Source organism: Rhinichthys klamathensis, unplaced genomic scaffold (assembly GCF_029890125.1).
Source record: "Rhinichthys klamathensis goyatoka isolate OS25496 unplaced genomic scaffold, OSU_Roscu_1.1 h1tg000009l_1, whole genome shotgun sequence".
Lineage (NCBI taxonomy): Eukaryota > Metazoa > Chordata > Actinopteri > Cypriniformes > Leuciscidae > Rhinichthys > Rhinichthys klamathensis.
Genome location: NW_026606562.1, coordinates 1,148,295 through 1,220,383, shown reverse-complemented (window position 1 = coordinate 1,220,383; position 72,089 = coordinate 1,148,295).

The following is a 72,089-nucleotide window of genomic DNA, read 5'->3' as shown; positions in this document are numbered from 1 at the left end:
TTGAAGGAGTTCAGTAAATTTGGCAATATATTCACAGTTTCCAACTTCCCGGATCAACAGCAGTTGTTAAAACACAAATTACACCTATTTCCAGTCATAGTTACGTAGACAAGGAGCTACAACCCAATTTTCCTCAAAACATGCTTTAAAATATAAATTTACCTCGGCTGAGAGACAAGTCCGAACGGACCACCGGCCTTTTTTTTTGTTTTGTTTTTTTCATCCCAAATTTTTCCCACCATGTCCATTAAGGGGCTCCGTACAAATGCAATTCATAATGGTGGAAATGGTAAAAAAAAAAAAAAAAAACTGACATAATTATCCTGTGATGAATATACAGTATATCCACTTTTAGACATTGTTATTGGAGAAATACAACTTTTTTATTTCTTCTAAAAGTCCACAGTACCAAAAGTCCCCATAGCTGAAGAAATACCCACAGGTGAAAAAAGTTCACCTGGACTTCTCTGAATCCCTCAAGTCCCAACCTAGAGAAATAAGGGCTGATGAAATTTTCCATGAAAGGTGAACTTCCAGATTGTTCCCCGAAAGTTGCTCAGCTCATTAGCGAATCCGAACCGCAGATGAGGTCGCAGTGCCATGTGCCGTGGCTGTTTGATCACATGACAGTTCCTCAACATTATCTTCATCATTATCTTCACGGTCTTGGCAACAAACCAGGCAGGGACAGACAGTATGCAGCTTCCCGTTCTCTTTTATCATCCCTCTTTCAGCCAACCTCTGTAAAATTATGAACAGGAAATAATGAAGCCAGAATGCACACAACAGTCAAGTTCAGCGAATCTGAAAGGTGCTGGAGTTTCCCTTCACTTCCTCTTCCTTCATTTCCCAGTTTGCTGCCTTGCCTTCATCTTGAGCTTTGATCACTGCCCCTTTTCTAGGAGACATCCTCTGTCTTTCTCTCCATCTCTCTCTCCCTTCCTCGGCTTTGATCAGTATCAGGCAGTCTTTCTCATCTCTGCCCTCATTCACTGGCTCACATCTCAGAGGCTTTTACAGTGAGAATATTTGCTGCGTATGTTTACGTAATGCTCTATATGTTTTTTCGTGGCAGACACATTCTTACCCAAACTTGGAAAAAAAGAAAAAAATGTTTTTATTGGTCATTTCAATGAATCATCAAGCATTGTTTCGGCCGCAGTTGTTTGCTAGATTTTTTTGGGATGTTTATTTATATATATATATTTTTTTTAAACTACATCGATGTTTTCATATTCTGAAGAAACTACAAATAGGATGTTGTGGGTGGTTGCGAGAGTGGTGTTATCCTGCGAATGTGGTCTTTAGCATGTTGCTTTGCATTTGAAAATGTGTAGATGAAAATGGTAATTTTATGCTGAGTCTTCGCCGTGTCGTATTACTAGATTAGTAATTACTAGATAACAACTCCTGACGTTCTACACTGTTAGACATTTCAAGGGGTTTTTACAGTAACTTACTGGCAACACTGCTGCTAGTAAATTACTGTAATTAAGATTTGCAGTACTATAACCGTATTTCAGTTTTACAGTAACTTACTGGCAACACGGCTGCTAGTAAGTTACTGTATATAAGATTTACAGTACCAGAACCGTATTTCAGTTTTACAGTAACTCACTGGCAACACTGCTGCTAGTAAATTACTGTAATTAAGATTTACAGTACTATAACCGTATTTCAGTTTTACAGTAACTTACTGGCAACACTGCTGCTAGTAAATCACTGTAATTAAGTTTTACAGTAACTATATGGTACTGTAATTACGTAATACAACGCAATTGCTGAAAAAAAAACCCAGGTAATCAGTACACTACTGTAATTATTTTATTTGTACTAAATTTAGATTAGATTTTATCATTTTATCATTTTGATATAGAATTTGATAAAAGAACAATTTTTATCCAATGTAACAACTACTGATATAAAACATCTGCCAATGCTGGGACAGTGCATCTTCACCATTTCTCTTGTCTTACGACTTTTTGTGGTGCATTATGTTGTATCCTCTGGAAACTTTAGGCAACAGAAAATGAATGGGAAAAATGTAAGCAGCCAAAAACTACATATAAGCACCTGCAACACCCATGTGCTGCTCCAAAATGTACGCCAAATTTGCTCACCATACACTTTGTTACAGAGAGAAATGTGTTCCCTGAAAAAGAAGTAGAAATTACACACTTTAAACTGTTCAAACTACAGAAATGTGTAACAGTGTACTGAGCAGTTCAATCCTCGGACTCATGTGTTCCCTTGTGAAAAAGGTTTACTTATAGTGTAAATCATATCTTACAAAAAAAATACTTATTACAAAGTATTACAAAAGAATATTAATAGATAATATTAATGAAACAGCCTACTAAAGAACAGAGTTGGGGAAGTTTACTTTTAAAAAGTAATGCATTACAATATTGCGTTACTCCCTAAAAACAAGTAACTAATTGTGTTACTTAGTGACTTTTTATGAAAAGTAATGTGTTGCATTACTTTTGCGTTACTTTTTCTCACTCGGGCTGGACTTGCTTGTTGATTTTTTTGTAACAAAAATCTTCTATTTTTTTGCTAATGTAAAGGCTCTTTCTCACCAAACGTGAAATGAATAAGCCTCAGGCTGAAGGAAATGCAAAAGTACAGTAGAGGGCACAGCTCAAACAAACATTTCAGTTGTGCTGAATAATAGGACGCAGGAGAAGAAAGTTACACAATGACTTGAGCAATAAAAAAAAAAGAAACACTAATGTGGTTTATCTAAAGTCATTATTCATATGGTGCAATCAAATAATCAATGGTTTGCAGCAAAGACATTGGCTATTAAAGTAGGATTAAGTACAAAAAGTATATTTGTGTTATTTAACATATTTAATTATTGCAGTTTGCATTTCACTGTTTTTATAAAAAAAAAAAAAAACTGGCCAGAATACTGCATCTGTTTGATGTGAGATGAATAAATGCTCACATTTTGTCTAGAACTACAATAACCATCATGTTCACACACAAAATCTGCTCCTCACTCACAATTTCAGCAAAGAAAATGGTGATTTCTTAATGGTACCTGCTATGTTGAGAAACGATTTTAGCCATTTAGGCCAACCCCATCATTCTTAGCTGCAGCAAATGCACTTCTGCAAGAGTTTATGCAGCAAACGTTTGCCATTTTCAGAAAGAGCTGACCAGAGGCATTGCTATGTGGGTGCTGAGTAAACTTACTAGCCTTAAAGGGACAACATATCATCCTATAGATGGTCATTAGCATTCGACTGGATTAGCATGCTAAATACTAGATCCTCAAACTCTGTGCACATACTGTCACGGTAGACGTTTTCTCTGTTTCCTTCTAGTCTCGTGTTTATGTTGTTGTATGAATGCACGTGTGTGAGGGGTGTGTCTGTATGACATCACTTGATCCGCTCCAGCTGCTCATCATCACATCACCGGCTGCAGTTGATCATCACCACACTATTTATACTCACCGTTGTTCTCTCATCCTTGTCAGATCGTTGTTTCATATGGTTCGTGTTGGTGTTCCGGTGTCCAGTTCCTGCCTTGTGTTCCTGTTTCTTCGTCTGGATTCGAGTTCTACGTTTGTCTCACCACCGTCTCATCATCGCACCACTTCACGGATCCTGACCATCTTGTCCCTGCATCACCGTTACCATCTGTTTGCACTGCCGATTCTGTGAGACTCGAATAAACTGTTAACTTGCATTTGCTTCCTGTCATTCGTCCTAAGCCCGTGACAGAACGATCTGACCTCAAGATGGAAGCAGCGAGTTCACCGCAGAGCCCCGTGGACGAGTTTATTCATCATAGCACCAGGAGAATGGATGCTCAGCAGAGAGAGATCAGCGATACAGGTCGTGCAGTGCAAGCCTTGGTGACGCAGGTTTCCGAGCTCACCCAGCATATCCAACGGCTTCAGATTCCCACTGCGCCGCCCACACCGACCGTTCCCCCACCACTTCCAGAGAGACCCGCGATGTCGGAGCCCCGCCTTCCGGTACCTGAGCATTATTCCGGGGAACCAGCCTTTTGTAGAGCATTCCTGACCCGTTGTCACGGTAGACACGTTCTCTGTCCCTTCTAGTCTCGTGTTTATGTTGTTGTATGAGTGCACGTGTGTAGTGGGCGTGAGTGTATGTCATTACCTAATCCACTCCAGCTGATCATCATTACATCACCAGCTGCAGACACTCTCACCACGCTTTATATGCTCACCGTTGTGTTCTCATCTTTGTCAGATCGTTGTTTGATGTCGTCGGTGTTGGTGTTTCAAGTCTTCGTGTTCCTGCCCAGTGTTCCCGTTGTTCGTCGTTCTGGATTTCGTCACCTTGTGGATTGTCTTCTCACCATCGTCTCATCACGGCACTTTCACTAGTCTGACCATCGAAGTCCCTGCGCCACCCACTTCCATCGGCTTGTACTGTTCCTGTTTGTTTGTGACTTTTTACTGCATCATTAAAAGAGTTAACTCGCGTTTGCTTCCTGTTGTCATTGGATCATTATGACACCCGTTGCACGATGCATTTCGCTCTGCAACCACGCACGTTCGAGACTGAACAGGCTAAAGTGGCTTTTGTACTAACTTTGCTTACAGGAAAGGCAGCGCTCTGGGGAACGGCGGTGTGGGAGAATCAGAATCCTGCTGCGCCTCGTTCCAGACCCTCGCCGCCGAGCAGGGCTGGACTGGGACAAAAAATCGGCCCGGGCATTTTTGGCCCAGACTGGCCCAGTATATAACACAACCGAACTTTGCACGCCCTTGAATATGTATACCAACTCCTATTAAAACCACTAATGCCATAAGTGAATAGTAGTGAGTAAGAGTTTAACCGATGAAATAACTACTAAGTTGAACTATACTCCACAGTGATGAATCCTAAAGAAAGCTATAAGCTGGGATAGCAATACGGTTTTTTTCCCACAGGTTTTTGTGAAATCTGTGGTGAGTGCACCTCTGTCCCTCTAGGGGGGTTCGGGGACATGCTCCCCCATAAGAACATTTTGTGCTTTTTAATGTTAAATTCATCAATCTGGTGCACTTTGAGAGTTAAAAAGAAAGAGCTCCAACCCATATTCAGTGTGCAAATTGAACAAAGAAAAACTCAAAACTCTTTTAGTTGTGATATAGTGTCTGTCTACATTACATTACTACATAATAATAGTTATAATATTAATCCCATGGCAGTAATAGCCATATGTTGTAAAACAAATGCACTGAAAAATAAAAGAAACTTTCATAATTAGTTTTGTACTAATTTCTATACAGAGAAGCACATGATCTTTTATTTTGACGGAAACGGCATCGAGCTTTTATTTTGAAGAAAAATATGGTTTACAAACTCATTACATATTATTGTCTCATTACAATTCGAATAAAATGCGTAATCGTCAAATATGCAGATGTGTAAATAATGCGTAACTGGGTAGAGGGTTCCTACATAGCCTAATGGTGCGTTCACACCGAACGCTATTTGGGCGAGTATATTACATACAAAGTCAATGCAAAGACGCGAATAGACGCATCATTCGCGCCGGGCGTTGCGAATGACGCGAATTGGGCGACAAGTTGAAAAATTTGAACTCGAGCGAATGTTCAAGCGTCTAACTAAACGCGATAGACGCGTATTTGACGCTCTATTCGCGTTCGGTGTGAACACACCATAAGTGTTGTGACAGTAGCCTAGTTCTGCTTACCACAGTTCTCTGCACTCACTTATCTCTCTCCTTATCGTCCTCACTATCCTCATCAGACACTTGAAGGGCCTTTGAAGTTTATTTTTTCGCGCTATTTCTCTGCACATTCCTTGCGTTTCTTCTCCATCGCTCTGACTATTTTGACAGATACACACTGGCATTGCTCGCTCACTCAGAGCTCAAAGGGGGAGGAGTTTAAAGATGTGATTGGACCAGCCCAGTGTCAATCAAGAAAATAACCAATGGGCTGCTGATTTACGCGTTTCATCATGCGCCGGTCTGTGAGAAAAAGAAAAAACTACGTGGACTTTTTTGTCCAATGCATTACACCGGCACAAAGATCCCAGAGCCGCCAATTAAACAAAACTAAACGCAATGGGCCGCCGAGTTTTATGGGCCGTTCAGACAAAAAAAAAAAAAATTTAAGTATGAGATACATCGGCCCACAAAGCACGTCGGCCCACCGGGCAAATGCCCGGTATGCCCGATGGCCAGTCCAGCCCTGCCGCCTAGATGAAGAAAGTTTTTGACCGGGCTGTCTCGGGAAGGGAAGCAGCCAGAACATTGACGGAATTACGTCAAGGAGAAAGATCGGTCTCAGACTTTTCTATAGAGTTCCGGATTTTGGCGGCTGGAACGAGGAGGCGCAGTGGGATATGTTCCTGCATGGGCTTGCTGACCACGTCCAGAGAGAGATCTACGCCCTGGATCTTCCTACCACACTGAACGGACTGATTGATCTTGCTCTGCGGGTGGACGCTCGGCTATCTAGGATCGAGCGACGAGTTCCGTCCACCCGTACCTTCGGAGGAGTCGACGTTCCCAGATCCAGCGGCAGGGACGTGGTCAGCCCCGTCTTCGATCCCGAGCCCATGCAGGTGGGTCGAGCTCGGCTTTCCTGGGAGGAGAGGGAGAGGCGGAGGTCCCAGGGCCTTTGCCTGTATTGTGGTGGAGCGGTACATTATGCTTACAGCTGCCCGGTAAAAGGCCAAGCCCGATGGTAAACTTGAGGCTACTATCGGGTGGGATCTCCGCCAGGAAGACCTCATCGACTACATCTACCTCCACGCTCCTCCCGGTTAGACTAAGATGGTCAGTCCACCAGCACGATTGTCTTGGACTGTTGGACTCCGGGGCGGAAGGTAATTTTATGGACTATAATTTCGCACTTACATTCCAGATTCCCCTCCGACCCCTCACTCACCGGATTTCAGTTCACGCATTAAATGGTCAAGAGCTTCCCATCATTTCCCACACCACTGAAGACATCACACTTATTACCTCTGGCAACCACACCGAGACTATTTCTTTTCTTATTTTGGACTCACCCCTGGCACCCGTTGTTCTCGGACATCCCTGGCTGATCAAACACAACCCTCGTGTGGACTGGATTAATAAAGCTGTGCTGGAGTGGAACAAGGAATGTCATAAGTCTTGTCTTGTGTCTGCTTGTTCGTCTGTACCTGTTTCTGTGTTACAGGAAGAAGCAGGGGATTTGTCTAACGTGCCCGTGGAGTATCTGGACCTGAAGGAAGTGTTCAGTAAGTCTCGTGCTGCTTCTCTCCCTCCGCATCGTCCCTATGACTGTGCTATAGATTTACTGCCAGGTAAGTCTCCGCCTAAGGGCAAGTTATATTCACATTCGATTCCTGAAAGAGAGGCTATGGAGAAATATATTTCTGATTCTCTGGCAACCAAGTTCATTCGCCCTTCCTCTTCTCCAGCGGGGGCGGGGTTCTTTTTTGTGGGGAAGAAAGATGGATCGTTGCGACCTTGCATTGATTACCGAGGGTTGAATAACATCACGGTAAAGAATACTTATCCTTTGCCGTTGATGTCTTCAGCCTTCGAGAGGTTGCAGGGAGCATCTATCTTCACAAAATTGGACTTACGTAACGCTTATCATTTGGTTCGCATTAGGGAGGGAGATGAGTGGAAAACTGCTTTTAACACCCCTAGGGGGCACTTTGAATATTTGGTTATGCTGTTCGGGCTGTCCAACTCCCCAGCAGTTTTCCAGGCACTGATCAATGACGTGTTGCGAGATATGATCGATCAGTTCATATATGTTTACCTGGATGACATATTTATTTTTTCTTCGTCTCTCCAGGAACATGTGCAACACGTCCGACGAGTGCTTCAGAGGTTGCTAGAGAATGGACTTTTTGTCAAGGCGGAGAAATGCGATTTTCATGTACAGTCTGTTCCTTTTCTAGGGTACATCGTGTCGTGAGGGAATGCGGATGGACCCTGAGAAGATCAAGGCTGTGGTTGATTGGCCAAGTCCAGATTCACGCAAGGCCCTGTTGAGGTTTCTGGGGTTCGCCAATTTTTACCGGCGTTTCATTCGCAATTTCAGCCAGCTAGTCGCGCCTCTGACTGCCTTGACCTCCCCCCGAACTGCGTTCAGGTGGTCTGACTCAGCCGAGGCTGTGTTCTCTAAACTGAAAAGCCGCTTTGTTTCAGCTCCTATTCTCATAGCCCCTGATTCATCACGTCAGTTCGTGGTGGAGGTCGACGCGTCAGAGGTGGGAGTAGGAGCAGTGTTATCCCAGCGTTCACCTGTGGACGACAAGGTGCACCCTTGCGCGTTTTTTTCACATCGATTATCCCCAGCCGAACGTAATTATGACATTGGTAAAAGAGAGTTGTTGGCAGTCAAGTTGGCGTTGGAGGAGTGGCGTCACTGGTTAGAAGGGTCGGGGGTACCTTTTATCGTCTGGACTGATCATAAGAATCTCGAATACATCAGAACTGCTAAAAGATTGAACTCCAGGCAGGCTCGGTGGGCACTTTTTTTCGGTCGTTTTGATTTTACTCTCTCTTACCGTCCGGGTTCCAAAAACATCAAACCCGAAACATTATCTCGCATATTTGATTTTTCCGAACGCCCGTCTACTCCCGAGTGTATTTTACCCGAAACCATATTTGTTTCAACACTCACATGGGAGATCGAAGCGAAGGTCAAGAGAGCCTTAGAAGGGGTAACGCCTCCGCCCGGATGCCCACCGAACCGTTTGTTTGTGCCGGAGGGATTACGGTCTGACGTTATCCAGTGGGGTCACAGTTCCAACGTAGCTTGTCATCCAGGAGTTAATCGCACTGGGTTTTCAGTCAAGCAACGATTTTGGTGGCCACGTATGGCTCGCGACATTCACGATTTTGTTTTGGCTTGCTCAGTTTGTGCCATTGGTAAGTCTTCCAATCAACCTCCAGATGGGTTACTTCAGCCGCTGCCGGTGCCTTCGAGACCCTGGTCCCATATCGCTCTAGATTTCATTACCGCCCTCCCACCCTCTCAGGGTAACACAGTGGTTTTAACTGTGGTGGACCGATTCTCGAAGGCAGCACATTTCATTCCCTTACCCAAATTGCCTTCAGCTAAGGAGACAGCGGCAACGATCGTAGATCACGTCTTTCGGTTACATGGCCTCCCGATAGACGTGGTTTCCGACAGGGGTCCCCAATTTGTGTCCAAATTTTGGCGAGAATTTTGTAGATTACTGGGGGCGACTGTTAGTCTGTCCTCTGGGTTTCATCCCCAGAGCAATGGTCAAACTGAGAGAGCCAACCAGGATTTGGAAAGAACAATGCGATGTTTGGTTTCCAAGAATCCTTCCTCATGGAGTCAGCAACTGTCAATGGTGGAGTACGCCCACAATACGTTACCAGTGTCATCTACGGGCCTATCTCCGTTTGAGTGTAGTGTAGGTTACCAGCCACCAATTTTTCCTAGTATGGAGTCCGAAGTCGCGGTCCCCTCCGCCCACGCCTTCATCCAGAGGTGTCATCGCACTTGGACAAGAGCCCGCGAGACTCTACTCCAAGTGGGAGCACGCACCAAGGTCAAAGCCGATCGCCAACGGGGGAGACCTCCCGTATACGTCGTCGGTTCTAAAGTGTGGATTTCTACGAAGAACATTCCTCTCCGATCCGTCTCGAATAAACTTGCTCCAAAATTTATTGGCCCGTTTGCTGTCACCAAGATCGTTAGTCCGGTGGCAATCCGCCTCAAACTTCCTCCTGCGTACAGGAGAATTCATCCCGTGTTCCATGTATCCAAAGTCAAGCCCGTGTTTTATGCTCGCATTAATCCGCCAGTCCCGGTTCCCCCACCGCCGCGACTCGTAGATGGGGAACCGTCCTATTCGGTCAATCGTATTCTGGATTCTAGACGGAGGGGACGCAGATTTCAGTACTTGGTGGAATGGGAAGGTTACGGTCCGGAGGAGAGAAGTTGGGTTCCTGCTAGAGACATTCTGGATCACTCTCTTATCGATGATTACAATCGACAGGTAAGGGAGTCTGAGAACGCCAGGAGGCGTTCTTAAGAGGAGGGGTACTGTCACGGTAGACGTTTTCTCTGTTTCCTTCTAGTCTCGTGTTTATGTTGTTGTATGAATGCACGTGTGTGAGGGGTGTGTCTGTATGACATCACTTGATCCGCTCCAGCTGCTCATCATCACATCACCGGCTGCAGTTGATCATCACCACACTATTTATACTCACCGTTGTTCTCTCATCCTTGTCAGATCGTTGTTTCATATGGTTCGTGTTGGTGTTCCGGTGTCCAGTTCCTGCCTTGTGTTCCTGTTTCTTTGTCTGGATTCGAGTTCTACGTTTGTCTCACCACCGTCTCATCATCGCACCACTTCACGGATCCTGACCATCTTGTCCCTGCGTCACCATTACCATCTATTTGCACTGCCGATTCTGTGAGACTCGAATAAACTGTTAACTTGCATTTGCTTTCTGTCATTCGTCCTAAGCCCATGACACATACTGTACATGCATGATGATTGTAAAGCAAGTTTGTTTGCAAATATGTGAAAACACTTGCAAGCAGGCACTAATGTAAAGGCAGTTTGGCTCTGAGATGGTGGTAGTCATAGAAACGGCAAGAAAAGAAGAGAGAAGGTAGACACTGAACAACGGTGACAGGTCATTTCTTTGCAAGCCTGACCCTTAGTAAACGACAGCTCGATTCTGTTGAGTAAAGACATTGTTCATGTGGAGAGAGGGACAATTTCAGGAGCTAACTCTCCTAGGAAGCCATTTCTCCTAATGTGCAACATCCTAAGAAGCTGTATTGGCTAAATTTGCTTGTAGCACATCTTCTCTTGTTTTCTTTTTTGTCCATATCGGGAACCGTGTAGCGAGTTAAACCTGGTTTAATTCCAAAGGATTTCGAAGTAGAACAACTGAAATAGTAGTTTCTTGTGAAACATACTCAAATAATCTTTATTTATAACCTCAAAAAAAGCAATGTTTACTGTGCACCGCAGCTAAATATTGTTACATTAATGAAAAATGTAGTTAAGTTAGTATACTGATTAATTATTGGATACATTTGATTTGAAATATCATTGTGAAATTTCAGATTTTGTTTTAATTTGACCCTAGACTTTGTCTCTTGCACTGCAAAAAAAATAAAAAAAAAATAATAATTGACATGATTCGAAAAGGTTAAATGGTCCTGAAAAAAATAGTCCCACTTGTTTTGTTTGCGTTAAAAAAATATTGCATTGGAAATAAATAGGAAACTCATTTTATCAAGTAGAAGTGTTTGGTATATTTCATATAAAAATAGATTTTTTTGTCTGTGCATTTTTCATAACTTTTTTATTAATTCATTTTTTTACAAGTTTTTTCCACTTCAGCAATAATCTGCTAAGTGTCGTCTTTAAAAAAGTGAATAAATGGATTATAAGTGCAATTTAGTACCATAACATATCTGTATTGTAAAACGAGACAAAAATACTGAGGAAGAACTGTTTTATAAGGATAACATTTATTTTCCTCTGATAAAAAAAAAAAAAAATCTGAGATCGGTCCTTGCCTTCCTAAATGCCCTCAGACATAATTATTATAATAGTTAGTATACTGCAAGTAATATTTAAAAATAATTATTTTGTAATCTCTCTCAAATTATAATATGTTTTAATGCTGTGACGTGGATTGTTAAGACAAATGACAAGAAAGGACATCAAACATCTAAATACGACTGAGAAAACCACTAAACCAGTTCTCAGATCTTTCACTAATTACTAATTATCTCCTCTGCTTTTAACAACTTGTAATTAGCCGTGGAAGACGTAATTAAGAGTTTAACTACAGGAGGCAGCTCTGTGGAAAGATCTGAAGAGAACAAGGATTACATTCTAATCTCCGCAGAATTCTAAAACTTGAACTCTAAATTGTACGGCGAATTCTAAAACTTCAAAGTTCAACTGAACTTAAAATGCACACAGTAGCATGTGACCAAAAGCAGGAAAAGTTGTTTTTCTCTTTACTTTAATATGAAAGGTGCAAACTCTAATACAAATGAAAAGAAAAGTTATAGTTTACCGGAGAGAAAACTTAGAAAACACAGTAAGCCGTAAATGAGCTCTGAGTGTTGCAGGGCGGCTAACTAGCTGTCAGCTGAGAGGTGCTTTGTGGTTTGCTGTCCAAATCCAGACAGAAGTTGGAGAGAATGGAAAAGCTTAGCGACTAGCCTTCATTATTTTCGGTTTACCTGAGCACCAGGGATTTAAAAGTAAACAGTGGAATACTTTGTTGACACCAATTAGTCTTAAAGCTTTCAAATGCCTGAAGTAAAACATTGTTCAGTAAACAGTGATCATTAGCACACCTGAATTCACATTTCAGGGTAATTGTAATCCTATAGAGTAAATATTCACTACATTATGTTATCTACAAAGAAGTGTATGTGTGTGCTTGTCTCTCTGTCTCGCTCTCTCTCTATCTGTGTATATATATATATTAGTGCTGTCAAACGATTAAAATATTTAATTGCGATTAATCGCATTAATGTCATAGTTAACTCGCGATTTTTCGCGATTAATCGCACATTTTTATCTATTCTAAATGTCTCTTGATTTATTTTTGTCCCATTATTTTTTCTCATTTTAATACTCTTATCAACATGTAAAAGTGGATCGTTTTTTTATTGAAAACAACATTGGCATATAGTGTTCAATTTCACACTAACATTCTCACTTGGAGCAAATAATCTCTCACACAATGTAACACTGTCCATCAATAAAAGGGTGAAAGAAATACTGACGAGGTCCTGATATTGACGAGGGGGCGGAGAATTCGCATCAGCTGTGTGTGTGTGTGCTTGGCCATCAAGTGATATTTCAGACTGGACGTGCTGTCCAGCTCAGTTCACAACGACAAAACACACAGATCACTTTGGTCTCGTCAATGGGACCATTTGGCAACTTTTTAAAAGTAAACTTTCCATTCAGAATCTTATTGGCATCCATTTCGGCGTCTCGCGCTCGTCATCCACTCAAAACGTAACGTTAACCTACTATTCGGCCGGCTCGCAAGCCCAAACAAGTGTGTGTGCAGCGTGCCTGTTGTTGTTTCCGTTGTTGCAACAAAACGTCCTCGCGCGGCGCAAGCCATTGAAATGAATGGGTTTCATAGCGCAGCGCCGCATCCTTTTGCAAAAGCATGTGAAAAAACTACAAAGTTTGCTAGGCCAAAAAGACCGTTAATCGCGCAATAAAAAAATTAACGCCGTTAAAATGGGTTTGCGTTAAAGCCGTTAATAACGCGTTTAACTGAAGATGAAATTACAATTATTAACGGACCCAAATACGGCATGTTATATACAGTATATAAAATAATATTGAAAAATAATTTTTAAATAAACAACATTATCAAAGCCAAAAGACGTTTGTACAGTAGCCAGGATATAAACAAGCTAACTGTTAGTCAAAAGTACAAAAGCGGTGCTAGTTATAGGATTTCAGTTAAAAACTATTACTCTAATGAGAGATAGTCAACATGTAGGTGCAACGTTACTTATAGTCAACAGAACGTGTTAAAGGGACCATCAAAATAAAGTAAAACCAAATATAAAGTTATGAAACTTAACTTTGCCCTTACCCAAATAGATTTGCTCTGGAACAAGTAATAAATGAATAAGACTAAAAGATTGCCAGTTTGATATACCCAAAATGAATTATACATCATGTTTAAACACTATCTACATAAGAGCCAGCGGGAAATTCCCGAAGGACTGTCCGAGATGAAGCGTTTCTCTGCGGGTACATGAGCGCTGACGGCCTGGAGCTCAATCTCCCAAAACGTCTAAACAAATGGTCAAATAGGCGCTATGCTTATAAATAAGTTGCATATTTGGGGTCTAAATAACTACATTCTCGACTAAAAAAAACTGAAAACTACACAACAACAGTAGTATGTGTAAAATGATGGTGAGTTTGCTCATCCGCCATTACACTCGCTGTGGAGGGATACAAACGGTGAAACTGTTAGAGGGCTGATACTGGGGGAATATCACATGGCTGGAAAAGGCTCTCAGCCAATCAGAATCAAGAACTAGAACGAACTGTTGCATATATACACTCACCTAAAGGATTATTAGGAACACCTGTTCAATTTCTCATTAATGCAATTATCTAATCAACCAATCACATGGCAGTTGCTTCAATGCATTTAGGGGTGTGGTCCTGGTCAAGACAATCTCCTGAACTCCAAACTGAATGTCAGAATGGGAAAGAAAGGTGATTTAAGCCATTTTGAGCGTGGCATGGTAGTTGGTGCCAGACGGGCCGGTCTGAGTATTTCACAATCTGCTCAGTTACTGGGATTTTCACGGACAACCATTCCTAGGGTTTACAAAGAATGGTGTGAAAAGGGAAAAACATCCAATATGCGGCAGTCCTGTGGGCGACAATGCCTTGTTGATGCTAGAGGTAAGAGGAGAATGGGCCGACTGATTCAAGCTGATAGAAGAGCAACTTTAACTGAAATAACCACTCGTTACAACCGAGGTATGCAGCAAAGCATTGTGAAGCCACAACACGCACAACCTTGAGGCGGATGGGCTACAACAGCATAAGACCCCACCGGGTACCACTCATCTCCACTACAAATAGGAAAAAAAGGCTACAATTTGCAAGAGCTCACCAAAATTGGACAGTTGAAGACTGGAAAAATGTTGCCTGGTCTGATGAGTCTCGATTTCTGTTGAGACATTCAGATGGTAGAGTCATAATTTGGCGAGAACATGGATCCATCATGCCTTGTTACCACTGTGCAGGCTGGTGGTGGTGGTGTAATGGTGTGGGGGATGTTTTCTTGGCACACGTTAGGCCCCTTAGTGCCAATTGGGCATTGTTTAAATGCCACGGCCTACCTGATCATTGTTTCTGACCATGTCCATCCCTTTATGGCCACCATGAACCCATCCTCTGATGGCTACTTCCAGCAGGATAATGCACCATGTCACAAAGCTTGAATCATTTCAAATTGGTTTCTTGAACATGACAATGAGTTCACTGTACTAAAATGGCCCCCACAGTCACCAGATCTCAACCCAATAGAGCATCTTTAGGATGTGGTGGAACGGGAGCTTCGTGCCCTGGATGTGCATCCCACAAATCTCCATCAACTGCAAGATGCTATCCTATCAATATGGGCCAACATTTCTAAAGAATGCTTTCAGCACCTTGTTGAATCAATGCCACGTAGAATTAAGGCAGTTCTAAAGGCGAAAGGGGGTCAAACCCAGTATTAGTATGGTGTTCCTAACAATCCTTTAGGTGAGTGTATATACAGTAGTCAACATTTGAAGTGGATCCAAAGCCTTTCATCAAAGATATACTGTACATGAATTTTGAACAATACCCGTTCTTGTCTTAGGACAACTTTGATGAACTTTTTTTGATCCACTTCAAACGTTGATTACTGTATGTAATAAATATAGGCAAGGTGACAGCCTGTATATGAACCTGTTGTTTCACATTGACCTCTATTCTTCCAGACTCTTGTTGTGTGTTAAGTCTGAGAATGATGGCTCTTGACAGATTGCATATATGTGTTTGCGTGCCATACCTGATTGCTTTGGCTTGAGTCTCAGTGGCTACGCCTTCCTGAAGCTGTCAGTCGAGCTTGATCTGTCAAGAGCGCTATCATAAACTGCCATTATTCACTCATCTGGCTCAGGTTATGACAGTATGGCTAATCACCAGATGCACTCAAGTAACGACATTAAACATCAAGCGGGTTTCGGGTCTGTTAATACAAGACTGCTTGTGAACAGTCAGCCATAACAGGAAATGGACTCTCAAAAGCTGAGGTCATTGGCTCTGTTCGCATTCTCGTGAGATATGATCATAAGTGGTTACCTGCTATTACCTTTTCTATTTCAAGCTGCATTCTCATTTGCTACAGTATGTTTCCATCCAAAGTTGGAATATCACATAAAACATTTGTGAATAAACCACCATTTCTATCCAATGTGTTCAAGAGAACAAAGTCAACACTTCCTAGAAAACTGGTGCAAAATATCTGTGATAAAAATGGAAGCCACTGGCTCTTTATCATACATCATAAATAACTTGAAAGGCGCAAATGAAAGGCAAAAAATGCAGTCATGTTATCTTGCGTTTGAAGGTGGATGGTGTTTGGGAATGCAATCGTTTCTGGGAGGGAATTATTCCAAATAACACTGCAAAATGCTTTTCACAAAAAAACACAAAAAAATGCTTTTCTTACTGCCAATTATCTGCCAATGGTGTAAGAAAAATGATCTTGGATCCCTTTGAATTTAGATTATTTTTCTTAGCCCGTTGGCAGATAATTTTTCTTGTTTTAAGCACAAACTCACCTAATTTTGCACTATTATCCAATCACAGCCACATCCAAAGTCACATGACTTTTTTTGTTGCGCATTGAGAAATTTATTCTGTAAAAGTGTTTCCATCGGATTTCTTGTGCATGTCTTCATGGATAAAAAATGACCTGCCTCAATTTAGCGCATACATTTTTTCAAATTTAAGTGCATCTTGGCGTATCCATCCAGCGTTATGTGATATACCAACATTTGCTAAAAAAAAATGTAGATGGAAACATAGCTATTGGTATTTTAATCAAGGATGTGTATTAACTTTGAGTGAAGTGCAATTTACTGGGGATTTACAATACATCAGTCCCGTTACAATACTAGAGTTGTTTAGTTTTTTGCCACTAATCTATATAAAATGGATATAAATTGGTCAATGTTGGTTATTTATCATAATGCTCATTTGCCCTATTTTTTATTTTTGTTTACGTTTGCTGTCTGTCATAAGTAAATGTAATTGTTAACAAATATCAAAATAAATGTCCTTTTTCCATTGTGTTAGTACATTTCAATGATGTGATGCTTAAATTCACTTATAGCATTTACGATGACTGATTTTAGATGAAGATTTTTTTTTTTTTTTTTTTTATCTACTACGCAATATAAACTATAATATGTAATATTTAAGTTGTTAAAACAACTTCTAGTAAAAATGTTCTAATCAAACACAACGTCTCAAAAGCCAGTGATGTTCGGAATAATTTACATCAAATATCTTGATATGCCATACTTGAATATTTGAATCAATCTCAGTCTGCTTTCCAAGTTTTCCAAGAAAACTTGGAATACTGCGCAAGAACATTTTTGGTATATTTAAGAGCTAGTGAGAGCATTCATTTCACTTTTGGAAAAGAACAGCGTGAACAATCTGTGAAACGACTCCTTTTGTCTTCCACATAAGAAAGAAAGTCATACAGGTCTGGACCCACTTGAGGGTGAGTAAAAGATGAAAGAACTTTCATTTCTATTCCTTTTCAGTTCATAAGCGCACTAAGTTGACGTCTACAGGCTGTTTTCAGCGTGACTATCATTCACCGTCACCTCACATCCTCAAAGGTCTTCACTGTAGTTCCATGAAATAAAATGACACACTTACAGTGTGATCGGATCTAGACACAAGCATCCAGGTGCAGTTTATCAGTCAAGAGGTTTCAGTTAATGAAGTCACTCAGCTGAGAGGTGAATCACCACAGAGCTGTTCTTCTGAAGACCAAACAAAAGAGTGAATCGATGATTCATCCTACAATGGTCATTTGCTTTGTATTCCTGTTACAATACAAAGCACTTTCTGGACAGGCCGGCATTTCAAAGAACTAACTATTTGTATATGATACCGAATACACCAAATCCATGATTCACCCATAAATCTTTCAATAAGTAACAATATACAGTACACAGACACATTTTTTTTTTCTCGGAAGTCTAGACCTTTCCGGTATGTGATTACTTTTGAACTTCTCCCAACCACATTTTTCCTAGTCTTTTCTGTTGTCAGTCTAGCAGGAGAGACGGGTCTCGAGGGAGATGTATTGCTTTAGGCTGTACAACAGCAAATTTACTCATTCTTCCCCTCTCTCTCTCTCTCTCTCTCTCTCTCTCTCTCTCTCTCTCTCTCTCTCTCTCTCTCTCTCTCTCTCTCTCTCTCTCTCTCTCTCTCTCTCTCTCTCTCTCTCTCTCTCTCTCTCTCTCTCTCTCTCTCTCTATTCCTGTCTTTCTTTAACAGTTCCTTTCATCTCGTCACCTGTCTGTTTGACTGACACGCTTTCAAGTTTATTTCTGGTCTGGATTGCGCAGTCACGCACATAAAGTCCCAGAGTTAATATTTGATCAGTTCTCTCACCTAACATGCCTGTAATTCTTCACTCATTACTTTGTCTGTCTCTATTATTATGCAAGCCGCCTTTGTCATCATAACAGCAATTATATGAGTTTGGCGGCTATGACAGTAACATATTGAGCAAAGACACTAACATCCTAAAAATAGAATTGGGTTATATCTGTTTGAGGAGTCTTCCATAAATATTATGAGATTAAAGATTCACTAGACAACCGGATGAAACTGCCACATTCTTTCATTCTTAAAGGTGAAGTGTGTAGTTTCTGTGACACAATACCCAGCGGAACTACAAACTTAATCCATATTTTGCAAACACCCCCTTTTTAAAAGAAATATCACAAACATCTCTTACAGGGGCTTGTGAAGGCTACTTTCAATAAAGAGTCAAACATATTAGGAATACTTTTAGCTGTGTTGCTATGTGTCATGATGAGTAAGCAATTGAGTAGACTAACATCCTGTCTAGATAATATATACCAGAGGCATTTTGACATGACACAGATAGCACAGGTACGTCTCTAAGATGTCTGCTAAAGAGCACTTAATCTGGAAACCATCTGATGAACATAGTTTTACATACACTCTAAATCATACATATCTTAATGGCATTTTCTAAATGTCTTTTGAACATTTGACAGGAAACATCTTTTTACATCCTTTTTACACCTGGTATTAAGATGCGTTATGGTCGATCGGATGACAAGTGGACGACGCTCAATACAGGTGTAAACGGGGTCTAAAACATTTGAGCTTGTCCACTTTCAACCACTTCCAGAGGTAGTTTGAAACACATTAGACCGGATTGGTTTCATAGTGTAAACGCTCATGTGGTCGAATGTGTTCAAACAGACACTAAAGATCATCTACTCTGCGTCTACTGACCTAATGCGTAAACATTATGGGAAGAGCACTAGCCAGACGGATTTAAACTTTGTCGGCTGGAAACCCAAGTTTGGTTTGAAGATGAAAAATGTACCAAGCACAATGTTCTCTCCATTCCTGATTTCTAACAAACTCACAGCGTTCGGCTGGTCTTGCGGCTGTCAGAGTAGAAACGAATAAACCCACGTTTGGCAAACTAATAGTATTGAATGATAAACTAGGTTAAGAGAATGTATTTTGACAAAAAAAACATAGGAGTGTTTAAAGTCAGCATGAAACAGAAGCTGTGATAGTCTTTTCTTCCCTATTGTGATGTAAATTAAAGTGCTTCTCAAACAAGACTATATATATTTTTTAAATGTTCAAATATTTCTATATGGAGTTTCTTACAGACTTCGTGAAACCAAATATAAAAAAAAGGGAAATATGTCCACAGGATTATACATTTCAAGCCATTTCACGGGGGTTCTATTGAAACATGGAAATCAGACATCTTGCCTGCATATCTTATCATGAGAAAACATGTGTCATTTACTGTCCATACAGAAAGAAACAGAGAAATGTGTTGGCTGATATGAATCAGAAACAGACGTAATGCAGTAATGCAGGTATATGTTTCATATCACCTTGAATCATATAAACAAGTCTGAGTTCTGGAGAAGACATTCTGATGAAAGGAACAATTCACCTCCATAAATCTACAGACATTCATCTCAAATGAAAACATCTCCCTGCTGGACAACACCATACTCATTTACAACTATCTCGGATAGCTTTGGCCTCTTTGTTATTCCGTATTGATTTTTTTATTATTATTTAGATAAAGTTTGAGTTGAGATACAACCTCTATATCGCTATAATAAAATATAGAGATGCAGTACTCTTTCTGGACTCTATCAAAACAGGTTCCACAAACATTCACCAAGCAGAGACAATATCAATGCTTAAAATTGATTTTATTTTTTTCAGCCGGTAAAAGAAAATGGGCTTCATAACAGTCAAATGCCAATGACCCATGTTTTTTATCAATGTGTACTTCAATGTACACTATATGAGAAAATATTAAACAATCATAATGAACTGGTTATTTCCACAAAAAAAAAACAATTTCTTCCCTATTGTGACATATATCTGAGTGAAACGGCTTCTGGAACAAGAACAAATGTAGGGCGGGGCTTGATTTTGTCCATAGGGAATTGATTGGATGATTGTGGTTTGCTATTGGTGGATCTCATTTGAGTGACAGGTCGTCCCGCCCTCACGCCAGTAAACACGTCATCAGAGAAGAGAATACGCTGTTTTCGTTCAAAACTAGAGGTTCACACAACTATGCCGACTTCTGCTTCTGAGAACCAAGGAAATGTGAGAAGTATCCAATATAAAATTGGTGCTTTCTCAGTAACAAATTAACTTGAGCGCAAAACTGGAATATCGCATAAAACCTTTGCGAATAAAGCAGCGCTTCCATCCCATGTGTTCAAGAGAATAAAACTTCCTGTGAAATTGACGCAAAATATCTGTAATAGAAATGTAAGTTCCTGCAATCAGCGAAGCCACTGTGGCTCTTTTTACTTCTTGGAGGGAATTAAACCAAATCATTTTAAAGACAGACTTTGGCTCAGGCATTTCAGAATGACCAAACCAACATTTAAGATCCTCTGCAATGTAGTTTGTCCACTGGGTAGTCCAGTTATCCAATCAGATCTTCTGTTGAGGCAAAGTCACGTTATTATTTTTTTTTGCGCATTGAGGGATTTATTTGGTAAACGTGTTTCCATCATAGTTTATGCGCATGTCTTCTTATCGGATAAAAAAAAAAATGTATCCCCCTCATTGGAACATCTTGGTGTTTCCTGATACTGATTATTTTGTTCATTTTTAACTTGCATTCCACAGCTTTCATTAGAGTTCATTAATATCAGTTTCAAAAAATCGTGTTCCATATCCCCAAACGTTTTCAAGAATTTTGGAGAGATTTTGGCTGTGTTAAATTTCACTCCCGGGGTTTGTCCTTAAAGTCAACATGAAATCATCACCTCCAATCACTTTTCACTATTCGATCAATTGCTGATGGATAAGATTGCATTAGATTACAGAAGTAAAATGGGTTGCAAACAACGTTTCAAGCCACTGCACACGATAATTATCTCAACAACTAAAAAATAAAAAGTTCTTTGAGGATCAGCCTGTTCAAATATCTGGAAGCTGCCATATTATTATTATTATTGGTGCTGTGAGTGAATAATGTGCTTTGGTATTCCAATGATTGAAACCTCTTCCTAGCACAACACGTAAATTGTTCCGGCTCTAACTCTTGTGGAGTACTAGATAGCTATCTTTCACCGCATGAAAAGACGCAGGCATTCTCATGGCTGTATAGATGTACCTCTTTACAAGGTAACCTTTCTCTGAGTAGGGGAATGTGCAGACATTATGGGCGTAGTTTAGATTTCACAGTATAAATTGCTTTTCATCCTTGTTTAGCGGGAAAATAGGACATAAATGCCAGGCTGCTTTTGCTCAGACCCCATCAAATGTTATACAAACATAAGTCAGATTACTTTCCCACTCAAAAGGATGGATGGCTCGAGTGTTTTGCGCTAAGTGAACAACAAGACATTTGGAATGGTGTCAGGGAAAGGACATGGTGTGATTAATACTTGATGTTGTTCTGGCACCACTTCTTCCAAAGAAGGCAACTCCAGCTGGTAATGTTACGGATGCAAAAGGGAGCATCGCTTTATTTGCCAGCAGGGACACATAAATTACTCTTGTAAGAGACGTTTTGATTTATTTCCCATCGAGGAAAGATAAACTCTGTGTGACCTTTCACAAATTTGACCCATACATTATATTCCATCGTGAATGTATGCATTTAGTTAAAGCCATTTGGTTTGGTTGTGATTGACAACATTCTTTTTCTTAAATATTATATAAACATGAAATAAAAACGGACACTATTGACTTTGGTAATACATGCTCCTGGAATTATTGTGAATTATTTATTGGTGCACACAATTGCAATATAATATGGGAAGAAAATGGCGGCACCAGGTGTGTCAGGTGTAGCTTCAGCGCTCTTCACCTTTGTGCTGCTCACAAGTATCTTTAGCTATACCAGCAACGGTCAAATTTTGGATGACTACTATTTTACCAGTAATACAAAGCTACCCTCTGTGACCAATCTATTGACAAAACAAGCAAAAAAAAACATTTTGGATTCGGGAGACACGTCTTGGCCGCCACCTTAATTCAATCGCACCTTTCCAACCGAACAACAAAACGCTCTAAAACCAAAAATAAAGCCACATCAAAGCTACGCGTTTCTAATAACCATGTCCCTCTTGCTGTCCGGAGACATCCACCAGTGCCCTGGTCCGCTTAACAATCAAGAACAAGACAGTGCCCACACCACGTCCGGCACAGCGCGAGCATCACCAGTAGCAGTCAGGTACGCTCTTTATGTAATTTACACTACTTTAATGGGCAACAATCTCACCTGAGTGATTTTGTCTCTCCGACAAGCGCCGTGGTGCCTGACGCGGATGTGACGGCTGGCCGTATGGCGTCTACCTGTGTGGAGCCGCGTGCACTACCTCTGCCACGAACGTCTTCGGCGTCAACTTGGAGTCGGTATACCAGCGTGTTAAGCGCTCGAGAGGCATCAGATCACCAGAAACTATCATTTTTGTCAAATACTGCAGATGACCGCTCACTAACACAGGGAATGGTCTACAAACCCAGCTGTCGTAAAAAAAACAGGAAGTGGAATGTTTTTCAGTCTGTCAACCACTCCAAAATAATACGGGACTCCAAATTAAAACCAAATGGATTATTTGGGGGGCACCTCAATATACGAAGCCTTGTATCTAAATCTGATCAAATTCTGTATATTTTAACAGAATCAAATCTAGATTATCTTTGCTTGTCTGAAACCTGGCTCCAGGCTAATTCACCACCAGCTGCAATCATGGTACCAGGCTACCAAATCTGTAGACGTGATAGAGTGAAATCTAAAGGATGCGGAGTTATGGTGTATATAAAGAACAGTATTCAGTGTGAGGAGATAAACTTGGCAAATTGTGACCTAGAATGTATTGGGCTAAAAATCATTTTATCACCACAAATGTCTTTTAGCCTCATTGTAATTTACCGCCCACCCATGCAGCTCAAATACTGATTTCTATGAAAAGTTACGAAATATGCTGACAAATTGCAATTTTGATAAAGAGGTAATAATAATGGGGGATTTCAATGCAAATTGGGAAGATACAAGGGGGTAATCCATCGACCGGAAGTTGAAGCCGGCCGGGTGCCGCCATCTTGTAGCAGAACTTCACTTGTGCTAGCATTTCCATTGACTCCCATTCATTTTGGCGTCACTTTGACAGCGAATAACTTTACATCTGAGGCGTTTAAAGACTCCATTTGTCCATTATTTATTTCTAAAGAAACACGACAATGTATAAAGGGCTCCATTCCCTTCTTTGTTACATTATGGCCCCGTAGAAACCGATTTAGTAAAAATAGGCTAACGATTGCGTCATAACCACTCGACTCTCTGTCGCGCTGTACAGAAATTACCGTACAGACAGGAGGAGAAGCTCGCAGGCAATCGGGGGACGTCCCGTCAAGGGAGAAGCCCATAGATAATGAGTCCATAAAAGCAACGGAATACTTACTCCTGCTCACTCACGCCACAGAACTCTTTGCTCAAGTTCCCCGTTTCTGCAAGATTAACGTTGGCAATTTTCACGCACAGCTACTAGAAGAGTAACGTCTGTCAGACAGGTTGCTCACATCATCAAGCTTAGTTTGAGTCGGTTTGAGTCTGCACGTCAGGAACGGAAGTGCTCAAAAATCGCTAAAAATGGGCTTCAACTGTCTCAACTGAGTTCCAATGAGATGGCTCTGTCCACTTCTTATACTGTCTATGGGAAGATATATCAGCCAGAAACATGCTCAAACAAATAACAGATCACTTTGACCTCACACAGGTAATTAAGGGCCCAACAAGAGTAACACAGTCCACCAACCCAGATTGACTTGATATTTAGCAACAGATGAGAAAGAATTACAAAATCCCTCAACATGATCATAGGACTGTCAGACCACAATTTAGTACTTATGGCGAGAAAATTATCAAAAAAGAGATTTGGTGTCTCTACTGGTAAAGAGCAGGAATCATTTAGAATACCTAACAAAGACCAAGAACATTACAATAATTAGGGCCCAAGCCTTGAAAAGGCGAAGGCCCTATTGTTTTCCTTAGGATTATTATTATTATTATTATTATTATTATTATTTTATCGACTATTCGGGCACTTTTGGGGCTCTTAACGTGCACGAAAACTCTTGAAACTTTGCACACTGGTCAGAACCCGCGGCCATCAGGGCCGGGCTGAAGCTGGTACCCGGGCGTGGCAGGGGGGCTCGACAGCGCCCCCTGGAACGGGGTCCGAAAACTTGGTCCATAAATCAAACACGCTTCCATGTAATAATATGAAACTCGGTACACATATAGATCTCATCGGTTCATATATCCTTTGTACTTTTACTTTTTACCCCAGCCCAACAGGAAGTCGGCTATTATGGTTTGTTTGGAAGCGTATGCCCCTGGAATTCGATATACTCCTCCTAGAGAATTCAACCAATCGCAAGGAAACTCGGTCAGCATGATGTCAAGACATTGAGGATGAAAAATTGCCAGGGGATTTTTCATATCTCGAACGGTTTGGCCGTGGCGAGGAAACAAATTTATGGCGAATAATGGAAACAGGAAGTGTGTTATAACTTCTGCATACATTAACTGATCTTGATGAAACTTCAACAGTATGTTCGCTGTAAGAGGCCGATCACATGGATGTGACTATTGTGAGTCAAAGTTATAGCGCCACCAACTGGCAGCAGGAAGTGTGTCACTTTCTAAATGCTTTTGACAAAAGTGGTGGGGTTAGTTTTATCTACAGTTACAAAACACAGCGTGTATATTCTTCTCCTCAAGCCTAACAACTTTCTAATTTAAAGTAATTAGCTCCGACCCTCAGAAAGTCAGATATTGTGGTTTGAATAGGGTCATTTTCTCTCTCTCTCTCTCTGAGCCAATATGGCAAGCCGCTTTAACATTTAATCATTTTAACCTACTAGTCTCTATTTTCATGCTACTAGTACTTATTTTTAGATACTAGTATCTATTCCATTAAGTACTGGTACTTATTCATTAGCGACTAGTGCTTATTCTTTAGTACTAGTGCCTATTCTTTAGATACTAGTGCTTATTCTTTAGATATTCTTTTGAATACGTATTAGTAGCTAATGAATAAGTACTGGTATCTATTTAATAGGTACTAGTATCTAATGACTTAGTACTAGTATTTATTGAATAAATACTAGTATCTATTAATAGGTACTAGTATCTAAAAGGTCATTTTCTCTTTCTCTCTCTCTGAGCCAATATGGCAAGCCGTTTTAACATTTAATCATTTTAACCTACTAGTCTCTATTTTCATGCTACTAGTACTTATTTTTTAGATACTAGTATCTATTCCATTAAGTACTAGTACTTATTCATTAGCGACTAGTGCTTATTCTGTTTAGAATATTCAAAGTGCTTATTCAATTTTTTTGCTTATTTATATTTTCAGAGCAGAAAATCCGATTTTTCTGCTTATTCAATATTGCATCTAAAAATGTAAGTGACTTGACGTGTGTGTGTGTGTGTGTGTGTGTGAGAGAGAGAGAGATGTGTCTGTTACAGTGACAAGAGTTTAACCCTTTAAGGCCTTGTCTTTTTGGATATATATTTTTTTTATTAAAAAAAATGTGCATACAACCCATATATTTTAAATGTATTGTTTGCTTTAAATTAAATTAAGATTGTATGTTTGGTAATTGAACCTAAATAAATTTTAAATTAATGTGCTATATTTCAGATCAATATATTTGTTTTCCTTCATTTTAATCAACACTAACTTTATTCTCATCTGAATTATAAAGAATTTATTTCTGTATAAAATAAAAAATCCCGAATAATCCAGACCAACCAGAGCGCACTATTTCTACAACATCATCAGTGCTGAAGCGAAACTACCAGAGCCGTTCGGCAGATAGCAAGCAGATATTTTGTGTCACGTCGTGCACAATAACCCTTAAGGCACCAGGGTGGCGGTGCCACCGGCTTTATATATATATATATATAAATATATATATATATATATATATATATATAAATATAGCTGCGAGCAGCGATGAAGGGCCCAAGCCGGCGGCACCGCCACCCTGGTGCCTTTAGGTAACTAAAGGCACCGGGGTTGCGGTGCCACCGGCTTGGGCCCGTAATCGCTGCTCGCAGCTATATTTTTAATTGGGATTCTTTGTTAACTGGAAAAGATGTACATGAGGGAAGCAAGACACTTTCAAGTAAACTACAGTGTATTATTCAAGAAATCACTTGCAGGATTACACACAGAAAAAAAAAAAGTAGCCTTCCATGGATTAATGCAGATGTCCTGAAAAAAAAAAATGAAAGAGCATGACCTTGCACTAAAAAGGGCTATTAAAACAAATGGGTCTCATGATAAACATAATTTTGCCATGCTAAGGAACGCAGTAACAACCATGTTGAGAAAGTCTAGGGCCAACTTTTTTCTGACCATTATCAGCGAGGCAAGGGGTAACTCGAAACTAGTATGGGACCAGCTAAACAAATGAATGGGGAAAGAACATACACCAGGAAAATCTTTTGAACTAACGGTGGATGAAAAGCCTATTAGGAACCCAGCTGAAGTAGGTGCGACATTTAATCAGTATTTTGTTGACTCAGTTACTGCCATTGCCCAGAGCTTCCCACCTGTAAATGTTGAGGTGTGTAAAACCCCATCAACAGAACCTAGTCTCGTTGTCACATGTGCCACAGAAGCAAACACTGAAGCAATCATTAGAAAACTTAAACCATCCAAAGCTAAAGATGTGCATGGAACGGACACAGCAATGCTCAAAAATGTCAGTTTAGCACTAGTCAGTCCCATCACAAAAATGATTAATCAATCTATATGTCAAGCAGAGTTTCCAAACACATGGAAAACAGCCATTGTATCACCCATTTTAAAATCAGGAAACCCACAATCCGTTTCCAATTACAGACCTATAAGTATTTTACCTGTACTGTATAAGGTCCTTGAGAAATGGATATCTGATCACATCAAAGACAACTTAAACAATAGCTCTTGTCATCTTCACCCACTACAGTTTGGATTTTGACCTTACCATTCAACTGAGTCAGCAAATTGCTGTTTCATTGATAAAATTAAGTTATCACTTGATAGCAATAGCATTGTAGGAGCAGTCTTTCTTGACCTTAGAAAGGCATTTGATGCAGTAAACCACTGTATCCTACTGGCTAAATTATCCTCTTATAATCTTTCAGACAATGTATTAAAATGGATAAACTCATATCTTTCTCAACGATTACAAACTGTTCATATTTATAATAGTCAGTCTGAGCTCCTCCCTCTGTCGCCCGGCCTGCCGCACATATTAGCCCCTGTTCTATTCTGCATGTACATTACCGACCGGAGGTTAACATTCAAATGTATGCTGATGACACAGTTCTGTATGTACATGGATCCTGACAAACCGAGGTAGCTGACAAACTCCTAAATGGGATGGTTAAAGTTACAACATGGTTGAATCATTGCTGTCTACAACCTAATGTGTCTAAAACTGTAGGTATGTTTTTCCAGCCCGTTCTCATCCTTTGGCGTCATACATGTGACGCTTTGGACATTTCGTTGAAATCTTACGCACATGGCATCGTTTAGCGTCAATATGAGACGCAGAACCCAAGGCGTCATAACCGTACCCTACCCCAGACCTAAACCTACCCATAACAGTGCGTGTTATATTGACGCTAAAGGATGCCATGTGCGTAAGATTTCGACGAAATGTCATATGGCGTCACCTATATGACGCCAAAGGATGAGAATGCGTTGGTTTTTCACATAAGGTAACCAAAGATGCAGATATCCTAGTGTCAGGAGAAAAAATATAAATCGTCCAAGAATACAAATATCTCGGCATTCATCTGGACTCCAAACTCAATTTTAGATCACATGTAAAGCAAACCTGTAAAAAAGTTACATTTAAATCTAGCTAATTTCCGATTTATTAGAAATTCAATGTGTGTTCAAGCTGCCAAAACGTTCATGCACTCAATGATTGTCTCTCATTTTACCTACTGTTTAACGAGCTGGTCCCAGTCTGAAACCACTGCAGCCTTTGTACAAACAGACAAGTACTCTATAAGAAACCAAAGCAGGCAACCAAATCATCACTGTGCCATTTTATTAAAATACAATATTTTAAGTTGGGGAAAATCGAATTCAGTTTACAAACCTGTCAGGTTTACAACATCTTACACGGGATGGCCCCACCACCCCTTAGTGATTTTGCCAATCTTAGAACAACCGCACATAGAATCACTAGAGGAGTGTCCAGAGGTGACTGTATTACTCCACTTAGAAAAAGTGCTTTTAGTCAGTCCGCCTTCTCTGTTAGGGCTTCTCAGGAAAGGAACACCATTCCATCAACAATCAGAGACATCAACACATATAGCCTCTTTCGATCTCATCTAAAACGTTGGCTCATTAGTAATCAGACCTGTCAGCACTGAAGCCCTGCTGCTCCCAGCTCGCGTTTCAGTTGTGAATGTGTGTCTTTTTTCCGTTATTTTGATGTAAACTGTAATTATTGCATGTTTTTATGACCTTGCTTATAATGTTAACAATTATAATCTTAATCTGCATCTAACAAATGTTTTAACCTGTATGCAGGGTAATAATTTGTAGAGTTTTGGTGTAGGGTTAATTGCAAGTAATTATGCATAATTTACCCTTATTACTATAGTAACTACCCTAACCCACAAATAAAATAAGGTGTTACCAATAATAATTAGGTCACTAGCTTGTAGTGGACTTACTGTAACTACTACCCAGACAGCACCAGTGTCAGCCCAGATTAGGCCCACATCTGGTATGTGTGGGATCCAGGTGTGCCAAATGTGGGCCGGATCTGGGCCGACACTGTTGCTGTCTGGGTACCTAACTATAGCTAACTACTTTTGAGTTAGATTAACTTAACACTACTTCAACTACTTTAAATTATGAGCAGCTTGTCGTTGAACAAACCACAGGTTCAAAACAGCTTCTCCAACACTGGTCTGAAAAGAAATATTGAGCAAAATTGATTCATCTTCAGACGTGTATTCAATGTGCAGAATTTAACACGGCTCCCTTTTCAAATTCTGCGATTTGTGACGATGCTCTATAATGGATTGTCCGAGATGTTTTCGACAGGTACAGGGAGGTGAGGTGCGGTGCACAGATGTACTTGTTGGCTTGAGTGACTAAACTTAAAACAGGGCCAAGCCAAACAGCTTTTAATAGGAATGAACCTTGTCTTTGGCAAAGCTTAAGAACTCCTCCCTGGAATGATAGGACACTCAATATCCCTCCTTATTTGGCTCTGAGAGGATTGGATGAGGTTATCAATTTTAAACAAGGAGATAAACTCAAAACATACCAGACACCTTCTGGTCAGGATCTGTCAAGTAGTTTTCCAACAACCTTTTTCATTAATGGACTTGTGTCTAGGAGGTTCCAGGACAACTTGTGTAAGGACTGTGAAAAGAGGGTAGAAAGACTACTTCCACACTCTTAAAAATAAAGGTGCATCTATGCCTCTATAAAGAAACTTTAACATCCATGGGACATTTCCATTGCACAAAAGTTTCTTTATAGTTCTTCAGATTTTAAAATGTTCGTTACACTTAGCTCTTTACTGAAAGGTTCTTTGGGGAACCAAAATTGTTCTTCTATGGTATCGCTGAAAAACCCTCCTTTTGGAACTTATATTTTTTAAATCGCAGACCCCAAAAAACAAGGACCTAATTATACCCGTCTCTTATTTCTACCACCTGTGAACACGAATATCAATCAGTCAGTCTGACAGTGTCAGCGGGACTGAAGATGAATATGGCTTTTTGAAAGGCTGTGGGTCATTACAGGGAAAAGATAAGGTGAGGAACGCACCTTTAGAGACTGACGTGCTGCTTAAGAGTGATTAATTGGCCGTGTCGGAGAAATGTACACAGAAAGAAAAAACAGCTGTTTTCATTTACACTACTGAATCAGGAATGTGTGCTTAATATGACAGCGATAGTCTCTATAGAACTCCAAACACACACACACACACACACACACACACCAAATGAGAACCTATTAAATCAAATAAAGCTATATCAAACAAAGTGCAAAAGTGGTTGTATTTGAAATTTAACATTTCATTGCATGCTTTCTGAACAAATAATAAAAGTGAACATCTCTTGATATCAAGGTTACCCCTATAATAACAAGTGTGGAAATGCCCTGTTCATCTTGTAAGTAAATAAATAAACTTACTTTCAGTTTTGGTATCTCAGTGGGGCAAAGATAAGGCCAGGCCGTCTGTTTTGGTTTTACACTTCCCTTATTATTTAATTAACTTAAAACATTCAGTATTAAAACTTCTCATGAGAACCTCCAAAGACTGGGAAATCTGCAAATATGTATGACAAAGAAATACTAGTTTATTGATGGTTCTGATTTGTTCAAAATAACTTAATTATTGTTTTTTTTTAAACGAATTCATATAAAAACTAAACTTAATACACTTCTTCTATGATTAACATTTTTCATTTCCCCCCAATTTTTTTTTATATCTGATTGCAAAAAAAATATGTAATTATAGAGATTAAATCTACATTTAAATTAAATTGAATAAAAACCTTAAAAAGTTCTTTTACTCATTTTATAAAATAAATAAATAAATAATAAAGCCGTAAATTATTGTTATTGTATTGAATCATACAAATTTGTCCACCAAATGTAAGATAGGAAGCCATTTTCTTATGAGATGAGAAGAAAATCATAAAATAGGAAATTAAATCAGAAAGAGGACCAGTATGTCACGATCAGTAAGTTTCATAAAAAATATCATATTTTCTATGACGTCAATGTTAGTTTAAGTACATGTCGTAATATTTCTGATTAAAAAATAACAACAATGATAAATGTTTTTATGTGGGGTTAAAAGTAAATAAAATGTATTGAAGGTTTAATTATTTATTTTTTTACCATTAATTAATTCATTCATTTTGGACACTGTAATGAATGCCATGTTGAAGTTTACATCTATTGCTGAATTCAGAAATCCTTTATTCTACAGTATATAAAAACTGTTCCATTTGAGTTTTCAAACTTATCTTCTTCACAAAGACAGACCATCATTTTTGTCCCAGCATACACTCGCACAAGACAGTGTCATCCATTCCTGTGTCATCCTGAGAAAAAATATTGACTTAGTGCCCAAATATAAGACGAAGACTGTGGTGAGAATTGATCTTATGTCATCGAGTGAGGAACAGGATTTAGTCGGGTACCATCTTTAGCATTTCGAGCACACTTACATCATTAACGCTGGAGGAACCACTCGACTCAAAGTTTAGTATGAGAATGCCTACAAAGATCCTGCATTAGTGAGAGATTAAGAAGATTATAAGCATCTATTTGACTTTTGTATGCGTGGTCGGCGTAATTGTGCCGGGTGAGTAACTCACAGATGATAGGTTGCTGCCTTCGTGTTGTTTTTCTCCCAAATGTCTTAGTCATAGATCCTGGTTCACTTGAAAGACTCCGTACACAGCTTTGGGCAGTGTTCTTCACTAGACAGGAGCAGATATTACAAATTAAAACTAAAGCTGTTTTTAGAAACAACGTATTTCAGAAAAGAGAGTTGCTTAATTCCTGAATCCCTTTTGAGCAGAACTTATGAAAAAATGATTTTTTTTAAACAGGATTTTTGGATTACACAACTTTTGTGTCTCAAGTAATGCTGCACGCTATTATGCATTTATAATAAATCTTTACCCTTTTATGGGTAATTACAATTATCCTAATTATGCAATTAGACTGAATACATTATTAGAAAACCCGCTTTTGTTCTTATTCCAAATGCAAGGACAGATGCACAGTGTGATCATCACTTGACTTTGTCCCACTTTATATTAAGTGGCTTTAACTACTATGTACTAACATTGAAATTAATAATTTGATACAATGGACTTATTGTGTACATACATGTTTTTACATTGTACTTATATTCGAAAAATACCTGCATGTAATTACAGCTGTATTTAATTTATGTAATTACATTTGTAATTACACTGTTGACCCTTCCCATACACCTTAACCCACCTTTAAACCCACCCATACCACCACACCTGTCCCTAACCTTACCCGTTTCACACCTCAATAACAGCACAAGTGTTTTACAATACGACATGAAGACAATAAGTACATTGTACTTATTTTTCAATGTAAGTACATTGTACTTAAAGCCACTTAATATAAAGTGGGACCCGATTTGTGCTTAATGTTAGTTTCAATGAGCTTGTCATGCAATTAATAATAGTAATAATAATGTTAAATTTAATTTGTTTAAAAAAAAATTAATCCATCAAAACAACTGTAGCATAACAAACTTGCACTGTAAATTTCAATATCTTGTAAACTCTAAATCTAATAAAGTTTATCAATATTTTCAAGTTTTGAAACTTGGCTTCTGAGTTTTACTGACTTAATATTTCAGAGTAACAGTGCACTCGTAAATCCAAAGAGGATTTAAAAAAAATCACATTATAGAAATCACAAAATAGTCGTTTAATAGGAAAGTTGAATACTCGGGAAGGTAGCAGGTAAAAAACACAACTAACATTGACGATGACCAAACATTGAACTGAACCAAACAGAAAGTATTTATACACCAGGAAAATTAGCCAATTAAATGATAACAGGTGAACAAAATGACTAATCAAACGAACTGAGAAACTAGGTCAAGACAGACAAACTAAGATCAAAGAAAACTGATGACAACGAACTGAAAGTCCATAAACATGACACAGAGTGCATCGCCGCATGAATAAATTAAGCAATTGCATTCTTACATTTGTGGGGGGCTTTATTTGACTATTTTATTTGCTGTCTTGTGTCAGTATTAGCACAATAAAGAAAGCAAAACAATGTTTTGTAATGGTCAGAGTCTTATTAATAATAATAATATATATATATATATATATATATATAACGCCCTTTAAATGTTTGAGGTTTCACAATAGTATAGTGTTTATGATATACTGTAGGTGTTAGCAATACAATTCCAATAGACCATAATTCAACATTAAATGTGGATTAGTTAACGATTTAGTGAGAAGTAAACATATTTATTACTTCTCTTCCTCTGAAACCATAAATAACTAACTAAAAGCCTAAAAGCCTTTTCTCTTCAGAAATTCAGGACTAAACCACTTCATATGGATTAGTTTTACGATCTCTTCATGAACCTTTTGAAGCATCAAAATGTCATTTGCGTAGCTGTAAATGTAGAGACAGAAAGCTCTCAGATTTCAATAAAAATATCTTCATTTGTGTTCCAAAGATGAACGAAAGTCTTATAGGTTTGGAACGACATGAGGGAGAGTAATTAATGACAGAATTTTATTTTTTGGGGTGAACTATCCCTTTAAAGTAGCAATATAGAAACTAGGAAACAGGATTTTCACTTCCCATCATGCTGGATAGGGAGAGTGCATGTTGAAATAAAGTGTTGTTTTATGCATTTTTTATACAGATGATAAAAATGGGGGGAGGGGGATGTTATGCTTTGTCACTTATAATTTCAGCTATTTTAATATAAGTTCTTCAATCAATCAATCAATCAATCAATCAATCAATCAACAAATAAACAAAAAAAATAACTTTACTTCAATTGCTTTTAATTACGATAAATGCTAATATATACACTGATATAGGTTCAACGTGTAAAGGTGTTTTTTACTTTATATAATTTTACAGAATTTAGAGAAGTTTTGCTGGGTTTTGTTTCATTATTGTGACACGCTCCACAAAAATGTTCATGGAGACAGAGACGGCAAAAAGCACACCCTGTTTGTTTTCTTTATTATACAAAAGCGCAAAGTTTTGTTTTGATTGTAAGTAGACACAAATACGGTTTACCCTTCACAGTTTCAAATGGTATATTTCTTTTATCTATGATACATTTATTTGATCTTTTATGTATGACCATAAACATCAACAGAACGGGCCAGCAAGTTCGTTGAACCCAGAGGGCTACAATATTAACAACCATAAAACTAATTATTTTATTTATTTATTTTACACTTGGAATACGATGGCTGCAAGCAATTGTTTGCAGCCATGACTTTCTGTGTTTCGTTTCTTTTACTGTGCTTTGTTTCTTTTACTGGTAGGTTTGAAAATACCCTCACCTGTTATCTTCCTCCAGCCTACCAACTGCAAAAAAAAAAAGCAAAAAAAAAAGCAGAATGTACCACTATCAAAATGAATCTGCTAAAGAGGACAAACAATTCAAGATGAGGTGAGAGGTGCGTTAAACTAGTTTATCCTGTGGCTGGTTGTCATTCGTATGGTGATAGATGACAGCACAACTGAACCAAAATATTAATTAAGCCTGTGAAAGAGTCAAAAGAGTGGACCGATATGCAGATCAAAGTAGCACCTTCCACGCTGCACTGTCACATGCAAAAAGACTTTAATCTCCCAGTTGCAATATTGAATTAATTAGTCTCACAGTCTAGCGTGAGAACTGTAGACTTGCATGTCTTGGCATGTCTAAGTTTGAGGGAACGTTTATGAATTATCTATAATTACAGGCATGTGGTTGTGTTGGCTGGTTATGTCGGGAACCTCCAAATTGATGCATGTCCAAGTTTTGTTGAAGCAGATATGGATCATGTTAAAGGTGCTGTAAGCAACTTTTTTAACAAGCATAAAATGTCTCTATTACCTGACATATATGACTCAAATAGCTGTTGTGAAAAATGTATCTGTGACAGCCCAAGGCTCTGTAAACACACACACAAAAAAAAGCATCAGGGGAACAGCCTGTTCTTGTTTAGCCGATCAGAAAAGTAGTCATTTAGAAACATACTCTTCCCATCAATCATTTCGAGTGTTCGGGTTAAGGGGTCTGAGTTTGGCGGGATAGAGGGCAAGTGGTTGAAGTTGGCAAAATGGCCGAAGTTAGAAAAACCAAGTGGTCAATGTTTGGCAAATTTATTGCATTTATGCCTTAAATTCTAATGTAATCGTATTTTATAGATTTATATTTTTGTAGATTTTATAGATGTCATGTGGCCTATGTCTATGCCTTGAAGCCAACTCAATTAATGTCGCCATGACATGTTGAAACCATCAAAAACAACTCTAAACTATTCCTCATTTGAGCCTTTATGAGCTTGTTTACCCGTGAATGCTCTCGTATCCAGTAATAAATTCAGAACGTTAAATGAGTCTGTATACCTGTAAGCAGTTTAGAAAGCACTAAATGGGTTGCACCGCTCATGTGTGCTAGTTTGAAGTTATACGCTAATCTAGCCAACCACTAAAGCGGATCTCGCCATCAAATCTCTATACAGCCGAGATACCAGAGTTTCATAATGCCATTGGCATGAAAGCAGTCTTTCTGGTATGACTACAAGTTTTACATTTTACACATTGCACAGGAACCTATTTGCATGTTTTGGGGTTTGCGAGTTAATTTAGTCTGTAATTACTTCAAAACAGTGTTGAGGAAGCTACTTTGAAATTGAAACTTCCCAGCTTCAAGCTATAAATGAAAGTCAAGATTAAAATGTTATTATTTACACTATAAACTACTAACAAGAATGTAGTACTATATAAATAGAAAGTTATTAAATTACATAAACATAAATAAATGCGGTTTCCCATTAAGGGATTTATAAGTCATTTAGTTCAATAATGTGTAATTTGAACAAATATATTCAATGAAGAAGAAAAAAAGGCAGGAATTGATTTTATCAGTTGGAAGTTTGATTGATTGTGACATCTGGGAAAAAATAAAGAATGTTGTTTCAGAGGTGAGGCATTGAAGAAAAACCTTTCAGCAGCCGGATCGTGAAACAAAGGTAACAATTCACAAAAAGCTTGCATTTGTTAAAATTAGTTAACAACAGCAGTTAACTCGAACTAACAATGAACAATACTTCTGCAGCATTTATTAATCGTAGTTAATCTCAGCGTCTACTAATACATTTTTAAGATCAAAACTTGTATCTGGTTATATTACTAATAGGAACATTTGTATGAACAAAGGTTAACAAACGCTCCGTCTTGTTTCTTGTTTTACTTTAAGAGGTTATTTACACTTATTTTTAAGGACATTCCTATCAGGATTTTAAAGTCTTTTTAAGTTTTGTTCTAATAACAATCTTAAGAAAAAAACATAGGAACATTCTTAAGAATTGTTTTTTGATGAAGACACCATATTCTTAGCTTTATAGAAGTTAGAAGTTATGTTAAAAGTTACCTAAACTTTAAAAGTTTAAGTTATTTCTTGAAGGATTAGTTCACTCCAGAGTTAAAATCTCCTGATTTTTACTCAACCCCATGTCATCCGATATGTTCATGTCTTTCTTTCTTCAGTTGAAAAGAAATCAAGGTTTTTGAGGAAAACATTCCATCATTTTTCTCTATATAGTTGTCTTCAGTGGGGTACAACTGTGAAGGTCAAAAGTGCAGCTTCAGTGCAGCTTCAAAGGTCTCTACGCGATCTCAGCCGAGGAATAAGGGTCTTATCTAGCCAAACAAGCGTTCGTTTTCTAAAATAAAATAAAAATGTGTATACTTTTCAACAAACCCTTTACTCACTCCTTTCATTTGCTCCGGATGAATATTGTTGGTGTTACAGGCCTTGAATTTTGTCGAGCGATTGTGCATATTGAGCATCATTTGACTAATTCCTGAAGATTTTGTGCTCACACCCAAAGTGCCAAAATTGTGAGATAACATTAAAAATGTATATATGGCATTTTTTTCCCAATGGTATTGTCAAAACCGTGGCCAGTGAAAATGCTGAGTGGCTAGTAACTTTGGAAACCACTAGCCACGGTGGCTGGTGAGCAAAAAAAATATATGTCAAACCCTGTATATATACTGTATATACACTCACCTAAAGGATTATTAGGAACACCATACTAATACTGTGTTTGACCCCCTTTCGCCTTCAGAACTGCCTTAATTTACGGGGCATTAATTCAACAAGGTGCTGAAAGCATTCTTTAGAAATGTTGGCCCATATTGATAGGATAGCATCTTGCAGTTGATGGAGAATTGTGGGATGCACATCCAGGGCACGAAGCTCTCGTTCCACCACATCCCAAAGATGCTCTATTGGGTTGAGATCTGGTGACTGTGGGGGCCATTTTAGTACAGTGAACTCATTGTCATGTTCAAGAAACCAATTTGAAATGATTGGAGCTTTGTGACATGCTGCATTATCCTGCTGGAAGTAGCCATCAGAGGATGGGTACATGGTGGCCATAAAGGGATGGACAAGGTCAGAAACAATGCTCAGGTAGGCCGTGGCATTTAAACGATGCCCAATTGGCACTAAGGGGCCTAAAGTGTGCCAAAAAAAAACATCCCCCACACCATTACACCACCACCACCAGCCTGCACAGTGGTAGCAAGGCATAATGGATCCATGTTCTCATTCTGTTTAAGCCAAATTCTGACTCTACCATCTGAATGTCTCAACAGAAATCGAGACTCATCAGACCAGGCAACATTTTTCCAGTCTTCAACTGTCCAATTTTGGTGAGCTCTTGCAAATTGTAGCCTCTTTTTCCTATTTGTAGTGGAGATGAGTGTTACCCGGTGGGGTCTTCTGCTGTTGTAGCTCATCCGCCTTAAGGTTGTGCGTGTTGTGGCTTCACAAATGCTTTGCTGCATACCTCGGTTGTAACGAGTGGTTATTTCAGTCAAAGTTGCTCTTCTATCAGCTTGAATCAGTCGGCCCATTCTCCTCTGACCTCTAGCATCAACAAGGCATTTTTGCCCACAGGACTGCCGCATACTGGATGCTTTTCCCTTTTCACACCATTCTTTGTAAACCCTAGAAATGGTTGTGCGTGAAAATCCCAGTAACTGAGCAGATTGTGAAATACTCAGACCGGCCCGTCTGGCACCAACAACCATGCCACGCCCAAAATGGCTTAAATCACCTTTCTTTCCCATTCTGACATTCAGTTTGGAGTTCAGGAGATTGTCTTGACCAGGACCACACCCCTAAATGCATTGAAGCAACTGCCATGTGATTGGTTAAGTAGATAATGGCATTAATGAGAAATTGAACAGGTGTTCCTAATAATCCTTTAGGTGAGTGTATATATATATTACATTTTCTCAGTAATCCAACAAGTCAAAAAGTTGTTCTTGAAAAGATGTGGGAACCCTGTATGGGAAACTTTTTATTACAAATTTTTTTTTTTTGACAAACAGTACGTTAAATCTGTTCTAAATCTTACGGGAGCTTCCAACATCACAATATCCCAAAAAGTTGTGTTTTGTACCTCCCTTGTGTGGAAGCAGACAACACTGGCAGTCTGTTAATTATAAATTAGTGATAAGAGGAATGATTAGAGGAAGAGAAAAGAACTAAAGGCAGAGGCATAGATGGGACATGAGCATACGCTCTGGTTGAATCCAGCGCCCGTGGCGTTATGCGTCACAATGTGCTGAGGCAGGGCTTAAACAAGTAAACAAACCAAACTTAAACTATTAAAACTTAATCAAATGATCATTTGCATGGTTTCTTTTTGAACGGAAACGGGCAGATATTAAGAAGAACCAGCTGGCAGGGAGTTTGAGAACCGTCACAAACAGTATTGAGTTCATCCAAAATGTCTGTTTAATGTTGCAGGTTTACATGAAGGGGAGTGAACAAATCATTTAATCCGAGGTCAAAGTAATTACTCAAGGGTTTAGCCGCCAAACAAAGCAGCAACTCTATTTTCTAAACTTTAATAAAAAGACAAAAACAAGCAAAAAAAAATAAAAAATGTATTCATTGTTCGGATTGATGTTCTTTCCTTCTCGTTGGAGATAATCACTTGATTAAATTCCTGGAAAATAAAGGCTGATTCAATTACAGTTAAGACACACTCATTTAAAGCTGAAACTGGCGCCTCTACTATTATTGTACAGAAAAGAAAATAGACAAACTGTGAGACAAATGGCTCGTTTATGAGAAGCATAAAATGGGCCTGCAAGTAAGAGGACGTTGAGTCAAATTATAGATTTCAAAACGCTAACTAAAAGTTTTTAAGCAGATTTAAAAATAAACAGTGCTCAATCATCGCTGATATGATCACCACAGATAAGATCTTTCGAGCGAATGTTTGTTTGTCTCCTGCCGCTCTTTCCAAAAGGATTGGCTTTGAAACGCAGTAACTTAGAAAAAAATCTCAATTAAGCCAAACTGAAATCATTGTTCTCTTTAGAACTGGTTTCAAAGGCTGACGGAGAAAAGTATTGTTTGCTCTCATTCACTCAACAATTCAAGCTCATTTTCCAGTTTATCTCCCGCCGTGAGTCGCCCCGAACTCGCTATTCCAACAAATGGAAATTTTACAAATGAAACCCTCAACTCAGTGGGCCAAACCTGAATTGTATCTAAATTGTAGCGTTTTTCATTTTTAAAATAGTTTGTGACATGTCAGCTTGTGTTTTTTTTACCATGATGAATAACAAAAATGGATGGATATGTAAAAATTAAACTCATTTATGAGTCCTTTGCAGTGCAGCACATGTAGACCAACAACTAAAATGAGTAAGAACGCATCCTGTGTGAACGTCACCTTAAGAATATTAATTCGGGGACTTCTTGGATTGTATGAAAACAGGTTCGGCAGTCTACATTCTTTCATGTGTTTTATGTGTGCAAAATCTACATACCTCAAAGGCTGTAATACACATAGCAGATGATCACCGGTCGTTCATCCACGGCCAACACGGCTTATTCAACACCACGTTCTGTGATGTGAATATGAGCAATGGAGGACTTTGAACATGAAACCAGGGCGACGCTTCCAAGACACACTCACTGCAGTGAAACATGGAGTATGGAGTCATGGAAAGATCAACATCTATGATGATAATGAAAGAAAGAGAAAGAATCAAATCAAAAAGATAAACAAAAGGATCTGGCAGAGCAGTAAGAATTAAATGTATCCTCTTCTGAACTCTAGCAACGCCCAATTTAGGGAAAGTACAGAGTCATTTTCAGAGATGATCAATACAAGAGTTTTGATATATAGCGCAAATTATTATCTCCCCAATGTCTCATAACTTTAATAATCTTGGTGCCCAGGAATATGTTTAGAATCGCCACACCTGCCATTTATTTCTTTCCATGGGTGTTTTTAGATATCAAAAGAGCCCAACCCAAAGTCTCAACGACATTTTATGACTTGGTTCTTCCCTTTAATTGAAGTCCATGGGATTTTTCAGATGTTTTATCGTTTGCAAAACAAAAAATGCCAGTCTGATCACTTTTACAAGGTATTCAGATGTGCGTTCTAATGATGCTGAAATAAACAAAGATGCACACCCACATTTGTGCAAGTACACAAAAACGCATATGCTGACTGGGCCGGGCTCATTGGTTGTTAATGACAGAGCAGAGAAAAGCTTCCAGGTGCTGTGAAACTGTATTCCTCTCTGTTTCTCACACAAATACACACAGACTTGCAGAGCATTGTGGGAAAATGCCAAACTGACCCCCCACCAAGAGCTCCAGCCTCAAGCGAAACATTAATTAAACCGTAATTCCATTTCCCCAGCAGTTGAGCGTGTTTCTCAGGCCAACATAAAACTTGATGGAAACAGAGCTTCCTGTAGAACCAGAGTTCATTAGCGGTTTTTGCTAAGACGAGCATCACTGTTACTATTGACTTAGGGTTAGTGATATGACCCTTAACTTCAAGTCTGTGGTCACATTTACCACTGTTCAGCAAATCATTGTGGGCAAAATTTCCATAGGAATCCATGTGAACAAGATTTTTGTGTGAGGGCAAAATATTTCCACGCACATAGTTCGCATCAGGTACACTTGGTCAAACAATTTTGCCACAAATTAAGTCTTAAACTTGTCTTAATATATTAAGGCTTAAGCATGTTGAGGAAAGCTTTGCAACCTTCCAGAAACACACTAGCAACCAGCTAGCAATGACCCAGAAAAAGCTAACAACACCCACCATTGTGGAAAAACAATTCAACAAAGAGGTGTGCCCCAAGGCTCGATATTGGGGCCACTTTTTATTATTTATGTAAATAATTTACCATTAATTTTCAAATACTGTCATCTTCAAGTTTATGCTGATGACACGGTCATATATGTATCTAAATCTGAAACAGTTTACTTTTTTAATTTTTCATACTTTTGAATATTAATACCTTTTTCAGGATTCTTTGATGAATAAAAAGTTAAAAAAGAACAGCATTTATTTAAATTAGAAATCTATTGTAACAATTTACACTACCATTCAAAAGTTTGTGGTTAGTATTTTTTTTTCATTATTTCTTTTTTGAAAGAAATTAATACTTTTATTCAAAGATGTGTTCAATTGATAGAAAGTAATAGTAAAGATTTATATTGTTAGAAAATATTTCTATTTTGAATAAATTCTGTTCTTTTTAACTTTTTCTTCATCAAAATATTAAGCAGCACAACTGTTTCCAACATTGATAATAAATCAGCATATTAGACTGAAGACTGGAGTAATGATACTGAAAATGCAGCTTTGATCACAAAAAATCATATATTTTAAAGTATATTAAAATAGAAAAATTTTAAACATTTTAATATTCAATAAATAATTTAATTTAATTGTAATAATATCACACATATTATTATAAAAATATTATATAAAAATCAAATAAATGCAGGCTTGATGAGGATAGGAAACTTATTTTAAAAACATTTTTAAAAGCAATGTTTCCAAACTTTTGACGATATATATAAAACGTAACTAATGTTTGTCACGCAAAACAATCCTTAATAAAAAATAAAAAAATAAAAAAACATGGTTATACCAGCTACAACAGCTGCCATTTAACCTGGTCATCAACATTTTCTTTCAACGTTTTCTTCTTGGTTTATTGTTTTGTTTTCTACATAAAGCATCATTAAAATGTAGTCATTAAAGACCCTTAAAGACAGTACTTTACCCTTATTTGACCAGGGTTTTATATATTCACTTTAATAAACCCCAGTAGGAAAGAAGGAGATATAGTAGGACAATAGAAAAGCACACAAAAATGTGTCGGTGTGTGTGTACGTCACATGATCAGATTAATCAGCAGATGAGGCAGCAAGACGAAAAACCATATCAGATGAGTGCTTTACGATAGTCTCGGACCGGGTTGTGCCTCCAGGTTTAAGCTGGTGCAAAGAAGGATACTTTGCATTCCTCCAGCATTGATCTTATCCTGTCTCACCTTATCTCATCTGCTCAAACCCCTCCCTCTGGATTACTCAGAGAAACACAAGACCGAGAGATCACCGATTCTAGCGTGCCTGTACCTGCCGTGTGCTCTTTAATGGATGGATTGCGGTACAACCAAGACTGTGCTGACATCAAAGTTGTTTTGAATGCAATATCTCAACGTCTTCTACGTCAGCAGACTCTGTTTTGCACCCAAACAGAATACGTCGACAATGATAAACGTGGATGAGTGATGAATGGAAGGAAACATACATCAGGTGTGCTCATCAACGCTCGTCTCATGAGCCTAAAACAGGAATCATCGATGGCTGTGTTCTGAAGCAGCATCACACATATCCGTAAGACTAAGGCAATCTATGCTCAGTAAAAAAAAAAAAAAAAAAAAAGATAATAATAAAATTCAAAAAGTAATAAAATGGTGCACACAGCAAGAAAAATCTAAATAAAATCAAGATTGTTTTTCTTCAGTCCTAAAAAGTATCAAGAGGTTTAAATAAATGTAAATTATTTTTCCCCAGTAGTTTTTTGATTCATTTTGGCTACATGCTAATGACTATGTTAAAGACAATTTTGAGGCAGTATTTATGTATGTACATTTTTTTGCTGCCAATTCAACAAACCAGACAGTTAACATATTACATTGTAAAGACAGAGCACACTCACTTAAGTATTTTCATTTCTGACGTTTCAGCAGAAAAGCAGCCTTTGTCACGGTACAACTTCTTACAAAATGGAGAACATAAATAGAAACAACAATTACTCACAGGTGAGAGCAATGACATCACAACCAACATAAAAAAGTTAGCCAGAAATCTTTTTCTTTTTTTTAAACAACCCTTTCTTAAATCTGTATTAAGAGAACAAAAGATACACCATCAACAATTGAGCACCAACAATCACAAACACGATAAAACCCACATTAAGTGTGCTTAAGGCTGCTTGTCTGCCGAAACGTCTGTAAGAATAAAAATGAAGTGAGTGTGCATCTTTATAGAGTTCTTTTCTTTAACTTGCACCTCAAAAAGGTGTGTGTTTGCTTTAGCTATTGATCAGTTTGTTTAAATAAATAAAACCAATTTTTCCCCCTTTTTTTAAACAAAGAAATAGCTGGAAAATGGTGTACAGTAAAATATTACTGATTTATTCGTTATTTCATATTCGCAACTGATGCTTCCAAGACTATCACACATCATTCTCCCAATTTCAACAAAATCTCATCCATGTATTAAATACATGCTAACTTAAAATGTTTGGACAATCTAGACAAAACAAAACAAATGTTTGGATAATCCAGACAAAACAAAACAAAACAAATGACTGGATAATCCAAACAAAACAAATGTCTGGATAATCCAAACAAAACAAAACAAATGTCTGGATAATCCAGACAAAACAAAACAAAACAAATGTATGGATAACCAAAACAAACAAATGTCTGGATAATCAAAAAAAAAAAATGTCCTGACAATCCAGACAAAAAATAAATAAAAAAATTGGATAATCTACTTTCTTTTTTTTTATTTTTTTTTTTATGTCTAGATAATCCAGGCAAAACAAAAACAAATGTCTGGATAAAACAAAACAAAACAAATATCTAGTTAGTCTAGACAAAACAAAAATGCCTGGATAATCCAGGGAAAACAAAACAAAACAAATATCTAGCTAGTCTAGACAAAACAAAAATGCCTGGATAATCCAGGGAAAACAAAACAAAACACATCTCTGGATAATCTAGATAAAACAAATGTCTGGATAATGCATCCAAAACTAAACAAACAAATGTCTGAATAAGACAAAAAAATATGCCTGGATAATCCAGTCAAAACAAAGCAAAATAAAAGAGTGAAACAAAAAACAAAACAAATGTCTGGATAATCCAAACAAAACAAATACTATTTTTTCTCATTTGATTAGTTTCTCACTGCATTTGGGATTGTGTTGCCTTACAAGGGAGCTGGGAGCTGCAGTAGTCTGCCAGGAAGCTCACTAAGTTTTGGAAAATAAGTTTTGAGCCTATTTTTACGTGCCTTGCCCCAGGATAGCCTACTCAGCAACAGCTAACAGGAAGCACATCAGACAGACACCTATGGCGTGACAAACCTAACAATAAACTCCCTTTTGGGGGGTTTACACCTTGTGTTGCTGCATAAAAACCAAATTTGTGCAAACTCTCAAACTTTCTTCTGAAATTCACAAGGAAATGGTGACTTCAGACTTCTGCATGTCTTATCAGGCTGATCTCATCCGTCACTTGTTAATGTAAGAGATGGACAGAGATCTCTCAAACAAACACTTCCTGGTTTGGGTAGATCCTTTCTACAGCTCCGGGGTCAATGATTCATCATTGTTTCTGAGAAGAGATCATTACTCAGGATGTGTTGACCCAGGGCAGTCCCAACAGTGGGGGTTAAACTCACCCTAACACTTCTTATCAATCACCGTCTTGGCCTCTGGAAGACCCTCAGGGTGAAGCGACTGCTCACTTTCCTGCTAACCCAGACGACACTTCTGCCTAACCTGAGGGACGGACATTTTTTCATCGAATCAAAACACTGTATAAAAAGGTCAGAAAACCTTACACAAAGAACTGCATGAGCATGAAACACGAAACAGTGATACACCAGATGGTATTTACATAGTACTTTAAAGTTTAGTGTACTTAAAAAGAATATATCCAAAATGATAACTAAACATTTGTATAAATGTATATTCGTTTCGCCTTGCCAACACTGGCCACATCATCTTTATATTATTTAATTTTATCATGAACATTTCTCAACAATACATAAATAAATAAAACAAAGTTTTTACCCCCATTTTTAAAACTATAAAAATAGCTGGAAAATGGTGTATGTGAAATATTACTGATGTATTCATGATTTCCTATTAGCTACTGATGCTGACTCTCATTCTCCCAAGTTCAACAAAACAAAACAAATATCTGGACAATTCAGGCAAAACAAAACAAAACAAAACCCTGGATAATCTAGACATAAAACAAATGTCTGGATAATCCAGGCAAAAGAAAATAAAACACACAAAATAAAACAAATGTTTGGATAATCCAGGCAAAAAAAAAAAAAAAAAAAAAATCTCTGGATAATGTAGACATAAAAACATGTCTGGATAATCCAGACCAAACAAAATTAATGTTTGGATATTCCATAAAAAAAAAATGTCTGGATAATCCAGACATATCAAAACTAATGTCTGGATAATTTAGACAAAACAAAACAAAACAAAACAAAACAAATCCCTGGATAATCTAGACATAAAACAAATGTCTGGATAATCCAGGCAAAACAAAAGTAACGTTTGGATATTCCATAATTTTTTTTTTTAAATGTCTGGATGATCCAGACATATCAAAACTAACGTTTGGATAATCCAGACAAAACAAAACAAAACAAAACAAAACCCTGGATAATCTAGACATAGAACAAATGTCTGGATAATCCAGGCAAAATAAAATAAAACACACAAAATAAAACAAATGTTTGGATAATCCAGGCAAAAAAACAAAACAAAACAAAATATCTGGATAATGTAGACATAAAAACATGTCTGGATAATCCAGACCAAACAAAATTAATGTTTGGATATTCCATAAAAAAAAATGTCTGGATAATCCAGACATATCAAAACTAATGTCTGGATAATTTAGACAAAACAAAACAAAACAAATCCCTGGATAATCTAGACATAAAAACGTGTCTGGATAATCCAGAAGAAACAAAACAAATCTCTGGATAATGTAGACATAAAAACATGTCTGGATAATCCAGACAAAACAAAAGTAATGTTTGGATATTCCATAAAAAAAATTAAAAAAAAATTCTGGATAATCCAGACATATCAAAACTAATGTCTGGATAATCCAGGCAAAAAAAAAAAAAAAAAAAAAAAAAAAAAAAAAAAAAAAAAACTAAAAAAAAAAAAAAAAAAGTCTTGATAATCTAGACATAAAACAAATGTCTGGATAATCTAGGCAAAACAAAACAAAAATGTCTGGATAATCCAGACATAACTAAACAAATACTTTAGCGATTAAAATGTACTTTATTTCTAATTTCTTGTTTGATCAATCTCTCATTAGGGGCCAAGCACCGAAGGTGCAGAGGCACCTATTGTATCTGTTGGTTTTCTTATTATTAGGGGCCAAGCACCGAAGGTGCAGAGGCACCTATTGTATCTGTTGGTTTTCTTATTATTAGGGGCCAAGCACCGAAGGTGCAGAGGCACCTATTGTATCTGTTGGTTTTTAGGGGCCAAGCACCGAAGGTGCAGAGGCACCTATTGTATCTGTTGGTTTTCTTATTAGGGGCCAAGCACCGAAGGTGCAGAGGCACCTATTGTATCTGTTGGTTTTTAGGGGCCAAGCACCGAAGGTGCAGAGGCACCTATTGTATCTGTTAGTTTTCTTATTATTATTATTCTTCTTCTTCTTCTTCCGCAAATGGAAGTCTATGGCAGCCCTATGAACCGTACATAGGAAAATGATGAAATTTGGCACACTTGTAGTGATGCTAATGAATAGTAATTGGACCAATTTTTGACCCTCTAGGACCAACTCTATAGCGCCACCACCAGTTCAAAAATTCAACATTGAAATGGTTATAACTTTTGAACCCTTTGATCTAGAGACATGAAACTTAGTACACCTGATTCCACTCATCATGCTGATCACAACCAATACCTTACATTAAGACCCCGCCCATTACAGTAGTGGCCATTTTGAAATGTACAGTATTCAGTTATTTCGCTACTCCTCCTTCAAATTTTGTCCAATTTTCTCCAACCATGTGCTCAAATGATCTTAGGACTGAGCCGCATAAAAGTACTGTTCCCGATTTTTTTGTTATACTGGAAAAAAAAAGTTGTACTGTCGCAAACTTAACGAGGTCCACCCAAAATTGGCTAAGAGGCTGTATCTCGGCCAAAGTTTGATCAATCGATACGAAAATTGGTACGCTTAATCGGAAGCATGATCTGAGGGACCCTGCCAAAGTCGGGAACAGCGCCACCTACGGTTCATGAGATATGGAAAATTGCTATTTTGGCCAATAACTTTTGAACACTTTGTCAGAAAATCATAATTGTGGTATCTATGGATTCCTTGCATCATGCCGAATCCGTGGATATCGATTTTGCCATGATGGGATGTACCCCGTGTCCGCCATTTTGAATTTTGTCATAAATTGCAATATCTTTTAAACTATTTGACATATCAGCACACAATTTGGTAGGGATGACCGACACCATGTCCTAAAGCGACATGAGAAGTTTGATCACAGCGCCACCTAGTGTTCCAGAGATATCATTGTTTTTTGAAAAAACGCTTATAACTTTTGCTATCATTGCTTGAAATTTGATTTCTTTATGTCAATATATTCCTTAGCTTATGCCGATTTCAACGATATCTCATATGCTATTTTCCAACAATGTGACTGGCTGCCATATTGGAGCGAATGTAAAACAGTTTTTTCGCTACTCCTCCTTCAAAATTTGTCCAAAATTGTCCAAAATTTGCTCAAATGATCTTCGGACCGAGCCGCATAAAAGTACTGTTCCCGATTTTTTTGCTATACTGTTATAAAAAAGTTATGATGTCACAAATTTAACAAGGTCAACCCAAAATTGGCTAAGAGGCTGTAACTTGTGAACAGTTTGTCACAAAATCATAAAATTGGTGTCTATCGATTTCTTGCATCATGTCGAATCCGATGATATCTATTTTGCCAGGATTGGATGTACCACGTCATAAGCTAAATTAGCAATAAGCTAGCTTAGCATGCTAATCTGGTTAACATGTCATGGAACTTTTTTGTGAACTCCTTCTCACACTGAACCCTCTCCTCTGCTGTTTTGAAATTCACGTCCTCTGAGTGGCGCAATCAGCTAAACCATGCATCTCGAATCCCGAACCATTCTGGTCGTGGGTTCGAGTCCCATGTGGGACGACTTTAAAATTGTGTATAAAGTTGTCATTTCAATTCCTTCCGGCTCTGCTCTGCTGTTGGTGCTTAAATGCTCGCTGAGCTTCATTTACATGTATATTCAATTTGTGCTGTTTTTGTTCTTGCGGCTCTGCACTGCTATTGGTGCTTAAATGCTTGATGCGCTGCTGTACTTGCAGTACTTGCTGTACTTGCTGTGCTTGCTGTACTTGCTGTACTTGTTGTACTTGCTGTACTTGCTGTGCTTGCTGTACTTGCTGTGCTTGCTGTACTTGCAGCTTGCTGTACTTGCAGTTTGCAGTACTTGTTCTGCTTGCAGTGCCAAGCCTTTGAACTTTGCTGTACTTGTTCTAATTGCGGTGCCAAGCCTTTGAACTTTGCCGTACTTGTTCTAATTGCGGTGCCAAGCCTTTGAACTTTGCTGTAATTGTTCTAATTGCGGTGCCTTGCAGGGCTTGGCCCCGTGTTGCTGCTTGCAGCTATATTCTTATTATTATTCTTCTTCTTCTTCTTCCGCAAATGGAAGTCTATGGCAGCCCTATGAACCGTACATAGGAAAATGATGAAATTTGGCACACTTGTAGTGATGCTAATGAATAGTAATTGGACCAATTTTTGACCCTCTAGGACCAACTCTATAGCGCCACCACCAGTTCAAAAATTCAACATTGAAATGGTTATAACTTTTGAACCCTTTGATCTAGAGACATGAAACTTAGTACACCTGATTCCACTCATCATGCTGATCACAACCAATACCTTACATTAAGACCCCGCCCATTACAGTAGTGGCCATTTTGAAATGTACAGTATTCAGTTATTTCGCTACTCCTCCTTCAAATTTTGTCCAATTTTCTCCAAACATGCACTCAAATGATCTTCAGACTGAGCCGCATAAAAGTACTGTTCCCGATTTTTTTGTTATACTGGAAAAAAAAAGTTATAATGTCGCAAACTTAACAAGGTCCACCCAAAATTGGCTAAGAGGCTGTATCTCGGCCAAAGTTTGATCAATCGAAACGAAAATTGGTACACTTCATCGGAAGCATGTTCTGAGGTCCCATGCCAAAGTTGGGAATAGCGCCACCTACGGGTCATGAGATATGACAAATTGCTATTTTGGCCAATTACTTTTGAACAGTTTGTCAGAAATTCATAATTGTGGTATCTATGGATTCCTTGCATCATGCCGAATCCGTGGATATCAATTTTGCCATGATGGGATGTACCCCGTGTCCGCCATTTTGAATTTTGTCATAATTTGCAATATCTTTTAAACTATTTGAAATTTCCTCACCACATTTGGTATGGATCATCATTAGCATGGCCCGAAGGTACATGAGAAGTTTGATCACAGCGCCACCTAGTGTTCCAGAGATATCATTGTTTTTTGAAAAAACGCTTATAACTTTTGCTATCATTGCTTGAAATTTGATTTATTTATGTCAATATATTCCTTGGCTTATGCCGATTTCAACGATATCTCATATGCTATTTTCCAACAATGTGACTGGCCGCCATATTGGAGCGAATGTAAAACAGTTTTTTCGCTACTCCTCCTTCAAAATTTGTCCAAAATTGTCCAAAATTTGCTCAAATGATCTTCGGACCGAGCCGCACAGAAGTACTGTTCCCGATTTTTTTGCTATACTGGAAAAAAAAAAGTTATGATGTCGCAAATGTAACAAGTTCGACCCAACATTGGTTCAGAGGCTGTAACTTGTGAACAGTTTGTCACAAAATCATAAAATTGGTGTCTATCGATTCCTTGCATGATGTCGAATCCGATGATATCTATTTTGCCAGGATTGGATGTACCACGTCATAAGCTAAATTAGCATTAAGCTAGCTTAGCATGCTAATCTGGTTAACATGTCATGGAACTTTTTTGTGAACTCATTCTCACACTGAACCCTCTCCTCTGCTGTCTTGAAATTCACGTCCTCTGAGTGGCGCAATCAGCTAAACCATGCATCTCGAATCCCGAACCATTCTGGTCGTGGGTTCGAGTCCCATATGGGATGACTATAAAGTTGTCATTTCAATTCCTTCCAGCTCTGCTCTGCTGTTGGTGCTTAAATGCTCGCTGTGCTTCATTTACATGTATATTCAATTTGTGCTGTTTTTGTTCTTGCGGCTCTGCACTGCTATTGGTGCTTAAATGCTTGATGCGCTGCTGTACTTGCAGTACTTGCTGTACTTGCTGTGCTTGCTGTACTTGCTGTACTTGTACTTGCTGTACTTGCTGTGCTTGCTGTACTTGCTGTACTTGCAGCTTGCTGTACTTGCAGTTTGCAGTACTTGTTCTGCTTGCGGTGCCAAGCCTTTGAACTTTGCTGTACTTGTTCTAATTGTGGTGCCAAGCCTTTGAACTTTGCTGTAATTGTTCTAATTGCGGTGCCTTGCAGGGCTTGGCCCCGTGTTGCTGCTTGCAGCTATATTTATTATTATTATTATTATTCTTCTTCTTCTTCTTCTTCCGCAAATGGAAGTCTATGGCAGCCCTATGAACCGTACATAGGAAAATGATGAAATTTGGCACACTTGTAGTGATGCTAGTGAATAGTAATTGGACCAATTTTTGACCCTCTAGGACCAACTCTATAGCGCCACCACCAGTTCAAAAATTCAACATTGAAATGGTTATAACTTTTGAACCCTTTGATCTAGAGACATGAAACTTAGTACACCTGATTCCACTCATCATGCTGATCACAACCAATACCTTACATTAAGACCCCGCCCATTACAGTAGTGGCCATTTTGAAATGTACAGTATTCAGTTTTTTCGCTACTCCTCCTTCAAATTTTGTCCAATTTTCTCCAAACATGCACTCAAATGATCTTCAGACTGAGCCGCATAAAAGTACTGTTCCCGATTTTTTTGTTATACTGGAAAAAAAAAGTTATAATGTCGCAAACTTAACGAGGTCCACCCAAAATAGGCTAAGAGGCTGTATCTCGGCCAAAGTTTGATCAATCAAAACGAAAATTGGTACACTTCATCAGAAGCATGTGTTGAGGTTCCAATGCAAAGTTGGGAATAGCGCCACCTATGGGTCATGAGATATGAACAATTGCTATTTTGACCAATAACTTTTGAACAGTTTGTCAGAAAATCATAATTGTGGTATCTATGGATTCCTTGCATCATGCCGAATCCGTGGATATCGATTTTGCCATGATGGGATGTACCACGTGTCCGCCATTTTGAATTTTGTCATAAATTGCAATATCTTTTAAACTATTTGACATATCAGCACACAATTTGGTAGGGATGACCGACACCATGTCCTAAAGCGACATGAGAAGTTTGATCACAGCGCCACCTAGTGTTCCAGATATATCATTGTTTTTTGAAAAAACGCTTATAACATTTGAAAATATTGTTCAAATTTTGAGTTCTTTATGACATTATGTTCCTTGGTTTATGCCGATTTAGACGATATCTCATTTGTCATTTTCCAACAATGTGACTGGCCGCCATATTGGAGCGAATGTAAAACAGTTTTTTCGCTACTCCTCCTTCAAAATTTGTCCAAAATTGTCCAAAATTTGCTCAAATGATCTTCGGACCGAGCCGCATAAAAGTACTGTTCCCGATTTTTTTGCTATACTGTAATAAAAAAGTTATGATGTCACAAATTTAACAAGGTCAACCCAAAATTGGCTAAGAGGCTGTAACTTGTGAACAGTTTGTCACAAAATCATAAAATTGGTGTCTATCGATTCCTTGCATCATGTCGAATCTGATGATATCTATTTTGCCAGGATTGGATGTACCACGTCATAAGCTAAATTAGCAATAAGCTAGCTTAGCATGCTAATCTGGTTAACATGTCATGGAACTTTTTTGTGAACTCATTCTCACACTGAACCCTCTCCTCTGCTGTTTTGAAATTCACGTCCTCTGAGTGGGGCAATCGGCTAAACCATGCATCTCTAATCCCGAACCATTGTGGTCGTGGGTTCGAGTCCCATGTGAGACAACTTTAAAATTGTGTATAAAGTTGTCATTTCAATTCCTTCCGGCTCTGCTCTGCTGTTGATGCTTAAATGCTCGCTGTGCTTCATTTACATGTAAATTCAATTTGTTCTCTTTTTGTTCTTGCGGCTCTGCACTGCTATTGGTGCTTAAATGCTTGATGCGCTGCTGTACTTGCAGTACTTGCTGTGCTTGCAGTACTTGCTGTACTTGCTGTGTTTGCAGTACTTGCTGTACTTGCTGTGTTTGCTGTACTTGCAGTACTTGCTGTACTTGCAGCTTGCTGTACTTGCAGTTTGCAGTACTTGTTCTGCTAAGCCTTTGAACTTTGCTGTAATTGTTCTAATTGCGGTGCCTTGCAGGGCTTGGCCCCGTGTTGCTGCTTGCAGCTATATTTAGGGGCCAAGCACCGAAGGTGCAGAGGCACCTATTGTATCTGTTAGTTTTCTTATTATTATTCTTCTTCTTCTTCTTCCGCAAATGGAAGTCTATGGCAGCCCTATGAACCGTACATAGGAAAATGATGAAATTTGGCACACTTGTAGTGATGCTAGTGAATAGTAATTGGACCAATTTTTGACCCTCTAGGACCAACTCTATAGCGCCACCACCAGTTCAAAAATTCAACATTGAAATGGTTATAACTTTTGAACCCTTTGATCTAGAGACATGAAACTTAGTACACCTGATTCCACTCATCATGCTGATCACAACCAATACCTTACATTAAGACCCCGCCCATTACAGTAGTGGCCATTTTGAAATGTACAGTATTCAGTTATTTCGCTACTCCTCCTTCAAATTTTGTCCAATTTTCTCCAAACATGCACTCAAATGATCTTCAGACTGAGCCGCATAAAAGTACTGTTCCCGATTTTTTTGTTATACTGGAAAAAAAAAGTTATAATGTCGCAAACTTAACGAGGTCCACCCAAAATTGGCTAAGAGGCTGTATCTCGGCCAAAGTTTGATCAATCGAAACGAAAATTGGTACACTTCATCGGAAGCATGTTCTGAGGTCTCATGCCAAAGTTGGGAATAGCGCCACCTACGGGTCATGAGATATGACAAATTGCTATTTTGGCCAATAACTTTTGAACAGTTTGTCAGAAAATCATAATTGTGGTATCTATGGATTCCTTGCATCATGCCGAATCCGTGGATATCGATTTTGCCATGATGGGATGTACCACGTGTCCGCCATTTTGAATTTTGTCATAAATTGCAATATCTTTTAAACTATTTGACATATCAGCACACAATTTGGTAGGGATGACCGACACCATGTCCTAAAGCGACATGAGAAGTTTGATCACAGCGCCACCTAGTGTTCCAGATATATCATTGTTTTTTGAAAAAACGCTTATAACATTTGAAAATATTGTTCAAATTTTGAGTTCTTTATGACATTATGTTCCTTGGTTTATGCCGATTTAGACGATATCTCATTTGTCATTTTCCAACAATGTGACTGTCCGCCATATTGGAGCGAATGTAAAACAGTTTTTTCGCTACTCCTCCTTCAAAATTTGTCCAAAATTGTCCAAAATTTGCTCAAATGATCTTCGGACCGAGCCGCATAAAAGTACTGTTCCCGATTTTTTTGCTATACTGTAATAAAAAAGTTATGATGTCACAAATGTAACAAGGTCAACCCAAAATTGGCTAAGAGGCTGTAACTTGTGAACAGTTTGTCACAAAATCATAAAATTGGTGTCTATCGATTCCTTGCATCATGTCGAATCCGATGATATCTATTTTGCCAGGATTGGATGTACCACGTCATAAGCTAAATTAGCATTAAGCTAGCTTAGCATGCTAATCTGGTTAACATGTCACTCATTCTCACACTGAACCCTCTCCTCTGCCGTTTTGAAAGTCACGTCCTCTGAGTGGCGCAATCAGCTAAACCATGCATCTCGAATCCCGAACCATTCTGGTCGTGGGTTCGAGTCCCATGTGGGACGACTTTAAAATTGTTTATAAAGTTGTCATTTCAATTCCTTCCGGCTCTGCTCTGCTGTTGGTGCTTAAATGCTAGCTGTGCTTCATTTACATGTATATTCAATTTGTGCTGTTTTTGTTCTTGCGGCTCTGCAGTGCTATTGGTGCTTAAATGCTTGATGCGCTGCTGTACTTGCAGTACTTGCTGTGCTTGCAGTACTTGCTGTACTTGCTGTGTTTGCAGTACTTGCTGTACTTGCTGTGTTTGCTGTACTTGCAGTACTTGCTGTACTTGCAGCTTGCTGTACTTGCAGTTTGCAGTACTTGTTCTGCTTGCGGTGCCAAGCCTTTGAACTTTGCTGTACTTGTTCTAAATTGCGGTGCCAAGCCTTTGAACTTTGCTGTACTTGTTCTAATTGTGGTGCCAAGCCTTTTAACTTTGCTTTAATTGTTCTAATTGCGGTGCCAAGCCTTTGAACTTTGCTGTAATTGTTCTAATTGCGGTGCCTTGCAGGGCTTGGCCCCGTGTTGCTGCTTGCAGCTATATTCTTATTAGGGGCCAAGCACCGAAGGTGCAGAGGCACCTATTGTATCTGTTGGTTTTCTTATTATTATTCTTCTTCTTCTTCTTCCGCAAATGGAAGTCTATGGCAGCCCTATGAACCGTACATAGGAAAATGATGAAATTTGGCACACTTGTAGTGATGCTAATGAATAGTAATTGGACCAATTTTTGACCCTCTAGGACCAACTCTATAGCGCCACCACCAGTTCAAAAATTCAACATTGAAATGGTTATAACTTTTGAACCCTTTGATCTAGAGACATGAAACTTAGTACACCTGATTCCACTCATCATGCTGATCACAACCAATACCTTACATTAAGACCCCGCCCATTACAGTAGTGGCCATTTTGAAATGTACAGTATTCAGTTATTTCGCTACTCCTCCTTCAAATTTTGTCCAATTTTCTCCAAACATGCACTCAAATGATCTTCAGACTGAGCCGCATAAAAGTACTGTTCCCGATTTTTTTGTTATACTGGAAAAAAAAAGTTATAATGTCGCAAACTTAACAAGGTCCACCCAAAATTGGCTAAGAGGCTGTATCTCGGCCAAAGTTTGATCAATCGAAACGAAAATTGGTACACTTCATCGGAAGCATGTTCTGAGGTCCCATGCCAAAGTTGGGAATAGCGCCACCTACGGGTCATGAGATATGACAAATTGCTATTTTGGCCAATTACTTTTGAACAGTTTGTCAGAAATTCATAATTGTGGTATCTATGGATTCCTTGCATCATGCCGAATCCGTGGATATCAATTTTGCCATGATGGGATGTACCCCGTGTCCGCCATTTTGAATTTTGTCATAATTTGCAATATCTTTTAAACTATTTGAAATTTCCTCACCACATTTGGTATGGATCATCATTAGCATGGCCCGAAGGTACATGAGAAGTTTGATCACAGCGCCACCTAGTGTTCCAGAGATATCATTGTTTTTTGAAAAAACGCTTATAACTTTTGCTATCATTGCTTGAAATTTGATTTATTTATGTCAATATATTCCTTGGCTTATGCCGATTTCAACGATATCTCATATGCTATTTTCCAACAATGTGACTGGCCGCCATATTGGAGCGAATGTAAAACAGTTTTTTCGCTACTCCTCCTTCAAAATTTGTCCAAAATTGTCCAAAATTTGCTCAAATGATCTTCGGACCGAGCCGCACAGAAGTACTGTTCCCGATTTTTTTGCTATACTGGAAAAAAAAAAGTTATGATGTCGCAAATGTAACAAGTTCGACCCAACATTGGTTCAGAGGCTGTAACTTGTGAACAGTTTGTCACAAAATCATAAAATTGGTGTCTATCGATTCCTTGCATGATGTCGAATCCGATGATATCTATTTTGCCAGGATTGGATGTACCACGTCATAAGCTAAATTAGCATTAAGCTAGCTTAGCATGCTAATCTGGTTAACATGTCATGGAACTTTTTTGTGAACTCATTCTCACACTGAACCCTCTCCTCTGCTGTCTTGAAATTCACGTCCTCTGAGTGGCGCAATCAGCTAAACCATGCATCTCGAATCCCGAACCATTCTGGTCGTGGGTTCGAGTCCCATATGGGATGACTATAAAGTTGTCATTTCAATTCCTTCCAGCTCTGCTCTGCTGTTGGTGCTTAAATGCTCGCTGTGCTTCATTTACATGTATATTCAATTTGTGCTGTTTTTGTTCTTGCGGCTCTGCACTGCTATTGGTGCTTAAATGCTTGATGCGCTGCTGTACTTGCAGTACTTGCTGTACTTGCTGTGCTTGCTGTACTTGCTGTACTTGTACTTGCTGTACTTGCTGTGCTTGCTGTACTTGCTGTACTTGCAGCTTGCTGTACTTGCAGTTTGCAGTACTTGTTCTGCTTGCGGTGCCAAGCCTTTGAACTTTGCTGTACTTGTTCTAATTGTGGTGCCAAGCCTTTGAACTTTGCTGTAATTGTTCTAATTGCGGTGCCTTGCAGGGCTTGGCCCCGTGTTGCTGCTTGCAGCTATATTTAGGGGCCAAGCACCGAAGGTGCAGAGGCACCTATTGTATCTGTTGGTTTTCTTATTATTATTCTTCTTCTTCTTCTTCCGCAAATGGAAGTCTATGGCAGCCCTATGAACCGTACATAGGAAAATGATGAAATTTGGCACACTTGTAGTGATGCTAGTGAATAGTAATTGGACCAATTTTTGACCCTCTAGGACCAACTCTATAGCGCCACCACCAGTTCAAAAATTCAACATTGAAATGGTTATAACTTTTGAACCCTTTGATCTAGAGACATGAAACTTAGTACACCTGATTCCACTCATCATGCTGATCACAACCAATACCTTACATTAAGACCCCGCCCATTACAGTAGTGGCCATTTTGAAATGTACAGTATTCAGTTATTTCGCTACTCCTCCTTCAAATTTTGTCCAATTTTCTCCAAACATGCACTCAAATGATCTTCAGACTGAGCCGCATAAAAGTACTGTTCCCGATTTTTTTGTTATACTGGAAAAAAAAAGTTATAATGTCGCAAACTTAACGAGGTCCACCCAAAATAGGCTAAGAGGCTGTATCTCGGCCAAAGTTTGATCAATCAAAACGAAAATTGGTACACTTCATCAGAAGCATGTGTTGAGGTTCCAATGCAAAGTTGGGAATAGCGCCACCTATGGGTCATGAGATATGAACAATTGCTATTTTGACCAATAACTTTTGAACAGTTTGTCAGAAAATCATAATTGTGGTATCTATGGATTCCTTGCATCATGCCGAATCCGTGGATATCGATTTTGCCATGATGGGATGTACCACGTGTCCGCCATTTTGAATTTTGTCATAAATTGCAATATCTTTTAAACTATTTGACATATCAGCACACAATTTGGTAGGGATGACCGACACCATGTCCTAAAGCGACATGAGAAGTTTGATCACAGCGCCACCTAGTGTTCCAGATATATCATTGTTTTTTGAAAAAACGCTTATAACATTTGAAAATATTGTTCAAATTTTGAGTTCTTTATGACAGTATGTTCCTTGGTTTATGCCGATTTAGACGATATCTCATTTGTCATTTTCCAACAATGTGACTGGCCGCCATATTGGAGCGAATGTAAAACAGTTTTTTCGCTACTCCTCCTTCAAAATTTGTCCAAAATTGTCCAAAATTTGCTCAAATGATCTTCGGACCGAGCCGCATAAAAGTACTGTTCCCGATTTTTTTGCTATACTGTAATAAAAAAGTTATGATGTCACAAATTTAACAAGGTCAACCCAAAATTGGCTAAGAGGCTGTAACTTGTGAACAGTTTATCACAAAATCATAAAATTGGTGTCTATCGATTCCTTGCATCATGTCGAATCCGATGATATCTATTTTGCCAGGATTGGATGTACCACGTCATAAGCTAAATTAGCAATAAGCTAGCTTAGCATGCTAATCTGGTTAACATGTCATGGAACTTTTTTGTGAACTCATTCTCACACTGAACCCTCTCCTCTGCTGGTTTGAAATTCACGTCCTCTGAGTGGCGCAATCGGCTAAACCATGCTTCTCGAATCCCAAACCATTGTGGTTGTGGGTTCGAGTCCCATGTGAGACGACTTTAAAATTGTGTATAAAGTTGTCATTTCAATTCCTTCCGGCTCTGCTCTGCTGTTGGTGCTTAAATGCTCGCTGTGCTTCATTTACATGTATATTCAATTTGTTCTCTTTTTGTTCTTGCGGCTCTGCACTGCTATTGGTGCTTAAATGCTTGATGCGCTGCTGTACTTGCAGTACTTGCTGTGCTTGCTGTGCTTGCAGTACTTGCTGTACTTGCTGTGTTTGCAGTACTTGCTGTACTTGCTGTGTTTGCTGTACTTGCAGTACTTGCTGTACTTGCAGCTTGCTGTACTTGCAGTTTGCAGTACTTGTTCTGCTAAGCCTTTGAACTTTGCTGTACTTGTTCTAATTGCGGTGCCTTGCAGGGCTTGGCCCCGTGTTGCTGCTTGCAGCTATATTTAGGGGCCAAGCACCGAAGGTGCAGAGGCACCTATTGTATCTGTTAGTTTTCTTATTATTAGGGGCCAAGCACCGAAGGTGCAGAGGCACCTATTGTATCTGTTAGTTTTCTTATTATTATTATTATTCCGTGAATGGGAGTCTATGGCAGCCCTATGAACCGTAAGTAGGAAAATGATGAAATTTGGCACACTTGTAGTGATGCTAATGAATAGTAATTGGACCAATTTTTGACCCTCTAGGACCAACTCTATAGCGCCACCACCAGTTCATAAATTCAACATTAAAATGGTTATAACTTTTAAACCCTTTGATCTAGAGACATCAAACTTGGTACACCTGATTCCACTCATCATGCTGATCACAACCAATACCTTACATTAAGACCCCGCCCATTACAGTAGTGGCCATTTTGAAATGTACAGTATTCCGTTTTTTCGCTACTCCTCCATCAAATTTTGTCCAATTTTCTCCAAACATGGGCTCAAATGATCGTCAGACTGAGCCGCATAAAAGTACTGTTCCCGATTTTTTTTACTCATCTTTGTTCAAAAGTTATGGTGTCGCAAACTTAACGAGGTCCACCCAAAATTGGCTAAGAGGCTGTATCTCGGCCAAAGTTTGATCAATTGAAATGAAAATTGATACACTTCATCGGAAGCATGTTCTGAGGTCCCATGCCAAAGTTGGGAATGGCGCCACCTACGGGTCATGAGATATGACAAATTGCTATTTTGGCCAATAACTTTTGAACAGTTTGTCAGAAATTCATAATTGTGGTATCTATGGATTCCTTGCATCATGCCGAATCCGTGGATATCGATTTTGCCATGATGGGATGTACCACGTGTCCGCCATTTTGAATTTTGTCATAATTTGCAATATCTTTTAAACTATTTGAAATTTCCTCACCACATTTGGTATGGATCATCATTAGCATGGCCCGAAGGTACATGAGAAGTTTGATCACAGCGCCACCTAGTGTTCCAGAGATATCATTGTTTTTTGAAAAAACGCTTATAACTTTTGCTATCATTGCTTGAAATTTGATTTCTTTATGTCAATATATTCCTTGGCTTATGCCGATTTCAACGATATCTCATATGCTATTTTCCAACAATGTGACTGGCCGCCATATTGGAGCGAATGTAAAACAGTTTTTTCGCTACTCCTCCTTCAAAACTTGTCCAAAATTGTCCAAAATTTGCTCAAATGATCTTCGGACCGAGCCGCACAGAAGTACTGTTCCCGATTTTTTTGCTATACTGGAAAAAAAAAAGTTATGATGTCGCAAATTTAACAAGGTCGACCCAACATTGGTTCAGAGGCTGTAACTTGTGAACAGTTTGTCAAAAAATCATAAAATTGGTGTCTATCGATTCCTTGCATCATGTCAAATCCGACGATATCTATTTTGCCAGGATTGGATGTACCACGTTATAAGCTAAATTAGCATTAAGCTAGCTTAGCATGCTTATCTGGTTAACATGTCATGGAACTTTTTGTGAACTCATTCTCACACTGAAACCTCTACTCAGCAGGCTGGTGAACGTGCATGAGTGATTAGCTCAACGTGTTACACCACGGATCCCGATGTTCAGCGTCGTGGGTTCGCCACTCAGTGTGACATGTGCCCAGACCGCATGAGGTACTGTGGCAGGAAAAGATGCAGAAGTTGCATCTGTTCCAGGCATTGTGCATAAGAATGATCTCATCTGAAGCTGCCACACACAACATGCAGTGCTTTTACGTCCAATTCATTGTTGTTCTTCTTCCAGAAGGGTAGTCAATGGCAGCCCTATGAACCACAAGTTAGAAAATTGGCACACTTGTAGTGATGGTAATGAGTAGTAATCTGACCAATTTTGGATGATTTAATCTAAACTTTTTAAATACAAAATGTTCTCCATTTACTTCAAAATTCTTAATTTTGACTTGATTCTCTCTTGAAAATATTGAATTTCGGCAGCTGTGTGGATGCATGTCTGGCAAGTGGCTCAACGAGATGAGTGACAGGCATCTAACCCATAGATAGTGGGTTCGAGTCCCGTGTGGGACAACTTTAAAATTGTGTATTATGAAATTAATTGATTATGAAACACTTGTAGTGAGTAGTCCAACGTGTGATCAGATGATCTTTGGACCGAGCTGCACAGAAATGATGAACAGGTTTTTGATAGTAGCCCCCATACCAAAGATCTTCCTCTCTGCAGTTGATCTAGCCTGTGTTTGTTGCCTTATCTTAGTTAGCTTAGCATACTAATTGGTTAGCATGCTAGCCAGATGCCATTCTTTCTAATGTGGCTCTTCAGTTATCAGGCTAAACCATAAGGCTTTAAGTGGTGGACAAGTTGCTTCTGTTCCAGGTGAAGGAGCTAGTAGAATAGAACACACAGATAATTTATTTAAAAATTCTTCATTTTGAGTTGCTTCTCACTTGAACTATGGATCTTCTGCATCTTGGCCAAAACACAACTTCCAAGTGGTGCAATGAGATGAGTGACAGATATCTGACCCAGAGATAGTGGGTTCAAGCCCCATGTGGGACAACTTTAATTTAAAAAAAAAATGTGTTAAGTTGTCATTTCAATTCCTTTATTATCCAGATAAGCATTGTTGTAATCTTTCTTTTGGGATTAGAAATGTGTTTTTGTTCATTCTATGTTGATTCTTACCTGAAGTCTTAAATATCCAGAAAGGTTTGTGAACAAATGAGCAGTCATTGACTTTCAACTATTCTAATTGCATTGTAAGCAGTTACATAAATTGGTTGTTTTCTTCCTATGTATAGTCGTATCCTCTTTTTTTTTTTGCCTCCATGTGTTAATTCTCAACTTCATATATGTGTTTGTGCATTGTGTGTAAAGTAGTGAACTGGAGAGCAGAAGGGTATGATAAGATGTTTGTGGTGGTCTAGGTAAACCTCTATTTTTTTAAATTGTGCTGCCTTTTTTACATTTCAAGTTAAATACATAAAGCTTCAAACAGAACACAAATGCCTATTCAATTGATCAACCACTGGCAACATTTTATTGCAAAGTATATAGTAAAGAATACTTTCAATTCCATACAAGAAATGGTTTGACCAACTCCACAATATTAACTGATCTGACATTAAACATTTGAATGTGTACATATGCATATCTTTTAATTATTTTAAGTCCCATAAACATTAGACTTACTTAGTGACTTGAATATCAGTTTTTCCTTCTCGTCATGTGGACAATAAATAAAAGTAATTTTATCATAATAGTAAACCATAAAATCACATTAAAATACATGAACATTTTTGTATTATCTAACATTAAGAATTGTTTTAAAAAATAAATTGTAATTGTAAATAGAAGTTAATTAGTTACTACATGAATGTTAAATTACAAATAGTTACTATTCTAACAGTACATTATTTGGATCAACATCAATTAGTTGAGGTATATTGCCAAAAAGACTAGTAAAAGCTAACCTAAAGAATTTACATAATGTATACAATTATTTATTCTCAAATAAGCAACAAAATATCATTACACATCAAACAATACACTATCATTATACACAGAGCTGCACTCCAGGTTTATTGCTGCTCCTGATGCTTTGAATATTTTCCCAAAACAATCAGAGTAAAGCTTAATTAAGTTCAAGAGGCTTCATTTCTCCATCCCTAAAAGGCATTATACAAGTAAATTTACCTTTCAATTATTTCCAGCAGACTTTCAGATCCATTTCTTGCCTCCACTAAACCAAGCTTCCCAATTCTAAAATGATTAACTCAGCAATTTGATGAATGTATTACTAATTCCTGCAATCACCCTAATTGAATCGTTTGTTAATTGCATACCAAGCATTGTCAATTTCTGTTCTAGTAGGCCTAATCTACTATAAATCACACCACTTGCAAACCTCTTTTTTCATGCAACAGCAAAAATGAACAAATATTTAAATAGACCAGAGACCAGTGAATCTGACAACTGCATTTATGTTTACATTCATGCAGTTTCCAGAGTGCAACTGTCTAGAACAAACTCAAAGTTTTTTAATGCAACTTTGCAAACAGGTCGCAGTGAATATCACCAAGCTGTCATCTTTGCGCACGAAAAACATCAAACTTGGACAACATTAGCATTAAATCGGACAGCGGTTAAACTGTCAAACATAACAAAAAAGCCAAGTAAGTGGTAGTCTAGCTATTTAATCCTGTTTTCTATCTGATAAACTTTCAGTAATCGTATTCCTTTCAAATTCATTGTACAAACAAGCCCATATCAATTCTCACTTTTTTCATTCTTTAGGCCTCAATAATTCTGAATATTTCATTCAGTGTGATCGGAGTACTGCTGTGGAAGTCGCAACATCTACATTTCCCCACAAACCACCAAAAGAGATAGAAAAACTCACTGTAGAAGAAGCAAAAACTCTGGGATCACGACAATTGGTAAGCTGTTTTTTTTTCAACCTTCTCACTGTGTAAATAGCCTACAGGGTTGTTTACTTGTTGTAGTAATGCTCTGGAGAGTAGTACAATCACATATATTAGCCCTCTGTAGATTGTGCAAAATCGTTTTTATGGGGAGAAAAACATTTTAAAGTAGCCTGACGTTCAAAAAAATGCTAAAATGTGAAAGATTTTTCAGATGCACAGGCAAAGATTACTCTGCTTCTCAGTTATCTTTGCTAGATGCTTTACAAACATGATTAATGCGTTTCAAATTGGTTAATGTGTGGAAAAGTTTGGCTATTTCCTCTTCTTATGACCACAACAGCAGTTGTATACATTTCCCTTGTAATCATGTTTATTGATGTATATTTTTGATTGTACATGTACGATTTTCTTTAAATTTTCAGATCACTAAAATATCTGCAACAGTATGCAAGCTAAACAACGCAACTACTGTAAAGGCCTGGGGTACAGACTGTGAGATCCAAGAATGTTCCTTGCAAGATCCATCTGGAGAAATTCAACTTACTCTTTGGGAAAACCAAGTTTCAAAACTGCAACTAGGTAACTCCTACACCTTTACCAATCTTAAAACTAGACTGTACAACAGCCTTAAGAGCCTCACAACAACCCTGAAAACAACCATGGAACCTATTGCACAGGACCAAGTTTTCCCACCTGGTCAAGGCCCTAAAATCAGTAAAGAACCCTCTCTACCTAATACAGTGGTGAAACAAAAGCCAATAGGGGTGCAAATAAACATTAAAAAACAATGTCCAAAATGCCACAAATCACAAGAACAATTCAACATCAAACAGCAATTTCACCGTTGCCCGACTTGCAAAATTCTACGGAACACAAAAAGCTATATAACAAAATGCAATGGAATAATTGAGATAAATCAAGACAGTCAAATAACTTCTCTTACGGTTTCGAACTCAACTTTGTCAAAATTCATAGCACCAGAACTTGAACTGTCAACTTGTGATTCACAAGATATAGAAGAACTCTTTCTATCCTCCGATGAACTGACTTTAACATATAATAACTGTTTGGAAGTCACCAATATTGAAAACGCTTCATCCGCTCATCCCAGTGATGAGGATTTATTTGAAGTGAATATCGATGAAATCAACCCTGTCCTCTGTGTCACAGAGACACAAAGCACTCCAGAACCCAAGTCTCCAGTTAAAAGACCATCTGAGCCAACAACGCCTCCTATTACACCAGCTAAAAAACCTTTGACTAAGAAGAGTGCTGTAAAAATAATACAAAAATGACTTTGTATTGAAATGCACAACTAAGATGGTTGTGTGTGTGTGTGTGTATATATATTGAAATGATGGTATTGGTGTTTTTTTTTTTTTTTTTTTTTTTTAATGAATGGCAAATATTGATTTAAGTCATGTTTTCTATTGAAATTAGGTTAATTTTGTCCATTATGTTCTGAAATGCTACTGATTGATTTTTATTTCATTTTTATGGCAAAGCTTTGTTAAATGTTGTTTAATGTATTTTTTTTTTTATTAAAACAAATGTGTGTCAATTCTTGGAATATGTGACCTTTATTGCATGGGCTTATCTTGCATTTGGAAAGTTGCGTGCATTCTTCTAGCCATTCTTAACTAGGCACTAAGTTTAGTTTCACAAACCATACTGGGAAAAGCAAGTAGTGTAACCATAAGTGTCATTGTGAATAACTAAAGAAACGGTTGGTATTCTGTTCTGTAAAGATTTAAATATGCAACAATGGTGCTTTAAAATCACTTCAAAGGCCCCCTCTAATTTGCTTACTTTATCCAATGTGCTAAATGGTATTTAAACTAAAAATAATCGTTATTTTTAATTCACATTTTTATCACCTCTCACAATATTGTTTCTAGGCAGCATAAAAAAAAAAACTTAATTGTACAAGACATTATCAAAGATGACTGTCAAAGTAATGTACTTGTAGCAAAAATATAGGTTACAGTTGCATATGGCAGTTAACCCATGTAATTCCAATTTCTTTTCCCTGAGATAACATGTATGAATACATAAGGATATTAAACAATCTTTAACAATTACGTCAAAAATATATATCAAAATCCATACAAAAAACTTGATTATTCGTCAGGTCACAATTGTGACCATTAGTAGAACAAAGGGAGGCTAGGTATATGGTGTTAATGGATTTATAAACTGACAAACTTCTACAGTTTAAAGACCAGGTTCAATAATTGTTTTAAGCTTTAGTTAATAGTGTTGTATTACATCAAAGACACACCATGCAAAATTTCCATTTGTCAAACAGTGACCCCTAGAGTCGCTGTGGAGTACTTGTATTTTTTCTGAATATTAACTTAATGACCTAATATCTAATATGCCCATGACAATTTAGAAACTGAAAATAGAACATAAAAATATGTATTAGATCTAATATAACAAAATTACAAGATTATAAAATGCATTGCGTGAATTCTTGTTTAAAGAGAAGTGTTTAATCTACAATTAAACTAGGAATGTTTGACAGAATAGTGAATATTATCAGGAAACCTGCTCCAGACTTTAGGACCCACATGCAAAAACAAAACATTCTCTCCTTTAGTGCAGTTCAATATTCTTAGTAGTACCAAAAGTCCAGAATTGTAAGATTCTTACAAGAACCTGTTAATCTTAATGTTGTAAAATAATATTTTATCGATCTATATACTGCATCTTGGACTAACTTTATTTGTTAAAGGTGCAGGACAACCACCTAACAGTGAATCACAATAATATCAACTAAACTCATTAAACGTAACATGCTGTCCATTTAAATACTAAATCTTCATTTTGAGTTGATTCTCATTTGAACTATGGAACTTCTACATCTATGGAAACACATGACTTTCCAGGGGCTCAATGAGTGACAGGCATATGACCCAGAGATTGTGGGTTCAAGTCCTTTGTCTTACAACTTTATAAAGTTGTGTCATTTCAATTTCTTTATCATCCTGAAACGCATTGTACTATTCTTTCTTCCTATTAAATACAACGTGTGTTTCATTTATATCCTCCTGAGACCCAGAAAAAAAAAGTTTTTTGAATTTAGTTTTTTTCCATGTCATCACACTGTTTAGAGCACAATAAACAAATGGTAAAAAAAACATATATATAAAATAATATTTTATTCATACGTTATGCTATGTCCTCTGTAGTGGACGCCAGGACTAAGTTGTTTAAAAAATAAAATGACATGAAATTATATGTATAGGCAAAAACAATGGGATTTTTTTTTCAATCACCAATACATTTTGGGGTTTCAGGATTTTTTCAACCAAAATTTGTATAAAGATTATTCTCAACTATGTTATGAAAGAAATAATGGAATGAATTGATACACCATTTTACTTTTTGCAATATGTGGGTAAAAATGGCCATAAGTTAATATTCCCATTCAATGCAATGTATCTATACACTGTATCTAATTTGCACATTAATGTGTTCTTGGAGCAACATTTAATGAAAGAATAAGGGTAATAATTGGAGTAATAATTGGCAACATTTTAATAATAATATCTAACATTTCATAGGAATATTGATGTATAATTTATTTCCATATTCACTTGTTGTGTCTCCCAGAATGCCTGATAAACATGATTTTAGTCCTGATGTCCTCTACAGTGGACACGTTTGAAATCAATGCCCTGTTCTGTAACAGAACGTTTTTTTTTATTTGAAACCCCGTAACATTTTCCTGAGATGTTGTTTTATGAAATACAATTTGAAAAGTAGTCCAATTTATATTATAATTACACTATATTATCATATTTCCATAAGAATGCTACATTTGATCACTAAATTAATCTCAGACATTTTTAAAGACCAAGGAGAAGTTGTTTTCATGGTGAAACCTCCAAACATTTGGTATCTCTGAAAAGTCCTTAATGTGCTCTTTACATGACACCCAGGTTGTGTCATGTGACATGTATGATGTCAGAGAAATTCACTAAAATATAATGTCCACTACAGTGGACAAAAGTCTATTCTTGGGTCCCAGGAGGATATGCAAAGTCTTTATTTTGAGTTCATTCTCTTTTTTACTACTGAACCTCGGCAGCTGGATGATCTCATTTCTTTTGTGAGGTAAGAAGTTAATGAGTAAGAATACTTTGGTTATTAAAGTTTCTTTTAAAGTTTGGAAAGCAAAGTATTTTTAAGTACTTTTTGAACCCATGGAACCATTGAAGGCTTGGCCCCGTAAGGCTGCTTGCAGCTTTAATTATTCTTCTTCTTCTTCTTCCGCAAATGGAAGTCTATGGCAGCCCTATGAACCGTACATAGGAAAATGATGAAATTTGGCACACTTGTAGTGATGCTAATGAATAGTAATTGGACCAATTTTTGACCCTCTAGGACCAACTCTATAGCGCCACCACCAGTTCAAAATTGTAACATTGAAATGGTTATAACTTTTGAACCCTTTGATCTAGAGACATGAAACTTGGTACACCTGATTCCTCTCATCATGTTGATCACAACCAATACCTTACATTAAGACCCCGCCCATTACAGTAGTGGCCATTTTGAAATGTACAGTATTCAGTTATTTCGCTACTCCTCCTTCAAATTTTGTCCAATTTTCTCCAAACATGCACTCAAATGATCTTCAGACTGAGCCGCATAAAAGTACTGTTCCCGATTTTTTTGTTATACTGGAAAAAAAAAGTTATAATGTCGCAAACTTAACAAGGTCCACCCAAAATTGGCTAAGAGGCTGTATCTCGGCCAAAGTTTGATCAATCAAAACGAAAATTGGTACACTTCATTGGAAGCATGTTCTGAGGTCCCATGCCAAAGTTGGGAATAGCGCCACCTACGGGTCATGAGATATGACAAATTGCTATTTTGGCCAATAACTTTTCAACAGTTTGTCAGAAATTCATAATTGTGGTATCTATGGATTCCTTGCGTCATGCCGAATCCGTGGATATCGATTTTGCCATGATGGGATGTACCACGTGTCCGCCATTTTGAATTTTGTCATAAATTGCAATATCTTTTAAACTATTTGACATATCAGCACACAATTTGGTAAGGATGACCGACACCATGTCCTAAAGCGACATGAGAAGTTTGATCACAGCGCCACCTAGTGTTCCAGATATATCATTGTTTTTTGAAAAAACGCTTATAACATTTGAAAATATTGTTCAAATTTTGAGTTCTTTATGACATTATGTTCCTTGGTTTATGCCGATTTAGACGATATCTCATTTGTCATTTTCCAACAATGTGACTGGCCGCCATATTGGAGCGAATGTAAAACAGTTTTTTCGCTACTCCTCCTTCAAAATTTGTCCAAAATTGTCCAAAATTTGCTCAAATGATCTTCGGACCGAGCCGCATAAAAGTACTGTTCCCGATTTTTTTGCTATACTGTAATAAAAAAGTTATGATGTCACAAATTTAACAAGGTCAACCCAAAATTGGCTAAGAGGCTGTAACTTGTGAACAGTTTGTCACAAAATCATAAAATTGGTGTCTATCGATTCCTTGCATCATGTCGAATCCGATGATATCTATTTTGCCAGGATTGGATGGACCACGTCATAAGCTAAATTAGCAATAAGCTAGCTTAGCATGCTTATGGAACTTTTTTGTGAACTCATTCTCACACTGAACCCTCTCCTCTGCTGTTTTGAAATTCATGTCTTCTGAGTGGCGCAATCAGCTAAACCATGCATTTCGAATCCCGAACCATTCTGGTCGTGGGTTCGAGTCCCATGTGGGACGACTTTAAAATTCTGTATAAAGTTGTCATTTCAATTCCTTCCGGCTCTGCTCTGCTGTTGGTGCTTAAATGCTCGCTGTGCTTCATTTACATGTATATTCAATTTGTGCTGTTTTTGTTCTTGCGGCTCTGCACTGCTATTGGTGCTTAAATGCTTGATGCGCTGCTGTACTTGCAGTACTTGCTGTACTTGCTGTGCTTGCTGTACTTGCAGTTTGCTGTACTTGCAGTTTGCATTACTTGTTCTGCTTGCGGTGCCAAGCCTTTCAACTTTGCTGTACTTGTTCTAATTGCGGTGCCAAGCCTTTTAACTTTGCTGTAATTGTTCTAATTGCGGTGCCTTGCAGGGCTTGGCCCCGTGTTGCTGCTTGCAGCTATATTTATTATTATTATTATTATTCTTCTTCTTCCGCAAATGGAAGTCTATGGCAGCCCTATGAACCGTACATAGGAAAATGATGAAATTTGGCACACTTGTAGTGATGCTAATGAATAGTAATTGGACCAATTTTTGACCCTCTAGGACCAACTCTATAGCGCCACCACCAGTTCAAAAATTCAACATTGAAATGGTTATAACTTTTGAACCCTTTGATCTAGAGACATGAAACTTAGTACACCTGATTCCACTCATCATGCTGATCACAACCAATACCTTACATTAAGACCCCGCCCATTACAGTAGTGGCCATTTTGAAATGTACAGTATTCAGTTATTTCGCTACTCCTCCTTCAAATTTTGTCCAATTTTCTCCAAACATGCACTCAAATGATCTTCAGACTGAGCCGCATAAAAGTACTGTTCCCGATTTTTTTGTTATACTGGAAAAAAAAAAGTTATAATGTCGCAAACTTAACGAGGTCCACCCAAAATTGGCTAAGAGGCTGTATCTCGGCCAAAGTTTGATCAATCAAAACGAAAATTGGTACACTTCATCAGAAGCATGTGTTGAGGTTCCAATGCAAAGTTGGGAATAGCGCCACCTATGGGTCATGAGATATGAACAATTGCTATTTTGACCAATAACTTTTGAACAGTTTGTCAGAAAATCATAATTGTGGTATCTATGGATTCCTTGCATCATGCCGAATCCGTGGATATCGATTTTGCCATGATGGGATGTACCACGTGTCCGCCATTTTGAATTTTGTCATAAATTGCAATATCTTTTAAACTATTTGACATATCAGCACACAATTTGGTAGGGATGACCGACACCATGTCCTAAAGCGACATGAGAAGTTTGATCACAGCGCCACCTAGTGTTCCAGATATATCATTGTTTTTTGAAAAAACGCTTATAACATTTGAAAATATTGTTCAAATTTTGAGTTCTTTATGACAGTATGTTCCTTGGTTTATGCCGATTTAGACGATATCTCATTTGTCATTTTCCAACAATGTGACTGGCCGCCATATTGGAGCGAATGTAAAACAGTTTTTTCGCTACTCCTCCTTCAAAATTTGTCCAAAATTGTCCAAAATTTGCTCAAATGATCTTCGGACCGAGCCGCATAAAAGTACTGTTCCCGATTTTTTTGCTATACTGTAATAAAAAAGTTATGATGTCACAAATTTAACAAGGTCAACCCAAAATTGGCTAAGAGGCTGTAACTTGTGAACAGTTTATCACAAAATCATAAAATTGGTGTCTATCGATTCCTTGCATCATGTCGAATCCGATGATATCTATTTTGCCAGGATTGGATGTACCACGTCATAAGCTAAATTAGCAATAAGCTAGCTTAGCATGCTAATCTGGTTAACATGTCATGGAACTTTTTTGTGAACTCATTCTCACACTGAACCCTCTCCTCTGCTGGTTTGAAATTCACGTCCTCTGAGTGGCGCAATCGGCTAAACCATGCTTCTCGAATCCCAAACCATTGTGGTTGTGGGTTCGAGTCCCATGTGAGACGACTTTAAAATTGTGTATAAAGTTGTCATTTCAATTCCTTCCGGCTCTGCTCTGCTGTTGGTGCTTAAATGCTCGCTGTGCTTCATTTACATGTATATTCAATTTGTTCTCTTTTTGTTCTTGCGGCTCTGCACTGCTATTGGTGCTTAAATGCTTGATGCGCTGCTGTACTTGCAGTACTTGCTGTGCTTGCTGTGCTTGCAGTACTTGCTGTACTTGCTGTGTTTGCAGTACTTGCTGTACTTGCTGTGTTTGCTGTACTTGCAGTACTTGCTGTACTTGCAGCTTGCTGTACTTGCAGTTTGCAGTACTTGTTCTGCTAAGCCTTTGAACTTTGCTGTACTTGTTCTAATTGCGGTGCCTTGCAGGGCTTGGCCCCGTGTTGCTGCTTGCAGCTATATTTAGGGGCCAAGCACCGAAGGTGCAGAGGCACCTATTGTATCTGTTGGTTTTCTTATTATTATTCTTCTTCTTCTTCTTCCGCAAATGGAAGTCTATGGCAGCCCTATGAACCGTACATAGGAAAATGATGAAATTTGGCAGACTTGTAGTGATGCTAATGAATAGTAATTGGACCAATTTTTGACCCTCTAGGACCAACTCTATAGCGCCACCACCAGTTCAAAAATTCAACATTGAAATGGTTATAACTTTTGAACCCTTTGATCTAGAGACATGAAACTTGGTACACCTGATTCCTCTCATCATTCTGATCACAACCAATACCTTACATTAAGACCCCGCCCATTACAGTAGTGGCCATTTTGAAATGTACAGTATTCAGTTATTTCGCTACTCCTCCTTCAAATTTTGTCCAATTTTCTCCAAACATGCACTCAAATGATCTTCAGACTGAGCCGCATAAAAGTACTGTTCCCGATTTTTTTGTTATACTGGAAAAAAAAAGTTATAATGTCGCAAACTTAACGAGGTCCACCCAAAATTGGCTAAGAGGCTGTATCTCGGCCAAAGTTTGATCAATCGAAACGAAAATTGGTACACTTCATCGGAAGCATGTTCTGAGGTCCCATG